At 37.2% G+C, this 72,089-nt stretch overlaps 4 protein-coding genes across 5 annotated transcripts; all 4 read right to left on the bottom strand.

Moving 5' to 3' along the window:
- Positions 1-21,761: 21,761 nt before the first annotated feature.
- LOC110787381 (protein LIGHT-DEPENDENT SHORT HYPOCOTYLS 4-like) lies at positions 21,762-23,072 on the bottom strand. The gene has a single exon (XM_021992000.2). It carries the CDS (start codon positions 22,651-22,653, stop codon positions 21,994-21,996), a length of 660 nt encoding a protein of 219 aa, XP_021847692.2. The 5' UTR covers positions 22,654-23,072; the 3' UTR covers positions 21,762-21,993.
- A 7,395-nt stretch (positions 23,073-30,467) lies between these two features.
- On the bottom strand, positions 30,468-31,658 carry LOC110806163 (uncharacterized). Its single transcript, XM_056838663.1, has 2 exons — positions 31,544-31,658; positions 30,468-30,866 (listed from the first exon to the last, which is right to left on the bottom strand). Exons 1-2 carry the CDS (start codon positions 31,629-31,631, stop codon positions 30,556-30,558), a joined length of 399 nt encoding a protein of 132 aa, XP_056694641.1. The 5' UTR covers positions 31,632-31,658; the 3' UTR covers positions 30,468-30,555.
- Positions 31,659-53,313: 21,655 nt separating this feature from the next.
- Positions 53,314-59,066, bottom strand: LOC110787380 (putative E3 ubiquitin-protein ligase XBAT35). 2 transcript variants are annotated; one of them, XM_021991997.2, is made up of 10 exons: positions 58,734-59,065; positions 58,300-58,414; positions 57,612-57,692; positions 57,262-57,350; positions 57,055-57,146; positions 56,749-56,830; positions 56,127-56,229; positions 55,994-56,041; positions 55,171-55,256; positions 53,314-54,285 (listed from the first exon to the last, which is right to left on the bottom strand). In XM_021991997.2, exons 1-10 carry the CDS (start codon positions 58,833-58,835, stop codon positions 53,626-53,628), a joined length of 1,458 nt encoding a protein of 485 aa, XP_021847689.1. In that variant the 5' UTR covers positions 58,836-59,065; the 3' UTR covers positions 53,314-53,625. The 2 variants fall into 2 exon arrangements, with proteins under 2 accessions (XP_021847689.1, XP_021847690.1); XM_021991998.2 differs by lacking the exon at positions 55,994-56,041 and having other exon boundaries at positions 58,734-59,066.
- A 520-nt stretch (positions 59,067-59,586) lies between these two features.
- On the bottom strand, positions 59,587-65,538 carry LOC110787382 (uncharacterized). The gene is made up of 5 exons (XM_021992001.2): positions 65,147-65,538; positions 62,088-62,260; positions 60,951-61,152; positions 60,202-60,308; positions 59,587-60,099 (listed from the first exon to the last, which is right to left on the bottom strand). Exons 1-5 carry the CDS (start codon positions 65,231-65,233, stop codon positions 60,018-60,020), a joined length of 651 nt encoding a protein of 216 aa, XP_021847693.1. The 5' UTR covers positions 65,234-65,538; the 3' UTR covers positions 59,587-60,017.
- Positions 65,539-72,089: the final 6,551 nt, after the last annotated feature.

Genomic DNA, 72,089 nt, shown 5'->3' with positions numbered 1-72,089 from the left:
CCCCAAATATCACTACTATGATACATATAAATTAATAAAATGTCCACTATCTTTCCCTATATAAAAAAAAATCTATTATGAAACACATGAAGTATGACTTATATGTAGACATCATTGGGCTTGTGACTCTCCGGCATTAAAAAAAACACTATAGATTTGTAGAATTATTGGCAATTTGGTAAATAGAATCCTAAATCGGCCAAATGCGTAAAGCAATTATTCGAGTAATGGAGTACGACAAGGGCTTGCTTAACTATACATAAGTCATAAGAGACACAACCCATGAATTCCGGAGTAAAAAACTACTTAGAAGCCCATTGGCCCATTAACCACACCTTAGGCTTATGGATTTATCCACCATATTCCTCTACCGCACGAGGGCCTGGGCCCACTATCCAATTTCAGATTGGGCATTTATAAGTCAACAATTCATTCCAATAAAAACAAGACTATTGGACGGCACCTTACGTATCTTTAATAAATGGCGATGATGAAAATGAATTTGAGGATGATTTCAATACATATTCAAATTTATGTTTTTTTCACAAACTTGTGTTTAGTTTACGAAGAAAATAAGATTTTAAGGAGGAATTAGCCATATGAGTTTTTACTCACTTTTTAATAAATCAACAACATAAGTACTGAGTACTTTAATTACCTTTAATCTTACATTTGTTATTGCCTACAAAACGAGTTGTTAGAGTCTAAGCGATTTGGAAACAAAAGACAATATTGATATTGTCATTTTTGTCGAGGAAGAAGAGGAAAATCGCAATTTATATGTTACACTGCGAACTTACATTCATAGATTTGTGATCTTATGACTTTAAGGTGTGAGTTATAGATTTTACTTTTATACTATGTACAAAATTAATTGATTAAAACCAGTAAATTTAGATGTCAAGGCGGATTATAACCCTTATAACCTCCCATACATGCATAATTAGAGTTATATGGTGATTTGGTGCAGTTGAAATTGACTATTTTTCTATTGTTTGCTCAACAACTGCTTATTTCACCATGTCTTTACAAACTTCAAACAACTCTTATGCATTTAATATAACTTAATAGTGTGTGCCTCTGCCTAGTATTAATTTGTTAGTAATTGAAATTTATAATGCAACCGTGTAATAGAATTTTCTTTAGTTTGATCCCATGAATAACAAGTGAGTGGAAAAAAAGAGAGCGAAGGTATGGAGTAGTACGTCTATACATGCATGTAGTATAGAGAACTCGAGATTTATGAACTCTTGTAAAAGAACGTCATATAATTTACTATGAACTATGTAAATGTTCATATGTTACCACATGGGCACATGCCACATAATAATTTATTTCATAGTTGGCAAGATATTTAGCATGGAAGTGGTTTGTCAAAATTTACTATTTCGTCCATCACATTTTATTTGCTCCATTTAATGAGATTTTATGAGAATTTTCTAATCGAAAGAGTCAAGTAAAATGAGACGAATAGACTAATAGAGTACTCCATAATACATAGAGGTTTTCTGAATCTATAATAGGTATACCATTAAAATTGTATACTAAGGGCAAAAGAGTAACTTCAGTTGTTATATTAATGGCTAAATGGTAAATTCATGTAATAAATTGAGTCTGGCCCACGATAAGTAACATTTATCTTTAACTTGTGAGTACCAAACTATGTTGTTTGGAACCAAATAAAAATGAAACCATGTTACCAAACTATATTGTTTGGTATTACATGAGAAAATACAACTACTTTTCTTATACTCCCTCCGTTCCTAAATAAGTGTCACTTTTTTGCCTCGGCATGGTGCTTAAGAAAATTGTAAAGTGTGTAAGAGTTAATGATTGAGAATGTTTTTTTTTGGGGAAATGATAAAGTAGATAATTATTTAATTGAATAAAGTACAAATAAAAGTGTATGTGAGGATTGAAAAGTGGAAAAGTGTAGAATGTGTAAGTAAAAGTAATTATGATTTATAGAAAAGTGGAAAAAGTGTATGGAAAAGTGGGAAAATTATATGTTCAAAAATAGAAATGTGACACTTATAAGGGAACGCCAAAAATGGAAAAGTGACACTTATTTAGGAACGGAGGGAGTACTAAACTATGTTGTTTGGACTAAATAAAAATGCAGAATATTAGTATACCATTTTAATAGTATACCCAGTATAGAATAATAGATTAAGACTTCCTCTAATCCCATATCCTTTACAAATAAGGAGTACAACAAACATTGATTAAGACCGTACAAAATGATGAGGTCTAAATTACTAAAAGCCACATACGCTCTCATCTCTGGTAGTGAAATAGATACATCATACATAGACAATGCTGCCAGGTGGTTATTGTAGAAAATTTTAGCAAGAAAAGGTAACAGAGAGTGGGCCCGTATACTAAGGGTCTAAACGAGGAGCCCACTGGGCCGACATTAAGGACAAGATACCACGTGAGTGAGTGGGCCCAACTCAGGCCTTTACGTCAAATCAAAATCCAGTGGTGCTATCTTTTTCCGCAAATTCTCGTACCCTTTCCTTTTTTTCTCTTTGTGGACAGCCCAACAGCCGATGAAATGCAAGGGTAAATTAGGAAAAGAAATATTTTCTCTTTTTTTTTTTGAAATAAAATGTTTGATCTTCTGTGCGAGTAAAAAGTTACTGAAAATGACGACTCGTTTAGTTCACTTCAAGTTCTATGAGATGACCTTTGAGACTGTCTTTTCTGAATTCTTGTTTCCTTTTTTTCTTTTTCTTTTTTTAATTTTAATTTTAATCCATATATAACCACACAAAAAAAAAAATTGTAGGAGAAAAGGCCTAAAATTTTATTAATTCACCGTTTGTTAATCCGAGTCAAATTACATGTTCCATTAGTTATGGTTAAGAGACATAATAAAATTGATAAAAAAATATAATATTGTACTCACATTATCACAATAAATGGCAATACAAGCTGACATATGAAGGTCTAAATGAAGATTGTAATCTGTTAATAGCGTTACAGAAAACGAGATAACACTACAAAATTACGAATACAATCCAACATAACAAGTTAGTCGACCCTTGTCCAACTCTAATTGTGAACCTGAGTCTTAACATACTCCGAGTAGTTGAATACTGAGTGGAGAGTGAAATGCGCCTTCCATTTTTAAATACTCCCTCCGTATTTTAAAAAAATATACACTTTGACCAGCACGAGCACGTAGTTTTAGTAGGGTGAGTTGAATTTATTAAAATAAGATGAAAGTAGGATAGTGAGTAAATTATTTATTATACTAAAAAAATGATGTGAGTAAATGTGGGACTACAAGAAACAGAAACATATTAATATTATTGAAAGTAGAGACTCAAACATGTCAAAAAAGAAAAGTGTATCTCTTTTTAAAATGCGGAGGGAGTATGAGTTAAATTCAACTCAAAGCTCATAAAACTCCATGACGATTAAGGTGTAATTTATACGAAATACTCCTTGTGTCCCTTAATACTCGCACCGGTTTGACTTTTTACATTATTCCTGTAATTCACTTTGACCCTATTTTATTTATAGTATATGAAAATAAATGTTAGTATATAATATATCGTTGGCTTCATCTTAATATATATTTTCAAAAGATTAATATTTTTATAAATTTTTATAATATGTAGTTAAATATATTGCTGGTCAAATGTGTGGATTGACAAGCGTGTCCAGTCAAAACGGTGCGAGTATTAAGAGATGGAGAGAGTATTAAGATACAAGAAGGAGATCCATATACACGAAGTACTTCGTATATTATTTGTCATTTTAATAGCAGATTTAGCGCGTAGTAGAATTATGATAGAAACTGTTGCGATAATATTGGCCCTGTTTGGTTAATGTTAGCTGTTAGTGAAGGAAATAATGCCCTTGGTCCAAGTATGCATATAATATTAAGTCTAATAAATGCGGTTCAGTATTAATTAACAAGTTAATAATTCAGTGAGATCTGAACTTATTGACCCTTATCTTATCTTATCTTATCTTATCTTATCTTATTGACCCTTATCTTATTGAAACTTATAGTGTAACCTTATGTGATATTTACCTTATCTTATCTTATCTTATCTTATATTATCTTATCTTATTGGCCCTGAACTTATTTTATTTTATCTTATCTTATCTTATTGTCCCTGAACTTATCTTATCTTATCTTATTGGCCCTTATTTTATCTTATCAGACCTGAAATAAGTGAAAATAAGGTGAAGAGAACAGAGCCTTAATGATATTAATCCACAGCTTACTCTTGACTGAACCCGTAGGGTCACACAAATATTACGTAAACGGATCAAGTATTTAATGGCATTAAATACTCCATCTATGGATATTCGGAATCGACGGATCTTGGTTTCAGTGGGAGCTGAGATCGTCACAAGCAAGAAACGAATACTCCGGAAACGATGATATTGCCGGAAACGGAAATATGGATCGTATCGGAAATATAAATATTATCCAAGTCGTAGATGTTGCCGGAAACGGAAACATGGTACGTATCCGAAAATATTATTGGAAATGGAAATATTACCGGAATCGAAAATATTGCCGGAAACGGAAATATTTGTCAGAATCGGAAATATTATCGGAATCGGAAAATAATTCTGGAAACGGAAATATTAAATATTTGTTCGAAACGGAAATTAATTCCGGAATCGGAAATATTAAATATTGTTCGTATCGGAAATGAATTCCGGAACCGGGAATTTAATTGGAAGCGCATCATACGAATTAGCATCGGACGAGGCTTGCTAGACGAAGGCCCAGCACGAAGCCAGGCCCGCGCCCAGCAAGTCGAGCGCCCAACATGGAGCTGCCACAGCCTCGCCAGGCCCAGCGCAAGGCCAGGCCCAGCAAGGCCTTTGGCGCGCGCACGCTGAGCGTGCGCGCTGTTGGGCTGCGAGCAGCAACTGCTCGTGTGGGCCGCAAGGCCTGCGCGGGTGGTGCGATGCTCGTGGCCATACGATGCTCGTGGCCATACGATGCTCATGTTCGTAACGAATCCTAATCCTATCGGGATTCGTGTATTGATTAAATCCTAATCCTAATAGATTAAATTTATTATTTAGAGTTCAAGTTGGATTCTAATTAATAAATCCAAATCCTAGTAGGATTATAATTCCTTTTCCATACTTCTATAAATAGGTAACTAGGGTCATAATTTATAGAGACAATTGAAGTATTCTAAAGGTAAGATTTTGAAGAAAAATCAGCCATACACTTGCACCTAAATAGCCGAAAATTCCTAAGCAACCTTAAGGGCGATTCTAGTTGGTCAAGCTTAAGGCGGATCCGGAAGTGTTGTGGACTATCTACGGAGGGACGACACTTGGAGTCCTAAAGACTTGTTCTTGTTCGGTTCGGGCGCAACTAGGGAGGGCACGCAACAAAGTGTATGCATCTAAACTATGCTAAATGATTATGTGTAAATAATGGTTTTTCCGCATGATTTATGTTTTTTCATATGAATCATAACCTAACAGTTAGCTGATAGATGATTGGACTACCTGTTAACGGTTAGCTGTTTGCATTAGCTGATTTGATTAGCTGGTTGCATTAGCTGTTTGGTAAATTAGCTGATAGTTGTTAGCTGTTTAATATGTAAAATGACCATTAGGGACATTGACATACTTTGTGTCTTATTAATATTAGACAAATATTTTATTGTGTTAATTTTTTCTCTCTATATTTTTCTAATAAACATTGACTAAATGAAATAATTTTTTTTTAAAAAAAATTATTCTTTATTTAACTTTTTTTAACAATATATATTTTTCAAATAGATAAATATTACTAATGAAATTTTAAGCATGATTGCAATATACTTTAATTGTTTCAAAGTACTAATATAAAATTTATTACAACAAAAAACGAATCTAGTAAATATGGTGAAATGAAAAAGAAAGTGAGAGTAATGTTTTTAGGAGAAAAATATGTAGGGTACAAAGATTGATAGTGATTGTAATAATAGGCAATAGTAAGACAAAATAGTCAAAAATTGCTCACTCTATACAATATGAGAGAGAAAAAGAAACATGAGAGGCACAAGAATTCTAGAGAGAGAAAGAAAACCCTAATTAGGTCTAGCCTCCCCCCAAGCTCATTTCAACCCCAGTCCTTGATTTTGCTCTGCGAAATCCTTCGTCTTCCTCTTTGTCTCATTTTAGCACAAAGATTCCCCAAAAAATCTCTAGACCAAGCCTTAATAGGGGTAATTATGGCTTCCTTGGGTGTGGATTGGTGCCTCGATATTATCGAGATCATATCTCACTGTTCCGATCTTCATCTTGGCTTCTTCATCAAGTCACCGCTAATCCAAGGGTGGAGAGCCTTGCTGAGTCACCTGATCTTGGTTTCTTCAATAGTAATGATGGTTTAGTTGGATTAATTAAAGTTCTTACTCCACTAACACAAGTCCACCGCCCTCTTGGGACCTATAGGATTGATTATCCAAATGCAGAAGGTGAAAGATTTCGCCTATTTTCGAATATCTTTTCAGGGAAGTCTTTCTCTAAGCCTTTCTTTGCCTTTTTGATTCATTTCTGTCATTTATTGCTTGTTTTCGCTTCTTTCCAATGCTTGCATGTTGTTGTTTTATGTTTCGTTTTGAGCTGGGTGATGATTACTTTTTGGATTCAATTTTATTGTGTTGTTCTGGATCCTTCTGTGAGTGTGTTTAATCTTAATTACCTTTGTTATATGACCTTTGAGCTCCTTAAGTTCCCTAGTCATGCCTATATATAATGTCCGAATTCTGGCTTTGGGTTCACTTACCCTCTTCACTTCAATTTTCTTCAAACTTTCTCTGCTTTGCTTTCTTGCATTGTGTTTTGTAAGCTCAAGCTGTTTCTTCTAGTGTTCTTCCCTAGTGTCCTATTAAGTCGTTGGGTTTTAATGTCAACCAATCCTACTAAACCTAGCTATGCCTCACTTCTTAAGAAGAACCCTCCTACATATTCCAATGAACCTAACCATACCAGCATACCTAGTAATTCAGGTTCTTCCAGCTTCTTCAGTCATGCCTCCCATAGCTCCTTTCTCCTGGGAGGTAGCAGTGCTAATATTGATTCCAGTCCCTCATTTAAGGACAGTGCACACCATTCTTCACCACAGGTTCCTAGTTCGAATATTGCCACCATCATTGTAGATGCTCCAAAAATTGACCATGATCAAATTAAGCTCATGGAAGCTACCTGTCTGTTTGGGAAAGTGTGGGGTGAATTTGTACCTCAAGCTGCAGTTATTGCTAGGATGAAGAGAGACTGGAACTTTCTGAGAGGGGAGGTGGCCTTTAGGTTCATAGGAAATGGGTGGTTCCTAATTAAGTTCTCTAATCCCCTGGATAAGGTTGAGGTGTGGGATAATAGGCCTTGGTTTGTGCAAGGTCTGAACTTTGTGCTGAACTCTTGGAGAGCTTCCTTTAAACCTCAGTTCAACTCCATCACTCATGTGGATCAATGGGTGAAAATTCCATTTCTCCCCACTGAGTACTGGACTTGGCATTATATCACTCAGATTGCTAGCTGTGTTGGTCATCCCATTAAGTTAGACAAGTTTACTTCTGAAAATGCTGAGAAGGGGCAGTTTGCAAGAGTGTGTCTTAACCTTGATATCACTAAACCTGTCCCTAGGTCTATTACCTTAAACTTTGGTTATGACATTCAGGAGTTTTTCCTCTCCTATGAAGGTGTTTGGGAGGTGTGCCCTCTATGTGGAGATCCCAAACACTTTCTGAATGCCTGCCCCAAGAGACCTCCACCTTGTTTAGAGTTGGTTGTGGCTCAGCTGGATGAAGCTAAGCTGTCTTTAGGGGTTCCTGGGGAAGGTGGGGGCCAAGCTTCTCCTTCTGATTGGCTGGCTGTAGTGCCTAGGAGGAGAGCAAAGCCTAGAGCCAACAATAGAAAGAATCAACCAAAGCCTTACCCCACCCCTTCAGCTCATACCAGACCAGCTGCTCCACCTCTGCAAAGGGCTGACACTGGTCTGCCTGTCATCCCTCTTGCTAACAGCTTCCAAGGCCTGTAGGACTTCCAAGTGTCAGCTGGTGACACCATTACTCTCAATCCTCCAGCTGTTCAGCCTTTTGAGGATATTCTGCCTGACTTTGACCCTTTAGAGCTTGCTCCTCAAGGTGTCATGGAGGTTCAGGTGGATGATGAGCTGGATATGGATTTAGAAATTTATGAAGGTGATGGGTTTGATGAAAATGATCCTTTGTTCTCAGATTTCAATCACCCCATGGATGCTGAAAATTCCAAGAGGAGGAAGAGAGATGATGGTGGTCTCTCCCCTTCACCTGCTGTTGAATGATCTGTTTATTCTGGTTACTTATAACTTTTTGGATTATGGACCTCATACCTCATTTTGACCAGTTGCTACTGGTGTTTATGCCTTTAGGGTTTTGTAGTTATTTGCCTAGCTTGTTTTATCCTTTAATGTCATACTACAGGTTCCTTTTTTACATCTTTTGTAAACCTGTAGTCAGCAAGCTAGCTAGACATGTAACTACTGTAGGTTTTATTATCTCTCTCAAATCCTGTAATATGCCTAAATGTTTAATGATTCTTGTTCAGGTCTCAATCCTTATTCTGCTCTCTTTCTACCTTTGTTGTTGTTTGCCTTGGTCCTACTGTATCTCTTGTTTCAAACTGTGGAACAGATGTCTTGCCTTGGTCTTGTTCATGTTGCCCCTTTGGACCACTAACTGTTTCCATTCCAAATGGAGGTACCTAGATACCAGGATGCTCTTTGGTTGGAAATTTTTAGTTGTGTTCATTGTGGTCATGAGGCCTTTGTCCAATGATGCTGTAAGAAACATGCTTAGTTTCCTACCTGAGGACTCTTCTTGTACACCTAATCTGCTTTTTTACTTATCTGTTTCATTTCAGTGCACTACCATCTTGTTTCAGATGTTGTCTATCCCAGATAATGCTTGGGTTTTAAAGTCTGTTTTGTTTCTCTCTCTCAGTTGGTTGGTTTTTGTCCACTACAAGCCTCAGATCATGCTTGTCACTCTGCGAAGGTTGTGCAACCACCCTGGTTCAATGGGAGCAAGAATTTCCATGAACATTTGGAACCAATATGCTGTCTAACAGGTTCTCCTATATGGATAGTAATCCTTTATTCATCAGCATGAATAGAAGAAAGTTGGTGTTTTTACCTTTGTTTTCCATTTCTCTAAATACTGTCTGTATAAATTGGACTCGGACCTTGATCCGCTCGGAACATTCGGGGCTTATGGCCCTTTTCTGTCTTGTTCTTTCTCTTTTGGTTGTCTTCCATTTTATTTGGAACCGGACTTTGATCCGCCTCGAACTTTTTGGGTATAAGGCCCAACTCTATTTTGCTCTTTTTATTGTTTTCTGTATAATTGGGAACCAGACTTTGTGCTGCCTAGAATCTTATGGGCTCAAGGCCTTGTTCATCTTTTTTCTTTCTTTATGAAAATTCTTACTTGGAATATTAAAGGAGGCAAAAAATTGCAAGCTATTGGTGACATAACTCATTATGTCAACACCTTCAAACCTGACATCTTATTCGTACTTGAGACCATGACTTCTAACAACACTAGCAGGCATGTTGTGAAAGGCTTTCGTTTCCAAAAATAAATAATCATAGACCCTATCAACCATTGTGGTGGTCTATGGGTATGTTGGAACAATGATTCAATCTTAGTCCAAAATTTCACTCTAGGAGATAGATATGTGCATCTTAACATGCTGTATAAGCCAACTAATGAACAACTGTTGATCTCAGGGGCTTATTTCCCAGCCCAAAACTTAGACAAAGACCCCTTCTGGGAGTTAATGTCTACCTTCTACGAAAACATCCATATTCCCTGGATCCTGGTAGGCGACTTTAATGAACTACTTCAACCCTCAGATAAATGTGGTGGTAACCCAATCACCTAGTACCAATGCCAAAGATTCCCACGGTTTATAAATCGTACAAATGCCACAGACATCGATTGTGTTCAAAATTCTTTTTCTTGGAAATCTCAAACCCACCCAGGATTGTATCAACGTCTTGATCGTGCGATCGCTAGCACCAGTTTCACCGATAAATTCCCCAATGCAACAGTCAAATATGGTACATTCACGAGCTCGGATCATGCCCCAATGTTCTTCGACACTAATTCAGAACCCGTAATGAAAAGTAGATTATTCAGATTCCATAATTCTTGGACTCTAGAGGAGGAACCGTCTAAAATCACTAAAGCTAAATGGAACTCTAACATTCAAGGCTCTAGATTTTTTAGAATAAGATTAAAACTTAGCAACATAAAAGACAATCTAAAACTCTGGGCTAGAGATAAGCTCTCTCATAAAACCATTCAACTTAAGAATAATGCAGATAAAATTCAGGAATTGGAAGATAAGCTTCTTATTCAACCTTTTAATTCCATCTGGCAGAATCATTTACTCAGGATGCTCAAACAAAGGGAGAGAATCCTTATGCAAAATCAACACCTTTGGAAAAATGCAGCTAAAAAAACTTGGTTAAATCAAGGCGATAGAAACACTAGATTTTTCCATCAACTCATGAAACATAGAGCTGCTAAAAACCATATTTATAGATTAAAAAACAAAGATAACCAATGGGAAGAAGGCCAAGAGAATGTTCAAAAAATTCTCTTTGACTCCTTTAATGACAGATTCAAGTCCTCTAGCCAACCTGGCCGCACCATAAATCTAGACTTTCTCCCGCGACTAATCACGAATACGGAATCACTTAATCTTATCACCCCCTTTTCTGATGAAGAAATAAAAGACAGCTTCTTCAGCATGAACCCTCTTAAAGCACCAGGCTCAGATGGGTTTGGTCCTAAATTTTTTCAAACCTATTGGCAAACAATTGGTCCTGAAGTGACACTAGCTGTCAAGAGCTTTTTCTCGCATGGAAGACTTCCGCCTTTCCTTAACCACACCCTGATAGCGGTTATTCCAAAAAATGATAACCCGGAAACCCCAAATCATTTTAGACCAATTAGCCTCTGCAGCACATTATACAAAGCTATCTCTAAACTTTTAGTGTCAAGACTAAGCCCGGTCCTGCAAAAGCACATAAGCCCCTTCCAAAACGCCTTCACCCCTGGTAGATCCATTCATGATAACCTCCTTCTGGTCCAGGAAATTCTAAATGTTTTCAAAAAGTCAAAATCCAAGACTGGCTGGTGTGCTCTTAAACTAGACATGGAAAAAGCTTATGATAGAATTGAATGGGATTTTCTGTGGGCTGCCCTTGACAAAATGGGCTTTCCTTCAATCTGGATCAACTGGGTTAAAGCGACCGTTACCATAGTCTCCTACCCATCAAAGTTAACACCTCAACTACGGAAGTTTTCCGCCCATCTAGAGGACTAAGGCAGGGTGATCCTTTATCTCCTTACCTTTTCATCTTGTGCATGGAAGTTTTTATAATCATGCTTACTAATGCTAGTTCTCGGCCAACCATGGGATTGGGCTTTAAAATAGCGCCTCGGACTACTAAAATCCCATGTCTAATGTTTGCTGACGATAGTCTCCTCTTATGCAAGGCCACTAATTCTGCATGTCAAAACTTGCTAAAAGTAATTTCAGACTTTTGTAAACTATCAGGTCAATTAGTTAACTTCCACAAATCGGCCATCATTTTTTCGAAAAATATAAATCATTCCAAAAGAGACTCCTTAGCTAGTATTTTCAACATGTCTAAATCGGGAGCGCTGGGAAGATACCTTGGTGCTTATTTCTCGAACTTCACTCCTACACGCTCTGACTATCAAAGAATCATGCAAAAAAATGAACAGCGTATAAGCTCGTGGCAAGCTAATTTTCTCTCTAAAGCTGGAAGAATGACTTTAATTCAAAGCAACCTTGAGGCTCTCCCATCCTATATCTGCTCTTCTTTCCTGCTCCCAAGGAATTCTTGCCTCCAGCTGGACAACGTTCACCGTCAATTCTTCTGGAACCAATCCAGACTAGGGAAGGCACTCCCGCTAATTGCCTGGAATAAAGTCTGTCAACCTAAAGACCAAGGAGGGTTAGGTTTAAGGAGAACCTACCCTCTGAACAAAGCCTTCATTGCCAAGTTAGGTTGGAAAATCCTTACCGACGATAGTAACCTTTGGGCTAAGATTATGAGAAATAAGTATCTTCAGGACTCCAACTTCTTCTCAGCTAAGAGAAAATCTAGAGACTCCCCTATTTGGAATAATATCTTAAAGCAACGGGAAATCCTAAGAAAAGGAATAAGATGGAAATTAGGGGATGGGAAGTCTATCAGCTTTTGGACTGACAATTGGCTAGGTCAATATGCTTTATCCGATCTGCCAGGTTGTTCTCCCATTACGAGTAGTGAAGACTGTAAAGTTAGCTCGTTCATAGATGAAACGAAAAACTGGGATCTTGGGAAACTCTCCTCAGTCCTCAGTCCGGACCTTGTTCAAAAAATAAAAGGAATCCCCATCCCTCTTACCGATATCCCAGACGAACCAATCTGGGGATGCACGAATTCAGGAGATTTTTCGGTGAAATCAGCAACCTGGCTTGCCCACGATCTCCCCGTTTCTAAAAAGAAATGGGAGTTTTTTTGGATCTGGAAACTAAACATAGCAGCAAAACTTAAGATTTTCTTATGGCAATTGTGTCACAAAAGCATACCATCAAAAGAAACGCTATACAGAAGGAAAATCATCCCTTCAAGTTGCTGCCCTAGATGTAATCAGGCCAGTGAAAATATCGACCACTTATTTCTCACTTGCGAACACTCAAAGAAGGTTTGGTCGCACAGGCTCACTAGAAACTGGCTCGATTTCTCTTTTCCTATGACTGATTTTTTCAAAACCTTGGATTATCTTCGGCGTAATCAGGTAGTTTTGCGCAAGTTCATTACTTTGTGCTGGACAATTTGGAAAGAGAGAAATGCTCTAGTTTTCTCCAACACTACTCTCTCTGCCTGCCGCAGCTACTTCAAAGCCCTAAGCACCTTTAAAGAATGGGAGCTTAGACTCCAGATCGACACTCAACAACTTAGAGGTACCCACTCTTCCACTTGTCATCCTTCCACCCCCCTCTCAACAACTTCACCCATCCTTGTCAAGTGGTCCCCTCCTCCGTCAGGCGCCTACAAGCTCAACTTCGACGGATCTCGTAAAGCTTCATCAGCAGCAGGAGGCATCATAATCAGAGACAGCAACGGGATTTCAATCTTAAACAAAGCCTTTAACCTGGGCAACTCGCAAGTTTTTATGGCGGAGGCTCTTGCGCTCCACAAAGGTATTCAAGAGGCCATCAGACTGGGCATTAAAGACATCTACATTGAAGGTGACAATCTTCTTGTGATCAACTCCCTGAAAGGAGATTGGAACCCACCTTGGAAACTGCATAACATTATTCATGACAGTAGAGCACTTCTTCAGCACTTTAATTCCTATCATATCAAGCACATCTTCCGCGAAGCAAATAGAGCCGCCGACTAGATAGCTAATGTAGGTCATCTTATTATCGATCCAATGTGTATTAACCCGAATTCTAGTCCCAACTTAGAAAGCATTGTTCACAGTGATAGCTTAGGTTTTACCCTTGTGCGAAGGGGATCCTAAGTTCTTTTCCTTACCTTTTAAAAAAAAAAAAAAGACAAAATAGTCATTTTCATCCACTTTCTCAAACCTCTAATTGCAAAAAGCTCATATATTGAGCATTTTCAAAATTAGCTTTTTCACCCTAAAACTCTCTTCCAATCCTCTCCTAACCAAACACTCCCACTTAGTTTTTTCTAAAGGTCAAACCTCTAATTCACTCCAAAAAGCTATTTTTCCCTAAAACCTCTCCTAACCAACCCCCATTATTTATTATAATACTGTTGCTAATTCCGCTTAGTGTGATGCGCAGTAGAATTATGATAGGAACTGTTGCGATGGGGCATGCATGAGTTTGCAGCATAAGGAGTACTCGTGTGACATATCACTGTACCCAGATATCTTCCAATTTTCAGCTACCCATTTTCTACACCATTTTAATTTATTACGGTACTCACCTTGTTTGTGTTTATTGTTTCAAAGTTGATATTTCGAAAGCACATATCGAGACGAATCAAACAATACCCCACACAGTTATATTTTTAATTTCTTAACCATAAATCACAAATAATTGTCACATGAAATTTGTAAATTATGTCAAAAGTCAAAGTGTCTCTATTATTTAGAAACAGAGAAGGGTACTCCGTAAATCTTGAGCATGTACATAAAACTGCGTTATCACATTGGATGTATCTAAATCAACTTATCAACGTTCTTTGTCTAAAATTGATCATAATTAGTTTGATTTTATGTTTAGTTCCCGTAATATCCCAATTTGTAATTCTGGTGAAACTTCTTCTCCAATCTAATTTCAACTTTATTTGTTGAATTTTTTTAAAAATCGTTGAATAAGTCATCGCCTGATTTTACATTGTCATCTAATTTTGTGTTAATTTATTTAAAAAGAAGTTCCAGCCACTGATTATTTCTACTATTCCCCTTAATTATTCCCCCTAATTAAAATTGTTTCCGTACAAACAAACAAGGGAAAATCACTTTGCATTTGGGTTTTCTACCTGAAAAATGTATTCAGTGGAAACTTATTTTCCTTTTTAAATGTATTCCAACCTGGGTTCATGCACTTTCAAATATATCCTCTTATACCATTATGGTGCATTCTCTTTGCCGCGCGCTAAATCTATATGAACTGGACTTATTAAATCAGATTAAATGATTGATCTGATTAAAATTTACAGGATCTGATTAGGATTTGTAGTACTTAATAATACTTAATTACAAAAGAGTAAACTTTGTAAAGTAAACTTATTGGACCCCATATAACTTTATCTAAACTTTATAGACTAGAAACTTTTTTTAAAAGGCGAAGAAAAATCATCTTAAATCAAAATCATAAGTGACAAGTATATATCTTTACCAATTAATTAATACTACGTAGACAACATACTCCATCCGTTTCAAAATAATGAGAACACTTACACATTTCACAACAACCAAGATAAATGATTGAAATATAAGGAATAAGTATGGAACAAAATCAATACAAACCTTATTATAAAAAAAAAATATTGTATACAGTATGTACTTTTTAATAGTCCTTTATAATGTACCAATTGTATATTGAGGAGGTCTCCTATAAGACCATCATATACGTAAGACTAGTGATGTTAACATTAAAAAGGATAATCATTTGGCTAGAAAGTTTAACAATTTGATTAGGAAGTATAATTAATAACAGTAGAATGTAGTTACTGTATTTGACACATTGGTTAACTATTTAATTAAAAAGTATATACTTCATATAGGATTTGCTATGAAGTTGGTCTTATACATGTACATAAGATCGTCATATATAAATTTTTGTATTGTAATTCATTCGAGCCATTTCAAAATAGTTGCATCGCTGTGACTTTCGCGTTTGCCAGCACATAACTTTGATCTTCAATATTATTAATCATGTATTAGTAAAAATTATAAAAAGTTAATATATTTTAAGAATCATTGAGACAAACCCAATAACATTTTACATCATAATTTTTGTTTTTATGAATAGAAAATTATGGTCAAAGAAAGATAAATGAATAGTGCCAAAAGTAAAATGATGTACGGAGTAACTATTTAATTAGAAACAAAGGTAGTATATTAAGAGGCGTTATTAGTTCACAAGTTTGTCCTTGATAAAAAAAATAACGACATACACTTCGTCAGTTTCATAATGTTTTCAATTTCAATTGCATATTAGTGAAATAATAATAAAGAACAAGGAATTGTCCAGTATAATTCATACTCCATAATTTATTAAGATAAGTTACGATAAATCCAAATAAGTTTAAATAAGATCATTCTAAACAAATAAGTATCGGGTGAATAATACACACACATACGTGTCAACAATAAAGTAAACGGGGACTAACTGGGTGGACGTAGTCTCTTATTTACTAGATCGTGGAGTCGCCATTCAGTTTTCAACCACATTGAGGAAAACAGACAAAATCTGCTTATTATGATACATGAGTGATAGCCAAAACTCAGGCTCACGTATTTGACCAAAATGGCCTTAGGTTCCCTTGTGATCCCTGTTGTGGAGATCACTCAATGTACATCCGTAGAGAAGGGATTGAGGGTTCGGGGAGATTTACTAATACGGGGAGTGCCCAACATTAGCCCATGCGACGATCCTTACTAGTTTAATGCAACGATGAAAGGGACATGCGTTAGGCTACTTTACTAATCTGTATTGATTTTAATGCACAAATGTTACCTAGAGATCGTCAAAAGAGTGATTTAGATTGATTCAAGGGGCCTATAAATACCATTTTTTTTCAGAGATTATCTTATTAGGCGTGAATCAATATATAACTGGTTATGTGAACAGTTTATATGGTGATGAAAGAGATTAAAACGGAATGCACGTTACAATATAGTTTTGGCTATACTTTGGCTCTCAAAACGCTTACCACTTGTCCTTACTGGATTTCCTTTTAAGCTTAGAATTCCCCCGCAACTGACTAATCGCTCATAGATCTTGATGCGATTCTTCCAGAGTTTCCTCTTAGATTCCCTTAGTTTAGGCTAGAGAATGGACTATAACTTCGGCTACATGTGGGATGATTCGGGTGTTTATGCGGAAAGAGGCTCAATAACAAGAGTTGATTCGAGAAAGGCTATTTCGAACGTAGGGATGTGTTTAAACTTCAGTTAATACTCAAGCTTAAGGTTAGGTATTCTTTGGGTTTTGGTACCGATTTTCGGATTTTCTAGGCATGTATTTATAGTGAAACTGGCCGAGTAAAGATAGACGTTTGAAGAGGTTGAAATTCACTGAAACTGAAATGCCATCGCTGGAATATAACAACGCTGGTAAAGATACGTTAGATTTGTTAGAACCTGAGTCAGAGACAACTCATTATGATATTTTATCTTTGTCGTGATTGGGTGAGAAACAAATTCAGCGCCCGAAAAGAGTGGCGCTTTGGATGACGCGCTAAAAATTAGTGGCGCGTGTGTGTCATGGATAGAATTTTCTAGCGCAAGTAAATATATCCACGCGTTTTTATAGATTCTTCCGGTTTGTTCCGGATTCTATCTCTTTTCTCAGTTTTATCTCTTCTACAGATTAGTTGGAGTGCAACTCTTATCTTTTTTAAGAGATTAATTGTAGCCAAATACAATCACTTTGAATATCTATCTTATACAGTTACTATATTCGGTAGCCGTTTGGAATGACAATTACTATAAATAGCAGCTACTATAAATGAAAATATAGATTGGGATTGCTTCAGTCAGTCGTAGGATGTGCGTTGCTTATTCAAGAAAGCGTTGACAAGTAATTTCCGGTTTAATAATTGAACTTACTGCTTCTAGCCAGGGGTCAAATGTAGACGTCCACAGTTTCCAGTTTTTTGTTTTTACAAAACTAAAAACCAAAATATCAACACCATAAAAAGTAGTTTCCACTTTTTTGTGGACAGTTTTCAAAATCAACATGATTATTATAAGGATAATTATTTTTTAGTTAATTATTCAATCTAAATCATATGAGTATATGACTAGCTTACAAAACCTAAAATTTTAAAACTGAAAATTGACAATGAACCATACCTATTTTTTAGTTAATAGGTTTGAATTGAAATTTCACAATTACAAATTTAGCTTCTCGATTAATTAAGCATACATCTTTCTTTATAAATTTGGTCTATTTGGTTCCAATTCTGTATGACACATGAAAGCCTCAAAATAATGTAAATATACTTAAAAAATCAAAATTAGTATAGTAGGTAAGATAGCTAATTAGCTAGCCCAAAAACATGAGCTAAGGACAAAAGTGCGAACCAAGAAATGAAAAGTAGTTAATGCATGCCAATTATTTGACCTACATATATAATATATATTGGTCCTCTATTCAATCATCAAACATATATACAATACATATACTATAAATTAAACCTATAAGCTATGATATTATTAGGGCATATATAGACCATACCCTTGTCTTCTTGTACATATATTATTTTCAATTTCAACCATAAACATTAAATATATTTATATTCCGAAAAATCTAAGAAGGATATATAATTTCGTCATGCATCCATGCACCACACAAAATGCCATATACTCCGTATCATAAAATAATGTACTACTCCTATAGTTTAAATATAGGCTTCTAGAATAGGCAAATAAAAACAATGAGACTCAATTATACAGTTGCCCAAAAAGGAAAACAAATTTAGCAACAAAATCAGATTTTGTTGACGAAATCCAACTACAAAAATGGAAGTCTAGTCATCATCACCAGATCGATTTTAGCTTAAAAAGAGGTGTATTTGTAATTGTGTATGGGTTTGTGCTTCAACCAAACAACAAAACGAAGCACCACTTTTTATGTCCAAAACATATTGTCTGCCAATCTCATTTTCTAAAAAGAGTAATGTCCATTTATACACATTAACTAAGATTCATGCATATATCACATATGTTACTACTACCTCCGTTTAAGAAATTACGGAGTAAGTTCTTTACATTTTGAAAAATGTGTCCAAAATATAAGAAACTTTGACCGTAAATTATCACCATTATATACATCAAAACGTTACATGTAAGATCTTATTAGATTGGTCTCGAGATGTATTTTCAGAATATCAAATTTTTATAACTTTTTCACATACGAAATGAGATACATTAATAGTTAAATATTGCATTGGAGTCCGTGTAAATAGTAACTATAAAGATCTTTTTGAAACGGAGGTAGTAGTTGGTATAGAGTATGGAGTACGGAATATTTGTTATTTTCAAAATCTAAACTCGAGTAGTTCCCTTTAAAAAAAACACTTGAGTAGTTGATCACTTGCTATATATATGATTTTCTATACGAGGTCTGAAAGATGATTTGACAAAGGTATACTTCGTACATAGTAATATATGGTGTCGTTTGACAATGAGATTCCCTTATTTCACCATTACCCTTTATGATAGTTTGTATGTGGAATGGACAATCAACCCTAATTAATTATATTATCATCCAAAATTAGCATTAATTATACTCCCTCTGTCCCTTGATACTCACACCATTTTGACTTTTTGCACTATTCACATAATTCACTTTGACCCAATTTTATTTCTAGTATATGAAAATAAATGTTAGTATATAATATATTGTTGGCTTCAACTTAATATACATTTTTAAAATATTAATATTTTTATAAGTTTTTATAATATGTAGTTAAAGATATTGGTGGTTAAAGTTGTACATTGGCAAACGTGTTAAGTCAAAACGGTACGAGTATTAAAGGACGGAGGGAGTATCTAATTTACTGAACAAGCATGATTTGGTTTTAAAGGATTGAAGGGCACGTTGTTGCTCGTTGGAGTGCCTTGCGGGCTTACATCAATAAACCAAGGATCTTTTGCACTTTACTCTAAGCAAAGTGCCAAAGTTATACGAACATACAAAGTGCCAAAGTTATACGAACATACAAGACATAAGATCAATACATATAACCTCCCACTTAAACCATATCCAGTCAACTCTTACCCTGTTTAAGTAGCTTAATCACTAAGTTCAAATAAGCTCAGTTCAGATAAATTCAGATAATTACAAGTCTTATAAGTTCTACACTAAATTTGACCGACTTGTGTATTAGAAACTTCATTCAACAATACTCCTACTACGTTCTGTTTCAGAAATCTTAAATTGGGGACATAAGGATCGAACTCTTGTACTGTGGGACAAGGATATCATATTAATTAGACTTTAATGTAAAATCTAACCATAAAACTTTATCTCAGTTGAACAAACCATAATTAACCTTAATTACAAAATATGGTTTATGTACCAGGGTGCACAATGCTCAATGTGCACCCTGTTTTTAAATGAACATATAGTTCAAATACAAAGAACATATAGTCAATGACACTACAAGAAATTGTACCATTAACGACGGGAAATCCCGTCGCGAAATGCCAATAATCGTTGATTAACGACGAGATTTCCTGTCGCGAACCGTCATAAAAGGGGGCCGTCGTTAATGGAAAATCTCGTCGTTAATCCGTCGTAAAAGACATTTGCGACGGTTGTTCCCGTCTTTGTTTGGTTGTTATCCTCGTCGCAAAAGGTTTTTACGATGGATTTTTTGGCCCGTCGTTATTATGTTGTCATAAAAGATACAAAATTTTTGTAGTGTAGTGTGAACTTATAGTTCAAATCCATAGCATATATAGTTTAAATATTTCACTAGTACATGTACATTGGAATCATCCTTAATGTTCATTAGATTTTCAATTAATGTTCAACATGGTGCACAATGAGCACTGTGCACCCTGGTATATAATCCAAATTGCGCCTTAATTATACCCGGGCAGCCGGGCTTATCAAGGAACTATAGTTGTTGACATACACTAATCTAGTTTATACGATCAAATGCATGTACATTGAAGAAGGACAGTAAGATGTGTCATTGATATGTGCTTGTCAAAGTGTTACTGTGTTAGACTTGACTAGTTTATAAAACTTCAATTTTTTGCATGTCCAAATTATGTGTCAAAACATGTCACACGCCAATGGATCGACAAATTTGTAATATCCAAATGTTTTTGTTCACAAAGAAAACACAGGGTTCAATTGTCAATTAAAGTTATTTATATCTCCGTTTCTCTCTACCAAGAAACAGAATATGATCCCTAAAGTTATTAATGTAAAAGGTAATTAAATAATTTAATAGAGTTTGGAAATAAATTCGAGACTGTGATCTCCAATTCTTAGGAAATTAAACTTCTTCTCATATTCACAATTCATATGCAGTGATATGTAAAAGCAGTCATATCATTTTCTTACTCCCTCTGTTCCTAAATACTTACAGCAGATTAACCGACACTTATCAAGACACAATTTTAACCTTAATATATATATATATATATATATATATATATATATATATATGCAATTGTATATTAGTAAAAACTTTAAAAAATTGATATTTGAAAAATGTACATTAAGACTAATCCAAAAATATTTTACGCAATAACATATGATTTTTATATATTAGTAAAAAAATTTGATTAAAGTTAATTTATAAATAGTGCAAAAGTTAAATTATTGCAACTATTAAGGAAATAGAGGAGTATTCACTTTCTTACTACTATTGCATGTTGATTATATTGTTTGAATAACTGATTATGTTTCAGATATTTGTTTCAGATATTGGATACAATTGTAGATCAGTGATCAAAATAATCCCAATTAGGCAAAACTAAAAGCTAATTTCCATAATTAATTAAAATAACCAAAAATAAACAAAGACCAAAACCCTTTAAAATTTCCCTTAAATGCAAGACAAATCTGACAGAAAATCTTCACTAAAGTCTCTCTTCCATTTTCTCCCCCCTTTTCCAAACACATAGTGTTATGATTTGACTACCCAATAACCTTCTCCACCTTCTATTTTAAATTAATTTTAACACCTTGTCTTGCTTACCACATCTTCAAATTTAAAACCAACAATGGCAACAAAAGTCTAAATAGTAGCGATTATAATTGAAGGCTCGTATATGATAGGTTATCGGTTTAAATCCTTCACTCTAGCTCGTTTATAATTTGTATTGCCCTTGTCATTCACTTATATTGAAAATAAAACATCTTCCAATTTAGAGTCCAGATCCTCTAGAGTTTTAATTTGAATATTAAATCTCCAATTTGAATATTAAATTAGTTAAAAGATCATCATATGCCAACTTCAAATAATGAAAAAAGCAAACTAAAATCAAAGTTTCTAAATTTTGATTTGTCATCAAATCAATTAATATTCATCCCATTAATTAAGTATGTGGTAGTTATAGTACAATACAACAAGATCATACTATTAGTACTACAACTTCCACTTTCCATTATACCTAAAAATGGTAGAGACTAGAGTTGATCCAAAAGAGGAGTAATAAACTAACTAGGGTAACAAATATTTTAAAATTAACTTACCATGATAATATAATTTTATGGGAAGCTCCTTTCCCCAGCACCACCACCACCCCCGCCACATCCAAGATGTACATCCATGGTGAGTCCAGTCATTAACCCGCCGCCGCCGCCGCCACTGGACTCGCCATGGAGGTGGTGGTGCTGAAGAGGCGGCGGCGGTGAAGACGGGTGTTGAGGCATTGGCCGATTCGGAGGGGGACGCTTGCGTTTCTTCTTCTCGTAGCTGATGCCTCGAGCTTTAGCCTGTGAGTCCCTAACGTCACGGAGGAAAAGCCTAACAGCTCGAGCTCCAAACGGGTTGCTCTCGGGCGGTCCACCGTTTTCTTCATAGGCTGCCCTGAGTCGGCCGATGAGGGCATCTAGCGACCCCCAAGCCTGACGGAGGGGGCAGGGGCAGGGGGCAGGTGGATTAGGGTGGCCGAAAAACGGGCAGCCCGGGTTATGAACTTTAGTCTTTCCAAATTGATCCAAGTACCTTAGAAACTCCAGGACGTGGGCCCCACTACAGCGGGACAACGTCAACGGAGGGCGATGGTTCCTTAGATACTGCCCGAAAGTGTTCCAGTCTCTTCTTTTCTGATTCTCGTACCTGCTGAGCTGCCCGTTGTTGCTGCCCGCTGTCGTATTATTCGACGATGACGACGAAGATGATGACGGTGGTGGGATAAGATCCATTTATCTCCTTCCTCGATCTTCTTAAACCCAAACCCAGGTGATGCTAGCTTACTCACTCCACCACTGAAAGAAAAGTAACTAACACTAGTGAAAATATAATAAAGGTTAATAATTTGTTTTGGAGGAATTAAGGTTTTTTTTCCTCTGAACAATTCTCGAAAATCTTTGTTTGAAAGGAAGAATGATATGATATGATATGAAGATGATGATGATGTTGTTAGTGCTGTCTTTAGCTAGGTAGCTTACTTTTTTTGGAGAATAATATGTAAAAGAATTTACACTGGTTTTAGTAATAACCTCTGTTTTTTCTTTTATCTTTTGGGTAATACCCTGAAGATGATAGGAGGAAGAAGAAGATGAAATTTAGGGCAAAAGAGGAGAGAGAAAAGGGTAAAAAATAAATGAGGAGTGGATGATTGGATATGGAAATGGAGAAAAGCTGTATTTATTCATTTTTTTATATTTATTATTTTATGGAAAAAATGGAAGAAAAAAAAAAGAGTAGGGACATGATGAATTCTTTTTGTTGATTGACGTTTCCTTACCTCAATTTACTAAAGTACCCCCCTAATTGGCAAAGTTTTAATTCTCCGTTTTTGCAACTTTTGGGTTGAGTCATAAGGAGAACAAACTAAGGTTACTGTACCTTTTCTGTTACACAGGTAAAAGGTTGTAAAACCTTAAAAGCAGCACAAACTAGTGAAACTAGCAAACTACGTACGGAGTACTGTAGTGTTCGGTTTTGTTCTCCTTATTTCAGTTTATTTTTGGAAAAATAAGTTCAGATGAGTTCAATAAGTTTAGATAATTAGATAGTTATCCAAGTACAACAATAAAATGTAATAGTTTTAGAACAATAAGTGAAAATCGAGTGAATAAAAAACACCGTACATGATCATACAAGAATTTCCCGATTTGCTTAATGGTTTGCGCTAACATGATCCTCACTTTACTTATCTATATGGTTGAATGATCGAGATTTGCCAAATCCATAGGTTAGTGTACAAGTTAACTTGACAACTTCCCTAAACTATCTGTTTTATCTCAAAATATGGTTGATCTCTTGGAAAAGGCTACATGTACAATTAGTGTACAAGATTCTCTTGTACAACACCATTAATTTGTTGACACATCATCAAACCCACTAAAAAATGAGAATGAAAGACAATAAATATGTCATTTCAACCAATAGAAAAGCAGGGTGTACAAAATGTCTTGTACATTAGGTAGGTGTACATACATGTAGAAGATCCCGATCTCTTTTCAGTTAAACGATATTCGATCAACATAGGAAAAATATTTTCATTTCATTTAATAAGAACTCATATGAGTAGTTATTTTCATTTAAACGATATTCGATCAACATAGGAAAAATAAAATGAGACGGAGGTAATATATTATCTGAATTTATTAAACATGAACATGTGGATTTATAATCACTTAACTCACAAGAAATAATTTTCTCTTTTATGATTACGTTGGAGTCATAAGTTATTTTATTGAATTATTTATCCTACAAAAATTATAATATAGGCTAAAGCTTTTTAAGTTCAAAACTTTAAATATAAGAACTCTGTATTCTCTATCTTTTACTAGTAAATACAGATATTATTGTAATAGAAAACACTGGAATGCTAGCCTCCAATTCCCCCCCCCCTACTCTCATTGCAAGAATTTATATTTTTAACGACAACCTAATTACGATGGGTCAAAAATTCCGTCGCAAAAGCCTTTTGCGACGGGGATAACAACCAAACAAAGACGGGAATAACCATCGCAAATGTCTTTTACGACGGGTTAACGACGAGATTTTCTATTAACGACGGCCCCCTTTTATGACGGATTCGCGACAGGAAATCCGGTCGTTAATCAACGATTATTGGCCTTTCGCGACGGAATTTTCCGTCGTTAATAGTACAATTTAATTTCTTGTAGTGTCTACAGGGTTTATAAAAGTTAGGATTTTATTGCGGGAAATAGCCAAAAGTTAGGAGTTCAATCAAACAGTCGGCTATAAGATCGATTAATGGTGATTATATATTCATATTCAGGAGAGACAAATCTTTTATTTAGGGTGGAAGCTTTTATTTAAATTGAATGGTGCGTTGAAGCTTTTATCTATGGTGCGTTTTATTCACATAATGTTCACTTTTCTTTTTTCTTCTGAACTCATCTTATTTGAATTTGTTAAAACTTATCAAATAGTTGTATTTTGTCCACCTTTATTTTTCCCTAAACTAATTTTTTTTCTTCTAAATTTAATCTAACCCATATTTTATGCAATAAGTAAAAATAAGATGAATAAAAATAACATCAATTAAATACAAGCCCTCCTTTTTTTTAAAATAGATATGGCCCTAATATGTGATTATTAATAATTTTGGGGCTAAATTATTGGAGAACTTTCTGTCGAACTCTTGCGGACATAAATAGTTTTGTGCGTGTCATAAATAGTGATTTACCACTTTCCGTGAATTAGAATCCCGAAAAATGTAGGTCCAATCAAATGCTAAATATAACTACACTATTAATATTAATCATAGCTCATTAATCAAGACAACATAGAATAATACCCCGCATCAAATTAATTAAATAGCAAAATAACTCCCAATTAACCATGTTAATTAAACAAGCTCCTGTAGCAACCTACGTCTATATTATCCACTCCTTCACTCTGAAATCAGTTGTCGTATCTCGTATGGTTTCAATTTCTCATAATTAAGGATATCATCGATCACTATACGTCTATACTATATCCGATCTGTAAAATTATTAACCTTTCGCCTGCGAAACATTATAAATTTATGTTGTACTCTGTAATAATTTTTAAAATGTTTTTATACTGTGTCAATATGTGACCTTTTGCTTATATTTGACCTCGATTTTAATATAGATTCTCCCCCGATTAGTTCAACATAAAATTTAATTGATAATTGATTCTTTAAATTAAAATTGAAATTAGATTGAAAACTTTATATTTGTAACCCCTCAATTATTATACCTTTGTTGATCAAGATAATGTCGGAGATAAAATAATTAAAAACGTAAGCTAACCTAGTTAGCCACTAGAAGTAGAATTAGAATCCCAAGTTTTTGTAATAAGCCATAAAAAGGTTAATGGAATATTTATTTGTTGATTAAAGTCCAATCCACCAATAATTATACACGCGCATCTTTCTTTTTTCAGTATTTTACATCCTGCTTTGTACAATTGTACGGGCATACCCTTTGCTGTTTTTCTCAGAGTAAATAGGTCTGAAGGTCCCTAAACTTTGCCAAAAGGAGCAGTTAGGTCCCTCAAGTTTCAAAAGGAGCATTTAGGTCCCTCAAAATGGATGGAAAACGCTGCTTTTTGTTTTCCGTCACTAACTGCCGTTAAAATTCAATTAAATTAAAAGAAAACTAAATAAAAGGCACTAAACGACAAAAAAACAGTTACATTTACCATTTACCAATAATTAAATAAAGGGAAATTCATTTCAGTTAGCTTTTTACAGAAATATAGCCGTTGAGGCTCTCAAAAAACAGAGTATTTAACATTCCATGGCCAACAAAACAACAATAAAACACTTAAAAAAAAAATTCTTTCTTCTCCATCTTCTGCTCTGTGTTTTTTCTCTGTTGCTCCACCATAGCTGACTCTTCTCAACAAAAAGGTATTTTTCTGCCATTTTTTTAAAAATCTTAAGTTAGCTTATTTTAACAACAATTAAACATATTTAGGAAATAATTATTAAAACGTAATTTATTTGCAGAATGATGAACAGGGCTATCTCTTTGTTCAACAATGGTGATAATGAACACCCTAAGAGGTGCTACTGTGGATTCACAGTATCCATTCAAAAGGCATGGACAAAAGAAAATCCTGGAAGGAGGTTCATTGCTTGTCCAGATTATGATGTTGAAACGAACAGAAGGGGTTGCATCTTTTTTAGATGGATTGATGAACAAGAACCAACAACTTGGCAAACAATTGTCATACTAGGGTTAATGCAAGATAAACAAAGCCTTGCTGCTGAAGTTGATAGTTTTAGGACAAAACTTGGTGAAGCTAACAATTATGCAAGGAAGAGGGAGGCAGACTATGTGATGAGCAAGATGAGAAGACCTATTAGTGTGAAATGTGAAGTGTGGGTTGTAATCCTAGTGGTTCTGTTTTTTTTTTATCTGGTTTGTTTTAAGTTAAGTGGGTTAAGTGGGTAGGTAAAATGTAATGATCTGCACTAATGAAATGTAATGAAGACTTTAAATTCAATAAAATCTAACCTCATGGTCTTTTTTCTAATCTTCTAGCCATTGCAAGATCCTGCAATGCTTGGCTTGATATTGTGTGTCCTTGACTTGGTTGAGTCTGTGACAATGGGAAGTCATGTGCAGGGAAGGAGTAGATGGTTTGTGTAACACCCCCAATTTCCATACCTGTTTAAGACTTATAGCGGAAGCATAAAATAATGAATTAAGGGTATTACCGCCATATTTAGGCTACAACCCAAATGTAAGGCTATGTTATCTATCAATAATCCAACCTTTATAATTAAACCAACATTGTCACAATTAGATAACTTAAACCAACTACCCAAAAATGTCGTTACAAACTGAATTAAATAAAACCCAACATTTCCATACCTGTTTAAGACTTATAGCGGAAGCATAAAATAATGAATTAAGGGTATTACCGCCATATTTAGGCTACAACCCAAATGTAAGGCTATCTTATCTATCAATAATCCAACCTTTATAATTAAACCAACATTGTCACAATTAGATAACTTAAACCAACTACCCAAAAATGTCGTTACAAACTGAATTAAATAAAACCCAACTGATTGTCTTTAGTTGATCTACGTTACTAATAACTTGCTACTAATGTGGTGAAACGGTCGCTCATGATGTGCCATGCATACCTGTAAATTGAAAAAAACATATACAGAAAAGAAACCACAAATCAGTGGAAATTGAGTAAGTACTACTTCACCCTGTAAAACAATTTTCGGAAACCTTTTTCTTACTTTGGAAAACATTTTATCTTAAAAACATTTCATGCACAACTAGCACGTAACAAGCACACGCACTCAGTCCATAATTAACAGTTAATTAATTACTTAGAGGTAAGAGAACAAGATAATTCCACCATAATTGTAGTTCGAGACTACCACCCTAATGGGTGTAACCACCAGAATAGGTCTTAGTCCTTAAGTGTGCACACCCCCCAATGAGTGTTTTTAACTCAAAGGAGTAGAATAAGCCCAGGTCGTGCTAGTTAGCTCCGACTAAAATATTAAGACACGTTGTGTCATACCACCAATGTGTTCATCATTTTAGGGGATCCTTCCTAAAATGTCTTACCATCCGAGTATATTTCACTTATACGTAATTACTGTTTAAGGTGCCACAGCGTGATCAGACACACATACACATATCATATATATGTATATATATTAACAGGTCGCTCACGTTTTTATTTCAACGTTTATGCGCATCCAATTAGTTAGACTACACTTAAATTATTAAAGCCAAATGAATTTGCTATTACCAACCGTGAACTCCACCTAATTATTTCCTCATCATGGTTCATATAATCAGCCAACACACGAGTAGATCGTATGTATTATCTATCATTTTGGTTAAATTACTCCCATTACTTATCCAACAGAAACCCATTAATTAAAAGTGTCACTATAAGATAAGTATTGGGCTTTTGTTATCATACGGAAGTTCACTTCTTTTAAACCAAACATGTCAAACATTCAGAACACACGTAAGTCACATCAAAATCACGTTTTTACAAGGTTTAATAAAGTGGTGAACATAGTAACTTACCTTGGTAAGCTAGTCTCACAAATTGCACACACGAACGCGAACACTAGTAGGTATCCTCACGCCCTACGTTCTCTACAAACAAGCGTAAAATAACCTAGTGTCAGTATACGTAAGATGCGGATGCAGGTTATACTAAATTGTACAACAATGACCGAATATGCTTAGATGAAACTCGACCATATTAGTGTATAAAATCGTATGAGAAATCCACACTTAGGGAAAACGATTTACTTGCAATTAAATTAAAGTATAGAATAAAATTATTTTAATTAAAGTAGGAAAACGATTTATTTGAAATCAAATTAAAATAAAATATAGAATAAAATTATCTTAATTAAAGTAGGAAGATATCATCACCCAACATGATGATTGATTCCAAGAATTAGAATGGTGTTTGCCGCCCATTTTCCAAAACATACGGGAATAGAAACGTACGAACTGCTACAACCAGTACAACTTTGAGAGGGTGGGTTACCTTCGTTTATGCTCGGTTTTTAGCGCTTAAAGATCAGGTACAAAGAGGGATGCGAGGGCTTTACAATGGTTGTCCTTATGGTGAATTTCGGTAACGTTTAATGGTGTTTCGGTGCAGCCGAAAGTAGGCAAAAACCAACTTCCGCGATCGAGGTTTGTTTTTGGCGTTCTTGAGAGGTTCTTCCGGTGAGGCTTTGAGAGTATCTTATGCTTTTGCAAAACCCTAGAAGTGATGGCTAAGTCTCATATTTATAGCAAATTATAGAGATGTGATATTACGGTTAAGATAATTGTTGATATGCTCCTAGGAAGATAAGTGTTAGTTGCTAGATTCTTGGGTTTGTTATGGAAGGGATGCTATATGATAAGTATAGTTTGAAAATATGAGTCCTTGGATAATTAAAACATGATGAGATAAGAATCAGTTTGATCTTTGAAGTTTGAATTACATACGGACGAGTTAGCGGAAGGGATTGAGAGCTAGAGGGAGATTAAGATAGGATTGGCCAAGTAAGATAGGTCCTACTAATTATTCTAGTAGTTGTTAGTTATGTGAGTTTATTAGAGGATTATGGGATAAGACACGATAGCATGATTATTGTGATCTATTTACGTAAATTCAAAGATAAGAGTATATTTGGAACTTGATCGGTTAGGTTTGGCGGAACTCTTCGAAATATACGAAATGTAAATATACAATATAGTTAATAAGTTATCTAAAATAATATACTATATAGTTAATTGTTCAAATAATAAAGTTTTTTTTTTTTTTTTTGTAAAATATGTCTTATAGGGTATATCGATTGACAAATAAAATATTAATTTAAAACCATATCTAATATCGTTAGTGATAAAATACGGGATATTATAGTTTGCTCACCCCCATGATCAGAATAGAAAGCTGCAGGAGGTCTTTGCCTCTGTGGTGTGGGAAAATGTTGTGATATAGGCTGCATTAATTAAAACAAATTGGGAACAAGTTGGCTTCAGTACAGTAAAGTAACATGTAAGAAAGAATTTGAGTCTATTGAATGACTTACAGTAGCTATTCTTTGTTACCCATTTGGGTAGGTATAAACCAAAACTTTAAGAAACCATATCACCTTGCACAACCCATTCACCACCATGATGCACATATATGCAAGGGTTCAAAGTCAAATCATCAACATCTGATCAAAGTTAAACAATATCAATTAAAAAAACAAAACTTTAAGAAATCAAACCAAACCAAATCTTGAATAACAACACAAGAGATAACAAAAGGTTAAATTGCATTCATTCATTCATCCATCATGATCATTCATTCATCCATCATGATCATTCATTCATTTACAAAAGGGTAGGCTTCAACCCTAACATTTCAAACCTCAATCCACTATTGAGGGAGAAGCCTACGGTTAGATATAAACTACTGTCATAGCAGTGACAAATATCAAAAATCAACATTTGTCACATTCACAAAAACCTAATTGCAATGACAGTAGTAATGTTATTGTCCTTGAAAATTAAAAATAAAAAAAGCTATAAACAAGCTGGATCATCATAAGCTTGACAAAAGAGGGGCCACCACCAGCGCCACCACCACCCCTGCATGGCCTCCACCACCAGCTACTCCTCCTCCTTGAAAAGGAGGGGGAAGCCGTCAAAGTAGACGGTCATGTCCTTGTCCATCCAGGCGTGGAAGTCATGGCCATCATTGTCAATGACGTCCATGATCACCCACTCCCGCAGCCACGCGCGGTAGCATCCTTGAGGGTAGTGGTATGGGAGGCGGTACCGCAACTTGGCCCACCTACGCCACTGCTTGCATACCATCTGCACAGCAGCCTGCCCCTCCCAGTCCAGCTTGGTGAAGATCTGGGTGATGAGGATGTCTTGATGATGACAAAGGGGGTGTGCCTCCCTTAAAGCAAGGTCTCCTAAAGTCAAAGTAACGGCCAAAGTCAATAAAACAGTAAGTAAACCCTAATTATTATACGGAATCTAGATTAAAATATTTCCAAATTAAACAATAGTTTAAATAAACACCATTTTCAAGAACATGCAAGCATCAATTCGAATTAATCAAACTCTGTTTTTTATTTAAGTGAATCAAAAACAGTAAGTGAAACCTTAATTACTACAAAATCTAGTTTAAATTAATTCCAAATTAGGCAACAATTGTATAATTTAACATATTAAACACCATTTTCAAGAACATGCAAGCATCAATTCGAATTAATCAAACTTTGTTTTTTATTTAAGTGAATCAAAAACAGTAAGTGAAACCCTAATTACTACAAAATCTAGTTTAAATTAATTCCAAATTAGGCAACAATTGTATAATTTAACATATTAAACACCATTTTCAAGAACATGCAAGCATCAATTCGAATTAAATATTGGAAAGTAAAAACGGACGAAACCCTAATTCTAACTTCAATTGATAAATTATGCGAAATCAGCCCACGATTGTTTAAATTAACATATAAAACACCACAATCAAGATAATGCATGCACCAATTTTGGGAAAAAGTTACTTAACAAAAAAGCCCTAATTTATCATGGCTCAACTGCAAACATTTATTGAAAAAACCGACAAATTGAATGAAAATACCTTCGTCCCATCTGGAAATTCTTGTTCTCTTGGGGGTGCGACATTCCCACTTATCAGCAGTCCTCTTGTTGGATACGCAAGAACCCATTTTTGCAGAAAACTCAGAGCAATAACTTCAAATTCTCTTAAGTGTTTGAGTAAATGGGAAAAAGACAACTGAGAGTGAAAATGGGAGGGGAGACCATATAAATAGGAAGTGAAAAAGGGGGAAATAGGGTTGGGAACAGTAAAAAAATACCGCCAAAACATTATTAGGAAGGAACCAGAAAAAACGAGGGAAGTTGAAAGGTTTCCACGTGTACACATTGAAAAAGTAAGTTGAAAAGGCTAAGTAATTGGAAAAGGCTTATTTTCATCAAAATCATCTGTTTTCAATCATTAATCTACGTGTATATTAATTCTCCTTTTATTTTAATAATTTTTTATATTATTATATTCATTTTAACGGCCATTAGTGACGGAAAACAAAAAGCAACGTTTTTCATCCATTTTGAGGGACCTAAATGTTCCTTTTGAAACTTGAGGGACCTAACTGCTCCTTTTGGCAAAGTTTAGGGACCTTCAGTACAATTTACTCGTTTTTCTCACCGTCCTAAACTCTTGCTTTTTAAATGTCAAATACTTTGTACTCCGTAGTACATAAAGAATACTCCGTACATAGAAGAAATCTACTCCTCCTATTTATTTATTTTTTTGTTTTTTTTAAGCCGACACATTTTGACTTTTAACACTATTTATATAATCTATTTTGACTATCAGTTGTGATTTATATGCTTATGAAAAAATATAGTCATATGAGTTCTTATTATACTGATCTCATTGTATATATATAGATTCACAATAGCACTAGGGATCATAGCTGGTTTTTAGCCCTGGTCACAGGGTATTGTTCACAGGTTTGCCTGTGTTTCAGATCAGAGGGCATGTCCTCTTGATCTTTGTTTGAGTTGTACATGATGTTGCAATATATAATACTACTTGCTTATATAAAAAAAAAACTCATTATAATTTTTACCCATTAATAATAATTAAAGATATTAATGAGTAAAATATTGTATTGACAAACGTAATGAAATAAATATACTCCGTAACAACTACTACGGGACGAAATAAAAACTTAAAAATATTGCAAGAAAATGCGTTATTAAATTTGTAAAAAACGGTCGTTAATATTAAGAAAACGATAGTTAATATTAAGAAAACAGACAGTATATTTAAGTGGTCGGTATTTGATTAAGTCCCACTATTGGATTTAGTGTATGGAATCTTGAATTTGTAAGGCTCATAGTGAACCGAACTCGCCTCTCTCTTGTAGAATTGCTCAGACTCATTTCATTTTCTTTGAAAGTTAACGATTTTACGGAATAAGCACATGATGTTTTGTTAGTGATTCTATATATACGTCCATATTTTCAACACGAGAAGTTTTGATCAATCAGCAAAAGCAACAACAAAGATGTCATTGCTGCTGAAACTGTACGTAAAAGAGATTGGGAAGGAGCTTTTACGTACTCTTTTACAGAATGAAGCTCAATGACTTTGGAAAAGAAATTCGAAGTACACATTAACCACGTGAGATTAATTAAATTAGGGTGCTTGAAGTGTTTAGCACGATTATTTTTAGGGTACAACCCACTAATTAAAGCGGAGTACAATTGAAGTATCAAATACTTCAATCAGAAATTTTGCATGCAAGGTACAAGTACCACTACAAGAATTTGTATCTTTAACGACAACCTAATTACGACGGGTCAAAATCCCGTCCCAAAAGCCTTTTGCGACGGGGCTAACAACCAAACAATGACGGGAATAACCGTCGCAAATGTCTTTTACGACGGGATTTCTATTAACGACGGCTCCTTTTTATGACGGGTTCGCGACAGGAAATCCCGTCGTTAATCAACGATTATTGGCCTTTCGCGACGGGATTTCCCGTCGTTAAAAGTACAATTTCTTGTAGTGTACGTAAATTAAAAACAAATAGCCTACACAAGGTAGAGCCGATTTGTTTCGGCCCGTACGTACGTTACATATATACTCCCTCCGTCCCGAAATACTCGATCCGGTTTGACTGGCACAGAGTTTAAGGGACTTGAATTGACTTATTTAATTTAATAGGTAGTAGTTGATAGTGGGGTATTATTTTAATGTAGTTAGTGGGAAATGTGTAAAGGGGTGGGGTGGGGTTGGGGGTGAGTAGGGGTTGAATTTTTAATTATTTTTTGTATAGAGTAGGGGGTAGGTGGGTTAATAGGGGTGGAGTGAGAAACAATATAATATTGTTAGAATATTTCCATTTTTAGAAACAGGTCAAGTATTAAGGGACGACCCGATAAGGAAAACAGGTCAAGTATTCCGGGACGGAGGGAGTATATGTAGTGATTATCGTTTAAATTTCCTACTATGGTGATGTTTGGTTGGCATGAAAAATCATAGGATGTGGAAGATTAGAGTATTGTTTGGGTGACAAAAATATGGGAAGTCACACTTCCTGAAAAGTTCTACTTCTTACAAAATGGAGGAAGTTTTTTACCTATGTTCCCCTAGGTAAGTGAAACTTCAATTCCCATGAGAATTTACTTCCCGTGTTTAACCAAACAATAACACCCATTTCCTAGGAAATGCTTATACATGAGAAAAACTTATTCTTAGGAAGTTCTACTTCCCACAACCAACCAAACAACCCCTATGCGTTTCGTGGATCAGAATTCAAACCATCCAGAAGATTTAACCATTATTTAAAAACGGATATAGTAATAATACAATAACTGATGAAGTGGGACGGGAATCATGGGGGGCATGCCGGCATGTATAAATGTTTACCAACATATCCCTTTCATTCTCTCTCAACTCTCGATTCTCAATTATCATTGAAAAAAATCAATTTTATTTGTAATTATTGACCTATCTTTTATTTTTGGATTATTTCATTTGTGTTATTTATCAATACTCCGTATATAGCTAGAAGAAACTCATTAAGACTAAAAATAATAATGGTACATTTGTACCATATGGAAGTACACGAGTACTACTCGCACATTGCAAAAATGAAAAATAATAAACCACAAGGATTTTTTTTTTTGATGCTGACAAGTCGATCAGATTTAGCAATAAACAACTAGTATTCGGTAACTAGAATTGGCTCACAATTCTAGTACTAGTATTAGTGTTTGCATTAGCTTAGTCTTCTAGATTATGCGGTATATTAGTGTGCCTTGTTTGCTACTCCTAGTGGGATAACCACACACATATTGTACTGCATATATTCGTTGATCCAACAATAATAATCTCAAGCTTTTAGGCATTATTATCAATTTGTACATATACTCCATATTACGGAGTACCTAAAATAAAAGTAATACGGAGTACATACGTAGTACACTAGTACTATGTGTTCCGGTGTTGTAAAGATGGAAACAATGGGCTTCGAATGAAGGCCCTTTTGTATGTGTTGAAGATCTTGCTTGTTTGAATGAGTAGAGTCCGAATTCACCTGCACAAGAGCAAAGTCACTGGCCTCGGGGGTGTTTCCGAGGAAAGCCCCTCCGATGCCTAAGTAAGAACGATGCTCGGATTCTAGAGAGAAGTTCTCTAGAAGAGTAGTCTTAAGGCGATAAAATTGGACGTACCTTGAGGTGTGAGCCTTGGCGGCCTATTTATAGTGTTTGCATAATAAATGCCCATAGGTCATTTATTGCTATTGGGCCTTGGGCCTTAATGGATGGCTGAATAGCCATTGGTAGGTTTGATGCTGTTGTTTAGAGCCATTGGGCTTTGGACTTAGTGGCCCAATTGAGAGTCAATTGGGAGCCCAAACAACATGCCCCCCAGACCCGGTCCATTTAGAATTAAATGGGTGGGTTTCCAGCTGTCAGAAGTCCGAAAGTTCCCTCTCTTTTTTGAAAAGGGATGATTTGCATTGATGACAAGTGTTGGGAGTTGTATTGTGTTGTGGAGATCGTGGGTTGAGGAAGTTGATGCGCCTCTTTTCTTTTCTATAAATACGGGGTGCTTTGCTCTTTTCGAACTTTTTACTCCTTCTTTCAAACCCATTCTCTCTCTAAATTCCGGCGATCGCAGTGCAATTTGTTTCTTCAGATCTACGAAATTCGGCCAACTTTAGACTTCGGGAACTTGTGTTGTTCGTTTTATCGGCGAATTCCGCTTCGGAAAAAGGTAATTTGTTTCTGAATTCTCCTTTTTTCTTCGTTTTTCCTTCTACCCCTCAATCTCAACCCTAGACCGAGAATTCGCGGCCATGGCAAAGAATAGGGGCAAGAGCAAGCTCGTCGTTGGCTCCTCTAGTGAGAGGGAGAACGTGCCTTCGGGAAGGTTACCAAAAACTTCGAGGGGTCGGCCTTCGGAGAGGCCGGTGGAGATGCGTTCGACTGGTTGGGATGCTTCAAAAGATGATGTTGTCGGCGGGTCTAGCGTGTCTGAACGCGCAACTTCTGGTAAGAAAGCTGGTTCTTCGGGTGTGCGCCGCTCTTACCCTGAGTTTCCAGTTCATTGGACTGAAGCTGATCCGCAGGGCAAGTATGCCCCGATTCTGCATGAGACCACTAAGATCGATGGTCCCTTGGAAAAATCGGTCAGTGGTGACTGGTTGGTGGAGGCAAAGCTGGGGAACTACCATCGGAGAGCCGAAGAGTTATACGGAATCCAGCACGCCTTGGGGTACTGGTGCGAGCTTCCCGACCAGGAGCGTCCTCGGGTGACTCATCCGCCGAGGGGGTTCATCTCTGTGTATACTCATCATTTGGAGAACGGTCTCCTCTTTCCTTTGGATCCCTTCGTTTCCGAGCTCCTGGTGTCGTACAACATCAGTTTGGCCCAGCTTACCCCCAAATCTATGAGGCACATCATCGGATTTAGATGGGTGTGCGATTTTATTAACTTTCCATGTTCTGTTGCCGTGTTTCGGCATCTGCACGATCTGTCTTTCAACCACGCTTCCAAGGGGGATGGGTATGGTTGGTGGACCATCATCAACAAAAGATCCCGAAGGAAGGGGGAGCCGAACTACATTACGGCCTACCCTTACCTCAGCTCTGATCATAATTGGAAGACGGAGTGGTTGTTCGTTCGTGTGCCGACAGATCCGAAGCATCCACATTTTTACCGCCCTCCGAAGTGGTTTGTGACTCCTGATCCTGATATGCGAAGCGTGGCTGCTCCGGATCGGAACCATCACCACTACGTGGATCTCCTCCAGTGGTTTTTGGCTCGGGAGGACAACTACAAACTACCGTCCAACTGGCTCCCGAACCTCAACTATATCTTGCGGGAGGACATTCTTGCTGTTGCCGGTCTCAGCAGGATTTTTGACAGGGGTAGGTGTCTTTCGGCTGGGACCGTGCTTTAGTAAGTTTGTCCTCCTCCTTTTTGTCTCGTTTTATTGACTTTGTTTTGTGCTTTGTTTCTGCAGAGTACGGCTTTAGCTGCGTTGATCCTGTGGTCTTGGGCATTTCTTTGGATCTGAAGACCATTCACGACTCGGCCCCTGATTACAAGTTCGGGAAGGAGAATCCTCGTAATCCTCGCTTGAAGGATTACGTGCTGTCTCCGTCGGGTGTCGCTCGGATATCTGAAGTTCGAGCTGATCCGTGGGATTCTGCCTCTTCTCCCGAAGCTGTTCCAGTGAAAGTCGTGCTCCCTGATTTGAGGACAACCTCGGATCCGGTGAGTGTTTCTATATCTCGAAGTCTTTGTTTGTCTTTCTTTCTGGTTGGCCGTCGGCTAACGTCTTGGTCCTGGACCATCTTTTTAGGGTCCTGGGACTGACGCTGTGCCGCGTGCCGTTCCTTCGGTTTCATCTCCGGCTCGGATAGATATCTCTTTATCTAGGAACCGGGTACTTCGCGATTTTTCTTTATTCCTTCCTTTGTCTTATTTTACATTTATTGACCCTTGGTCTCCTCTGTTTAGGATCAGCGCAAAAGGAAGGGCAGCACTCTTTTGAGGCCTTCTGCGCATCCGAAGAAAGCGAAAGCTTCTCAGTCTTCGGAGAAGGTATTTGTTCTGACTTGGAGCTTTTTGTGGTCCGTTCTCTCTTTTTCTGAAACTGACCTTTGAGCGTTTGCCCTGTAGGAAGCGGTTTCGGAAGTCATGCCTCCTCCCAAAAATCTCCTTCACTTCATGCCCTTGCCAGGGCAGAAGTTGAAGAGTGTGGTGGTTGCGGAACCGCCGCCCGTGGACCAACCGTTGGCTGAGGAAGATACCATCCCCTCTCCGCTGAAGCCGTCTGCTGCTTTAGGGATCGAGATCCAGGATATAACCAAGGTGATGGAGGCAATTGAAGCCGACCTTGTTCCTGGCTCGGATGTCCCTATTGTGGCCGAGCAGAAGGAAGAATCTGCTGACGTTTCTCTCGAAAGGGAGAAAAGTCCAGATAAGGAGATGGTGGATCTCACCGAAGCTCACATACAGGTTCCCGAAGCTGAGAAGGAGGTCCCTTCTGCTGAGGAGGAGCAACCCGAGCAGGGTCTGACGAGGAAGAGGCGCCACTCGACCTTGGGCTCTACTTCGACCTCGGCCCTGGATAGACTGATCCACGCTGACCCTTGCTCGGATGTTCCGCTGAAACGGATCCCCGAGGAGGTAAGGGAGGCGATGGCTCGCTATGCTAGAGCTCCGGTTTTGGGGGAGAACCCCATGGCTCACGTGGGATCTTTGGTGGGTCCCGAAGCTGCACGGGAGAATCTTCTTCGGGCCAACCCGCAGTGGAGGGTTCCTGGAGCTGAGGAGAGGAACCCAGCTATGATGGCCCAATATTATCTGAATGAGGTAAGTGTTGGAAATTTTGTTTTGAGTTCCGTTTTTGGTTTGTTGTTTTCTCCTTTCCTCATCTTTTCTCGTCTTTTCTTCTTTCCCAGGCTGTTTTCTGGTCCTCGTTCGCTTCCGAGTGCAGCTCGGTTGAGGAGAGGCAACTGAGAAGGTATCAGGAGGCTTATGCTCGTGATATCCCTGTCTTGGACCAGAAGGTTGGGCAGCTCTTCGCCGAGATGGTGGTCCTCAAGCAACTGTACCTTCAGTACAGTCGTGAGGCTAGGGAATCGGCTGAGCAGATCGGTGCCGAAGTTGGGAAGCTTACTTTCCGAGTCGAGGAGGATGCTGAAAAGATAGCTTCCTTCGACAAGGAGAGGAAAGAAATGGCCGCCAAGTTTGCGAGCGAACTTGAAGAAAAGGACAGTCTTCTCAAGGAGATGACTTCTAAATTTGAGGCGGCCATTAAGCAGAGCCAGGAAGCGGAGGCGAGGCTTCAGCAGTTTGTCAAGCATCGGGAGATTGTTCAGAACCAAGCTGACAAGGTGCCCGTTCTTCAGCTGAAGATCCGAGAGAAGGATGCTGCCATTCGGAAATTGGAGCAAGAGAGAGTTGACCTCTACACTGCTGATCAGTGTAGGGAGCAATACTGGAATGGCATCCTGGGTGCTCGGCGGATGTTCGCGAAGCATATGCCTCATTTCCCTTGGAATGAGAAGGTTCCGCTCTGGATGAGGGCCCAGGATCACTTGGTGGAGTGCCAGGCCGATCGAGACGAAGCTGAAGCTGAGCGCCAAGCTGCTCTTGCAGAGGCTCGGGCCCAGAAGGCGACTTCCGAAGGTGATACTACTGCTGGGGGTTCTTCGAAGGATGCTCCCCTGGGGGATGCTCCTGAGACTCCCAAGAGTTAGGGATTCGGGCAGTCGTCTTCTTCAGAGTCGGTCGGTTCCAGTTGAGGACTTCCGAACATGTGCTTGCCTTTCCCCCTTTTGCCTCGGCGCTGCGTTGTACTCATTTCTTTTTGTTTTCTTTAGTACTTCGGTAGGCCGGTATTGTCTGTTGATGGCTGCCGATTTTAACTGTTTCATTTTGTTTTCAATTTTTGAGGCTTTCAATGTATTTGTACTCCCCTCAAATATTGAATAAAAAATGAATGTTTGTTACTTGGCTGCTTCTTTTCAACTTGTACTTTCGCAATTTTAGGTCTTTAAATCCTTAGATTTCTCGAGCTCCTCTTTCTGTAGACTTGCTAAAAACCTTTTGATCTTGCGAGCTCTTTAAATCCGTAGATCTGTTAAGAGACTTTTTAACTTTGCGAGTTCTTCAAATCCGTAGATCTGCTAAGAGACTCTTTGATTTTGTGAGTTCTTCAAATCCGTAGATCTGCTAAGAGACTCTTTAGTTTTGCGAGTTCTTCAAATCCGTAGATCTGCTAAGAGACTCTTTAGTTTTGCGAGTTCTTCAAATCCGTAGATCTGCTAAGAGACTCTTTAGTTTTGTGAGTTCTTCAAATCCGTAGATCTGCTAAGAGACTCTTTAGTTTTGCGAGTTCTTCAAATCCGTAGATCTGCTAAGAGACTCTTTAGTTTCCAGACTCTTCAAATCCGTCGATCTGCTCAGAGGTTTGGATTGTTCTTCCGATCTCTTGTGGTTCGGAAACCTGGGCAAGAGATCGCTAGTCTGCCTCTTAGTTATGCCTTCGGCGATCCGTGGATCTGAGCCGGAGTTTTATAACTTGATTCGAGCGATTGTTTGTTGCGAACAAATTTTATTAGGGTACCGCGAATCCGAGGATTCTGGACGATTCCCTGAAGTGTATGATTTGGTCATTTCTTGCATTTTATCAAGGAATGGGCAAAGTCAATCCTGTTTTTAGTCTCGGATTGATCAGATCCGAGGCTGCATGTATATATAAAGGGACAATAAATATAGAGATAAGTTTAATGAAACTCATGGTGCCAATGGCTTTCCTCTTCTCATTAAACAACTTACTTGGTTTACAGACAGAGATCATACAAAATATTTCTTGAGAACATCGGTATTCCAATGGTTCTTCAAAATTGTTCCATCTAACTGTTTCAGCATAAACGTGCCTGGCCTTTTTTCGGAATGGATGATGTATGGTCCTTCCCAAGTGGCTGAGAGTTTGCCATGGATCCGTCCTTTCTGAACCGAGGCGGCGTTTCTGAGTACTAGATCACCGACTTTTAGGGGTCTGGCGTTGACTCTTCGGTTGTAATGCTTGTTGACCCTCTGCAAATAGGCTGCGTTGAGTGTCCTTGCATCGTTCCGAGCTTCGTCCAGTAGATCGAGAGCTTCGGATAGAAGTTGGTTGTTGCTCTCTCCTTGGAGCCCATCATACCTGTTGTATGCCTGGATCCTCAGGCTTTCTGTTCCGATTTCCACAGGGATTACAGCTTCGGATCCGTATACAAGGTGGAACGGTGTTTGCCCGGTAGCTTCTTTCTCAGTGGTCCGAAGGGACCATAGCGTTCCGGGTAGCTCTTCTAACCATTTGTTTTTGTCATCCTCGACTCTTTTCTTGAGTGCATTGAGGATGAGTTTGTTAGCAGCTTCGGCTTGCCCGTTGCTTTGTGGGTGACAGACTGCCGAGTACGCTAGGTGTATGCCGAACTGTTTGCACCATTTTTGCAACGGGGTGTTGTCGAACTGTTTCCCGTGGTCGAAGACCATCAGTCTTGGTATGCCGAACCTTGTGATGATGTTCTGCCATATGAACTTGCGGACCTGAGGTTCGGTGATGGAGGAGACAGCTTCGGCTTCGATCCATTTGCTAAAATAGTCGACTCCTACAATCAACCACTTTTTCTGGTTCGTCGCTGAGGGGAAGGGACCAATGATGTCTAACCCCCACTGTGCGAATGGTAAGGGATACAGTGTTGATTGTAGGGTTTGAGCTGGTTGATGGATGGCTGGTGCGAACTTTTGGCATTTCTCGCATTTCCTTGCCATCTGCTTTGCCTCGGAAACCATAGTGGGCCACCAGTACCCAGCCCGAAGAGCTTTATGTGCCAATGTCCTGCCTCCGATGTGGTTTCCGCATATCCCGAGGTGGATTTCCCTTAGGATGTAGTCAGCGTCTGTTGGACCCACACATTTTAGCAGCGGAGCAGAGAATGATTTCCTCATGAGCTCTCCTTCGGCGCTGATGATGAACCACTTGTTGAATCTTTTCAGTTTTCTTGCCTGCAGCTTATCCTCGGGAAGTTCTCCCCTTTCTTTGTATGCAACTACTGCGTCCATCCAGCTGGGTTCGGTACGTAAGCTGCATACTGTGGTGGGTGGCAAGTCAATGCTTCTCTCTTGGTGAACCTCCACATGGACCGACCTGTTTAGGTCGATGAGTGTTGAGCTTGCGAGTTTTGACAGTGCGTCTGCTTGCGTGTTTTGTCCTCGGGGGATGAGAATGACTTCAAAGGATCTTAACTTTGACGTTAAGGATTTAATTTTTGCTAAGTAAGCTGTCATGCTGGGCCATTTGGCCTCATACTCCCCTCGGATCTGGTTGGCTACAAGCTGGGAATCAGTTTTGAGGCAAACATGCTCGGCCTCCAGGGATAAACAAAGCTCTATCCCTGCGATTGCGGCCTCATATTCGGCCTCGTTGTTAGTTGCTTTGAACCCGAACTTCAATGCATACTCTATGCTTTTCCCCGTCGGGGGGATTAGTACAACTCCTGCTCCTTAGCCGTTTATTGTGGAAGATCCGTCAGTGAAGACCTCCCAAGTGCTTTTCGTATCATCCAGCATTTCCTGGTATGAGCACTCGGCCAAGAAGTCTGCCAATGCTTGTGCTTTGATTGCTGTCCTCGGCTGATATTTGATGCCGAACTCTGATAGTTCGAAGGCCCAGGCAGCCAATCTTCCTGACCTCTCTATTTTGTCGAGTACTTTTTCGAGCGGTTGGTCAGTTAGCACTGTGATCTGGTGGGAGTCGAAGTATGGCCTCAGTTTTCGTGCAGCTACCACTACTGCATATGCGACTTTCTCGATGAGTGGGTATCGGGTTTCGGCCCCTGTGAGTGTTCGGCTGGTGAAGTAGATTGGCTGTTGCTTCTTTTCTTCTTCCCGAAGAAGCACTGCGCTGACGGTTCCAGGGCTAACTGCGACATATAGGTACAGGGTTTCCCCCTCCTTTGGTTTGGCCAGTGTCGGCAGTTGAGCTAGGTGGGCTCTGAGTTGCTGAAAATCTTCTTTTTGCTCCTGTTCCCATATTAGTTCGGGATCCACTTTCCTCGGGACCCCCTTTTTCTTGACTGGTTCTGCTTCTCCTCCGGGGAGGTTCTTTGGTTTCAGTGCTTTGAAGAAGGGGGCTCCCTTGTCCGAGGCTTTTGATATGAACCTTGTTAGTGCGGCTAACCTGCCGGTTAGCCTCTGCACATCTCTCTTGGTCTTCGGCTCGGGTAAATCCAATGCCACTTGGACTTTGTCTGGGTTCGCATCAATTCCTCTTTCGCTCACCATGAATCCGAGGAATTTCCCTGACTTCACCCCGAAGACGCATTTTTTTTGGGTTCAGCTTCATGCTGTATTTCCTCAGATTTCCGAAGGTCTCTGCCAAGTCTTTGACGTGGTCTTCCTCCTTGATGCTTTTTACGATGGAGTCATCCACATAGACCTCCACATTCCTCCCTTTCTGGTCGGCGAAGACGTGATCAACTAGCCTCTGGTAGGTGGCTCCGGCATTTTTCAAGCCGAAAGGCATCATTTTGTAGTTGAACACTCCTGCGCTTGTGATGAACGCTGTCTTTGCTCTGTCATCGGGGTGCATGAATACTTGGTGGTAGCCTGAAAAGGCATCCATGAAGCTGAGCAGTGCATGGCCGCTGGTGGAGTCAACCAATTGATCTATCCTTGGCAGGGGATAGCAGTCTTTGGGGAAGGCTCGGTTCAGGTCTGTGAAATCCACGCACATTCGCCAGGAGCCGTTCGCTTTTTTGACCATCACCACGTTGGCCAGCCATTTCGGATACATGCATGGTTCAATGAATCCGGCCTCCTGCAACTTTTTCACCTCCTCGGCGATGGCTTTGTTTTTCTCCGAGGAGTAGTTCCTCTTTTTTTGCTTGACTGGCCGAGCTTCAGCGTTGACGTCCAGCTTGTGACAAATCAGCTTCGGATTTATCCCTGGCATATCTGCTGCTGACCATGCAAAGATGTCTTTATGATCCCTGAGTAATCGGATCAAATCGATTCGGAGCCCCGAGCTTAGGCCCTTGCCTATTCGGACGCTCCTGTCTGAATCCTCTTCGAGGAAGATATCCTCCATTTCTTGATCTGGTTCGGGAGATAGGGTTTCGGGGCGGGCATCAACTTCTGCGGGAGACAAGCTGCTCGTGCTTGCTCTTCTCCTTTTTGCCTCGCTTTCCTCTCCCGTAGCTCCTTTTTCTTCCTCGGGGTCGTCCCCTAGTTTGGGCTTTCGGACAGCAGTGTGGCAGCTTCTTCTCGCCACTTCTTGATCACCTCTGATTCGTTCGGCGAATCCTGCATCCGAGACGTATATCATCAGCTGGTGGTATGTGGAGGGGACTGCTTGCATCTTGTGAATCATGGTTCTCCCCATGATTACGTTGTATACGGAGTCGCAGTCCATCACCAAAAATTCGTCCCGAAGGGTTTTTGCTGCCTGGCCTTCACCCACTGTGATTGGCAGGGTGATCTTTCCTCGAGGGATAGCTGCGGATCCGTTGAATCCGATCAGAGGATAACTGACTTTCGTCAGTGCTTCCTCTGGCTCTTCGAGGATCAGCTGCTCGAAGCAGTTTCTGAAGATGATATTGACGGCACTTCCTCCGTCGACTAACACTCGATGTACGTTGTGGTTGTTGAGGTCCATGGAAATGACCAGAGGATCGTCATGTTTGTACTGGACTCCGAAGCAATCATCAGCAGTGAAGGTCATGTTCGGGGGGTGTGGCTGGTTGTCTCCCACCGCGCTGAAGTTGACCCGATGGGAGAGGGCTCTTAGGTGTTTTTTGCTGGCCTGGCCAGACTTCTGTCCCCCGAACACCACTAGGATGTCATTCTTCTTGTGCCCTGTTGCTTCGTAGACCCTTTTCTGGGGTTGCTCGTGTTGTTTGCCGCTCGCGGCCTTTTCTTTTTCCTCCCTTCGGTCTAACAAGTACTGTTTCAGGTAGCCTCGGCGAACGAGGTCCTCTATGTTGTCTTTCAGCGAGTTGCATTCTTCGGTGTGGTGACCGAAGTCATCATGAAACTCGCACCATTTGTTCTTGTTTCTCCGAGCTGGGTTGGACTTGAGCTTCCCAGGTAGTTTCCACTTTTCTTCATTTCTGTTGAGGCTAAATATCTCTTTTCGGGGCAGAGCTAGTGGAGTGTAGTTGGTGTACTTGGGTTGAAGTTCACCCCTTCTCCCGTCTTTCTTCGGGCTCATCTCTCTAGCTCCTACTTTCTCTTTCCCCTTCCTTGAGCTGCCCTCGGGCTTGCTCTGGGTATTCTTTGTGTCTCTCGGGTCCGACGATCCTTTCAATCTTGCAGCGGCCTTGTTGAACTCTTCGGTTCTGATGAACGCATCAGCCATTTGGAGCACGTCAGCTATTCTGGAGGGGTTCTTCATTGAGAGTTCGTCACGGAACTTCCCTTCCTGGAGCGCGTGCTTCAAGGCGAAGATGGCCACGTCTGGCTGCAAGTTTGGTATGTTTGTTGATTCCTTCATGAATCTGGCCATGAATTCTCTCAGACTTTCGTCTCTTTCTTGTTGGATTGAGGTCAGTTCTGCTGTGGTTCGCTCGGGGCGATTGTTGCTCACGAACTGTGTGCAGAATCTCTTTTTCAGCTTTTTCCAGCTCTTGATCGATCCCTTCGGCAGCGATCTAAACCACTCTCCCGCCACTCCGGTTAGCGTGGTTGGGAAATATTTACACCAACATGCTTCGGAGTAGGGACTCAAGAACATTTGCTGCTCGTAGGAGATGACATGATCCCTCGGATCTGTGATTCCGCTGTAGGTCAGGTGCGCTGGCAGTCTTACCTTCGGTATTTCTTCCATGATCAGCTCGTCCGAGAAAGGGGATGACGTGGGAGTCATGATTCTTTTCCCGAGTCTAGCCCTGATGCCTTCGTTTGCCGAGGTTCTGTGATTAGAACGTTCGGGCGTACGATGGGGGCTAGGGGTTCGATCATGCCTCCTGTCTCTTCTTCTCTCTCGGCTACTGACCTCGGGTCGTTCGCCAGATCTGCTTGGCTCGCCCACCCCGAGTCTCGTATGGATCGAGGGTCTTAACCTTGAGTGGACCGAGGGCCTCAACCTGCTGAGCACCGAGCTTCGGACCCGAGTGTTACGAGTAGTCGATTCGCTTTGGAGAGCTGTTGGAGTAGGCGATGGTCTCGCAAACCAATCTGGTTGCTGTTGAGCCCTTTTTTGGGTGTCCCACGTGCTTTCCATCCACCTCGACGTCAAGTGTGTACCTGTCAAGGGAAGGAGTTCTCGTTCGGGTCTGGACACTTCCGCACTGGGTGGCTCGTTCAGCCTTCGCCTGGTCCTCCTCTCTTCTCTGCGGTCATTTGCCAGTCCTTGCTGCTTCTCATTGAAGAGGAAGTTTTGCATGATGGTCATGGCCGCAGTGAGCTCTTCCCTAGTTGGAATCGGAGGTCCTGCATTTGTGGCGGTCGTAGCTCTGCTTGGCTGTGACCTCGCCATCGATCGAGGGTGCTCCTCTTGGTCAGATTCTGAATCTGACCGCACCATCATATCGTCGTCATTGTTGTTAACAACATCATTCACCATTTTCGCGGAAAGAGGTGATTGATGTCTTTCAAAGGCTTTGAAGTGTTCTTCCCCACAGACGGCGCCAAATTGTTCCGGTGTTGTAAAGATGGAAACAATGGGCTTCGAATGAAGGCCCTTTTGTATGTGTTGAAGATCTTGCTTGTTTGAATGAGTAGAGTCCGAATTCACCTGCACAAGAGCAAAGTCACTGGCCTCGGGGGTGTTTCCGAGGAAAGCCCCTCCGATGCCTAAGTAAGAACGATGCTCGGATTCTAGAGAGAAGTTCTCTAGAAGAGTAGTCTTAAGGCGATAAAATTGGACGTACCTTGAGGTGTGAGCCTTGGCGGCCTATTTATAGTGTTTGCATAATAAATGCCCATAGGTCATTTATTGCTATTGGGCCTTGGGCCTTAATGGATGGCTGAATAGCCATTGGTAGGTTTGATGCTGTTGTTTAGAGCCATTGGGCTTTGGACTTAGTGGCCCAATTGAGAGTCAATTGGGAGCCCAAACACTATGTATGGAACTAATAAACGTTAAAATTACGGAGTACTCACGTACACATTTTCATATTTTAAATCAACAAATTTACGTATGAGTAATATTCTTTAATAATGTGGATATCAACTAGTTTAGTTGATAAAATTTTAAAGGGGTGGTATTCAAGACCAAGAATCGAATCTTGTCTACACCATTTGTCCCATGTCCTTTGTAGCTACGAGAGAAGACAAATTGACAATACAAAGGAAAATAATAAAAACACGTGAAAATACAAGACTAAACTAGGGAGTAACTAGCACTACAAAAAATGTACCATTAACGAAGGAAAATCCCGTCGCTAAAGACCAATAATTGTTGATTAATGACGGGATTTCCTGTCGCGAACCCGTCATAAAAGGGGGTCGTAGTTAATGGAAAATCTCGTCGTTAACCCGTCGTAAAAAACATTTGCGACGGTTGTTCCCGTCTTTGTTTGGTTGTTATCCCCGTCGAAAAAGGCTTTTGCGACGGGATTTTTGACCCCTCGTAATTAGGTTATCGTTAAAGATACAAATTCTTGTAGTGTAGCTAAAGAAAGTAAATAATCAAGTCACCATTCTATTCGACTTATTTTGTCTGTACTTATACACTACAAAAAATTGTATCATTAACGAAGGGAAATCCCGTCGCTAAAGGCCAATAATCATTGATTAATGAGGGGATTTTCTGTCGCGAATCTGTCACAAAAAGGGCCGTCGTTAATGGAAAATTCCGTCGTTAACCCGTCATAAAAGACATTTGAGACGGTTGTTCCCGTCTTTGTTTGGTTGTTAGCCCCGTCGCAAAAGACTTTTGCGACGAGATTTTTGACCCATCGTAATTAGGTTGTCGTTAAAGATACAAATTCTTATAGTGATATTATCTGAAAGAAACTTATTCTTTATGAAATAAACTTATTTGTGTGTAAAAATGTCCGGAAAAGAACTTATTTTTTCTGAACTTATATTATTCGAACTATCTGAACTTATATGAACTTATCCGAACTTATCTGAAATTAATTGAACCTATTTGTCTGAAATAAGTCAAAATAAGTCAAACATAACAGAGCCTAAGTCGCCAAAGCGTAAACCCTCCTTGATAAAACTATGCTGCACGAGTCTTCCAATGAAATAACACTGTATTCACGGGGCTACCAATTGTATCATCACCAACGTATTTTGGATTCAATAAAACACATGTTACTATGGTTATTAAAATCGCGATTCAAATCGTAGTAAGATTCTACAATTCAAATATGGTCTTACGTACGATTCAGTTTGCAGTTCAACACGATTCTACACTTTTTTCTTGACTAGCAAAAATCTTGTAAACTTGAATCACGCTGAAAAGGTTATTAATAGATAAATACTAGATTTTAGCCCGTGCGATGCACAGATTTTATTAAATTGTTAAGTTAAAATAAAACTCCTATTACAACTACTATATTTTATATATTAGATAAAATTAGTGTTTGATTTTAAATTTAATTTAATTTTTTATTTATTTTTTAATTGTTGGATTAGTAATTAGTTAATTAAAATATCTATGTGGCACCTAGTTATTTATTTATGTGGCACGCGACTTTTTTTAATTCAAACATAATTTAGAAATCTTATTTTTCATTGGCCGAATCCATTAGATTTCCTACGCGGCACTCTATTATTGGATTAGTGTTTGACTTTGGCCAGAATTTTATTTTAGATTAGTGTTTGATTTTGGATTAAATTTTATTTTAGATTTATTTTTAATTATTAGAGTATTTGAATTTGGATGGAGTTGTACATATTAGTAATTAATTAATTAAAATATCTACGTGGCACTTAAATATTTATCTATGTGGCACTCGAATTTTTTAATTCAAAAAACATTAGAAATCTTATTTTTCATTGGCCGAAATAATTAAATTTCCTACGCTCTAATATTTCAGCAAATAAACCTCTTTTATATATGTAATATTAGATTTAAGAAGTTTATTTTAAAATCATAAAGTAAACGGCAACGTTTGTGTAAGACCGCCTTACCGGAAAGACCACTTTTGTTGCTTAACTAATTGGTTCAATTTCTTAAATAATTGGTTACATTACTTAATTAATTGATTCAATTGCTTAACTAATTAATTTCTTTGCTTAACTAATTGGTTTCAGTGCTTAACTAATTAGTTCAAGTGCTTAACTAATTGGTTCCATTGCTTAACTTATATGATACCAAAATGGTCTTTTGTGTAAGACCGCCTTATAGAAAAGTTTGTATAAAGTAAATATGACCGAGAACTTGAAAGGTCATCCTAGGAGCTAGCTAGCGATAAACTGCGTGCTTTCCCTGAACTTGGTCTTAATTGTGACCTGTTGTATCTTATATGCCTCTCCTTGTTTCCTTCATAGAAAAAAAAGGAGACATATATATTGAGGCTTCCACTTCGAACAGTTTTTCTCCAAATTGGAACATTGTCACAATTGTTATGCACATGTTCTGCCTGAGAAACGAATCCATCTTGCGTGCAGGTTTTTGGTATAACCATGATGTAATGAAAGTGTATGCTTGATAGCAAGTTCCATATACTGTCACTATTATGGGCTAAATAAACAACAGATCGATGAAGACCATGTCCAAACTAATTAAACTATTTTGTTTGCGGAATTTCTTCACATCAATCAAGCGCTAAACACGAACTTTTATTTTCCAGTCGTTTCTACTGGAATAATTTAAATCATGGATCAAAGAAGTAGCCATTAATAACCAAACTTAAAAGTAAAAGATGTGATTGTGTATGAGTTATGAATTGAACAATACGACCAATATATAGGATTTAATCAATTATAAATTTGAATATGATTAGAACTTCCAATGCATATCTTGAAGATTAGAATTTTAACTTGGAATAAATTTGAATATGATTAGAACTTCCAATGCATATCTTCCAATCAATTATAAATTTGAATATGATTAGAATTTTAAATTTGAATATGGGCATTAGTATTAGTATTTAACTTGGAATAATTATTTGATTAGAATTTTCAATTTATCTAATTTACCTAGTAGTAGTTTTCAATGTATCCATCTAATAGGATTTGTCTTTATCTAACTCAAGCTTACACGTAGCTCATGTGCATGTATCTAATTAGGAGTATACATAGGAAAGCAACAATAATTAATTTGTTAATGATAAAATTCATTATATGATAAACTACACGTAGCTCATGCCAATAGTAATTAATTTGTTAATGATAAAATTCATTATATGATAAACTACACGTAGCTCATGTGCATGTATCAATGATAAACTTTAGGTTAGATCTAAGTTTTTTTTGTTTGCATTTAAATATATCCATATGTCATTTAATTATCTAATTATCTACGTGTCATCTAATTAAATATATCCACGTGTCATTTAATTATCTACGTGGCACTTGAATTTTTTAATTCTAAAATAAATTAGAAATCTTATTTTTTATTGGCCGAAAACATTACTAATCCTACATGGCGCTCTAATATTTCAGCAAATATGCCTCAATTATATATATATATATATATATATATATATATATATATATATATATATATATATATATATATATATATATATATATATATATATATATATATATATATATATATATTAGATTGTTAAAACAACTATATATTTCAATTATTAATTAAGCTTTCACCTATAATATAATTAAGCACTTCAATTCAATGCGATTTGAGTATACAATCTTGATTATACTTGTTCAAGAATCTTGCGATTCTACGATTCGATTATACGTTTCGAACTTTCGATTCTAAGAGTTTATTCCGATTCAAAGTAGAATACCGAATTTGACAACCTTGATGTTACACATCAAATATTATCTAACCAATATTTGTAGTCCAGTAGTGGGATGAATTAGGAATTTCCCCATGAGTAATGTCTCTTTATACTTTTCCTTTTGTTCTTACCTTTATTAAATATTTAAAAAATTATGCAGTCCAAAAATATGGAGTACGATTATTAAAAGTTAGAAAATTGTCCTCCGTAATTTAGAACCTTCATCAATTGTAATGATAACTCTTATTTCCCCCTCTTAGTCTCTCTCCTAATCCACCTCATTATCACTCTTAATAAGAGTTAGGTACCAAAAAATACAAGAAATACACTAACTCTTATACATTAACTCTTAGATAACTTTATCATATTTTTAATTTTATTTTTGTAATTAAAATGCCAAAAGGCAAACACAATATCAATCAACATTCCACCTTACCCCCTCTTAATTTCTAAGAGTTACCTCTTATTTAGAGGATGTCGCCAACAACCTCTAAATAAATAAGAGTGGGCTAATAGCTACCCCAATTTTGTTAAGAGCTAACTTTAAAATTTTCTCTCTCCTAAAGAGTGGGCTAAGAATCCCTCAGTATTGATGCTCTTATTTATTTAACAAGAATGCAAGTACGGAGTATTGATTGCGGATCAAATTTCTCTCACAAAAAAAGGAGTAAAAGAAAAAGGATTAGGGAAGTGGTACTGTCTTGGCTTTTCAGGGGTTTTCTCAGGTGACGTCCAATTCATGTAATCATTCCATGAAAATTAACATCAAGAAAAAAAAAGGGTGGAGTGAGAGAGACAAAGGATTTAAGATAAGCAAATGAGGCTAATTTATAGGAAAAGGACTATATAACGATAAAATATTATTCCTACCGTGCCAATTTTGTTTGCCTGTTTATGTTTTGTCAATAATCCACTATTATTTTGTTCAACAGCTTTTACAACGAAGTGTATTTCCATAATTTTTGTGATATCGGAATTTGGAACAGATCGATCTTATTTATTTTTTTTTATTTTTTTTGGCATTACAGATCGATCTTATTTCTGTTTAATACTCCCTCCGTTCCTCAATAGTTATTTCATTTGATAAAATACACGGGTACTAAGAAATGTGAAAAGTGTGAAAGAAAAACCAAAATTATGGGTGTTTTTATGGGGAAAAAGATAAAATAGACAATTATTTATTGATAAAGCACAAATAAAAGTGAATGCGAAGATGAAAAGTATAAAAAGGTTTAGAATTTGTTAGAAAAAACAGTCATAATTTATGAAAAAATGTATGTCAAAAAATGTAAACATGACAAGGAAAAGGAAATACGGAATACCTGATTAGAAAAACAGGACAAGTACTTAGGAACTGAGGGAGCAATAGGAAGAGTCCTACTATTTGCCACATCATAGTTCTGCAGGTGGGAGTTAGGGAGAGAAAAGAGAAGGTGTGAAGTTAAGGAAATATGTATAAAAAAAATGGTGGAAAGTTTAGGAAGAAAACATGTAAAAATAAATAATAAATAAAAATTAATATACTTCCTCTGTTCCATAATAGATGCATAGTTTCTCATCTGCGCACTATTCATCAATCAACTTTGACAATTATTTTTTCACTGTTGTGTAAGAAAAAAACATAGTCAAGTGAGATCTTGTTAAATTCGTATTAATGCAAGGATTCCAAATATCAACTTTTTATAATTTTACTTATACGCATTTAGAGATATTAATGTTCAAAAGCGTATTGACATACGTGCAAATAGAAATGATGCATCCTTTGCGGAACAGAAGAAGTATTGAAAAATTTTCATCTTCGACTAAATATAACATGCAAAGCCTATATAAAAGTTGGTGTTGTTTTGGCTATTTGTGAAAGTTTGAGCTGTTAGGTGCACAAAAGCTATACTTGATGTTGTTGAGTCTGATTTTACCTTAATTATAATTTATAAACTCCGCCACTAATTTGGTTGCTTGACAAAGGATGACTTATGTGCTTGGTTAAATTTTTGAATCCCAACCAGTCTCAAGACTCTTGAGTCCTGAGTCCTGAGTCCTGACCGACACGTCCATGTGAACAAAACAACTATCGAGTACAAAGTACGGAGTAGTATTGAAAAATGGAGGAAGTATGTTTATGAGCCTGGTTTATAAGATAAGAGGGTTTGTTAAAAGAGGGTTGAAAGGTATAGAAATAGAACGAGTTGAGTCCACATCTTATTATGGTGTTGAGACAAAATCTGAGGGTGTAGCCCACATCAAGATGCAGTTTGGTCCACAACTTGTCATCGATATATGCTTTGACTCATTTGGGAGTTGGGACCCTTCCTTCATTTAAGACATTTCTATATGTAGACTTGTCCTTTCCAGTTTTCCATCAATAATGCTGCATAAGCTAATTATGCCAACACTTGACTGGACTTGCTAAATTGATACTTGTTATATTACTGGGAATATAGTAAATATAGTAAAAATGGTTAAAAATATATGGAGTATAAGAAGTACGGAGTAGTAAATATAGTAAACGGTTAAAAATATATGGAGTATAACGGATACGTCTATATGCTTCTAAATGAAGTACTTTGTACGAAGTATTATTTAGTTTCAAATATCTGCGTAATAACTAATCGTTACATGACCTAGAATATGGAATGTTTGGTGACTTGCTGTTTCTTGGTGAAGATTTCAGAAATAGTTTAAGATTGTTATCATAACAGAAATCTCATAAATTATGTATAGTGTTGTGTTTGTTCAAAAGAGCACATGTTTGTGCATCAAATTTGTTTCTTTTTGTTGAAATAGGGTCAATAATGAAGACTTGACTCTGACAATATTTACAGTAAACTCAGTGTGTTGGTAGAAATGCATCAGCTTCCCACCTGAAGTTCCAAACATCTATTCAACATTTTTTCTTATCCAACTCAATTATCAGAATCAGATAAAACAGAAACCTAAAACAAAATGAAGGTATTTAATTTAGAAAAATTACATACGTATAATATTTATGTTTATCAGTCTAGCTGCAAGTCTATTTACAGAAATTTAATGTTTACAAAATTACGAGTATAATTCTCTAGTAATAACATTTTCCTTGTAGGAAGGACGGACAATGGCGGCATCTGATACATTGACATTCATCTTTAGTACCGAAACATAGACTAACTTCTGAGTTCTTCATATACCATAGTATAATGGCAGATGCATAGTTGCAGATCAATTCAGCATGTAACATTTCATTCACAGAGAACACGCTGAAGATGGCGCTCAAACAGAATACACCTTAATCACTTGGTCAATATTGGTGCGGCAAACAGGGCATCCCCATTTCTTAGATTTAATTTCATTCAAACACGACATGCACCCAGCCATGTGGCCACAGGGCACACATGCACCTTCAACTGGAGCATCGAAGCATATTACACATGACGAAGATCCAGCTCTCTGGTTTCCATCTTCAGTAGTATATGTTTTCTCAAACATGCTTGAATCAATGGTAGGATAATGGATAGGACCATCGGACATAACCTCATCGGTAAGAGTTGGGGCTGATGGAACTGGCATAGGTGTCGGAGTGTCATTGGTCGATATGGAAGAAGAGTCGCTAGGCCTTCCTTCTTCCTCAACCAGCTGTTCTGAGCAACTTAGTTTTTTTGAAGGAGGGTCAACTTTACCCTTGAAGGGAACAGAAGGCATAACGGTAGAGGATGAACTTGCTTCATTGGGTGCCTGGATATGGTCGAAGGGTATACCTTCTTCTATAGCCGACTGAAGAGAGGCATTTATTGCCATGGTTAACTCCATATCTTCCTCAGAAGCAGCTGAGGTATCCACAGAATTTGGTGAGGCTTCTGCAGCAGCAGCTGGTAGTGTAATTGATGGAACAACTGGTGTTGTAGTGTTGAAGGGGAAATTTGGATGCATCACCTATTTTAAGCAAGAACAAACAGGTGAAGATAAGCTGAATGCTGTTTTTCCTGAATGGCATGTCAACTGAAAAGGGTGTGTGCGTATTTGGCAAAAAACATTCATGAGATGTCACAACACAAATAATGGATAAATGTTCGTTAAAAAACGCTGCAAAAGTTTCTTCAGAAAGTACTAGTGCTGACTGGCAATTCTCAAGGGGTGATCTTAATATCCCATAGTTGTTGGTGGTTATTGCTCACTACCATAGTGATTTTTATCTTCAAAATTGACCTTTTTTAATACTTCGTATAAAATTTGGAAGAGTGTGTTATGTTAACATAATAAACAATAATATTAGGGATGAATATGCAAAGAAATTACCTATAAATTATCTTGAGGGAAAAAGATGACAGGTAGTAACCACCAGAAGTTAAAGTTATATCATAATTTAATTTGCTACTGTTAAACACAACTGGCAATTCTCAAGTCAAAATGTTCATCTCTCTTTCTCTCTGTTTCTCTAACCACCAGAAATTTTAAGATAACAATAAACTTCAAGTACGGAACATAAAATCATATAAATGAAATTTGTTAGCACAAATCACGTCTATGCTCTTTCTCCAGGCTTTTGATGTCTGCAAGCAAGTCAACATGCATTCCTCTAAATGGAAGTATGAATAGGAATTGAGAACATGAACCAGAATTCAGGTACAAGGTATGTCTCCATATGTGGATTTCAAGTATTGAAGTTTACAACTTCGCACAAGGTGTGTAGGGTAAACTGGAAAAGTGCTTATGAAGAACATGATAATACCATTCATTTGACAACAATATACAAGTAGTAAAAGATCAATGATGCTGTATCATAAGATGAAAGGATAGCAGTTTTGAGAAGGGTTATACCTGTGGTATTCCTTTGCATGCACTACAGAACTGTTGAAGCTGTTGCTTGTCACTTTCATTAACTGGCGTGAGTTTAATGCGTGTCTCTGTAAAGGGGATAATCAAGTTCAGGGTACTTTAACTAGTTATGAACTCAAAAGGACAATGATTCCAGCAAAAACAGTTCATTCAGATAACAGAAATAACAAGACTAGTATTTTGTTGCTCAGAAATAACCACGTATATTTCATCCTTGTTGCCATTTCTTACAAAATCTACGAATTCAAACTAATTTTATTCGTCTTAATGTGGAAATGTGGAGCATGCGTGTCTGCAAGAGCTAAAGTTTGGACTTGTCAAATCACTAGGGGGCGAGGTTGCGCGCAAGCCAAATGACATAAGCGCACCGAGGAGCATCGGACAAGGACCTCAAAATTAAGCAGGTGAAATCACACATTGAATGAAACTAGAAAGTTATCAAAGTCAATGGCAAGCAACCATAAGATATACGCCCAAGTAAAGGTCTCCAAGAACCAATGTCTAGTATGCGAAATACATAATAGTAAAAAAGATTTTTTTGTGAAGTTTATACATGTCCATTATACGGATTATAAAAGAAAGTTGCTGTTAGCTTAAACCAAAGTTCTTATTCACTAGCAAAGGATGTTCTTCTAACCCTTCTCTCATGATTTTTTCACCAAAGTTCATAATTAGGGGAATGGCCAAGATATGCGTGGGTTAGACTTAGACCTATCAGTGCATAACGAACTAAAAGATAGCACAAGCCTGAAGAAGATATTCTAGGGCTCAATGCAAATTTCAAAGTGGTCCTTAGATGACTTACGACTAACATGTCGAGGCCTACAACTTCTCCTCTTTCCACGCCTTCGAACTAATAACAAAGACAAAAACCAATCAAGGACTGCAAATGACATTAATTGCTTTGAGCTACTGGAGAAGAAGGATGAAATTATTACTGGCAGCTACTTCAGTGATTATTACTGCAGGATCAGGCTGGTTAAAATCTGGTTCCTCCATATTGGCCCTCCATAAAGCAATATTTGTACGAGGTTCAGCATCCTATTGACCAAAAAAAAAGTGTACACGATAAGTTTGATGTTCAAAGCAAAACTTTAATGAGACCATCACCGGCGTAATAATGCTGAAATTTACAATGCCCATTTGGCAAGAAGTGCATACACAGTTAACTGCATGAAGTCTACTAGTACTGCAAGTTTGTAATCTTAAAAATTGACAATACTCTTAAGATGCTGGAAGCAAAGAGCTGTTTCGGTTAGCACTATATCTGCCAATAAAAGGCTTATAAACCGTAACAAAATTAGCTTCTAGATAAGCCGTTTTTTTAAGTTGATTTCCAAACATGCGACACATGGGCGTTGATACAATCAAGTGGCCTACATTGATTGAACAAAACAGATTTCATCAAGAGTTGATCATACCTCTGGAAAATGAGAACTATAAAAACAAATCTTTCATATTCAATTTCAAAGAGATAGCTAGCGAAAAACATCACATCATAGCCTGTAGGAAAATGTAGGTATCTGGGGAAATCATCAAAAATCATTTGATGAAAAATACCTGTATAGTTGAATAAATGGCAAGCTCCAACTTGAAAGGCTTTCTGAGATTACGAGTACCGCATGGAAGAACAACCACCCACCTGTATCAGATTGTTTAAATGAGGGATCAGGATTTCCATATGAATTCATTGAGAATCAGAAGATAGAAAGATGCAAACATGACCGCATAGATTGATTAAAGAAAAATCAGAACCATCCCATTCCAAGACAGATAAAAAAGTATGGAGCAATTTTAAATAACTCAATCCCAAGAGTAGCCTTTACTGAGCAAGCAGAAAAGAAGTAGTATGGTTTTTGGACTCACACTTTTCTTGAAAGGAGCTGTGGGGCTAGCAATTCAAGAAATCCTGGCCCATAAAGCTCTCGTAACCAGCCAGAGTATAAGCAGGTGTGATTCTACAGGAATCAAAATTGAAATTATAGCATTAGTTACATGAAATTCTTATCATTTTTCACGAAAGGTAAACAATGCATTTGAGGTCTGTATGGCAAGAAATTAGAGAACCAATACCTCAATTGCACGAACTACATTGCTGTAGCCTTTTGCCCTAGCAATTTCTAGTGGGGTTTGACAATCATCATTGACCATTAGAGCATTTGCTGAGAATCAAGAGAGAACAAATTATTAAGTCCATATTGTAAAATCATATAACTAATAAGTCACCCCAGCTTCCAACTGGATAGAGCATAGTGCGCAAATGCCATATTGCCATATATATTTAGTTCAGATATGAATCTTAAAACGGTACGAACGAATATTCTAGAATTTGTGTCTCCTTAAATAGTGTGTTAGTTAAAAAGAAATCCTCACATTCAATCTGTAAATCATGGAAATGATATACTGAGAAAAAAGAAAGATACCTCCATGTGAAAGAAGCAACTTCACAGTATTTTCCAGGCCACGTTTTGCTGCATGATGTAAAGGTGTCCCTCCATTACGACCTACATGTATTATCATCAAGAAAAGAAAATCAGTTGAATATGCAGGCACTTTGTCAAACAAAATAAGCATGCAACTTCAATATGCAAAGATACCCAGTGTTGAACATCCTACCATTACAGAGGACGATTCTGAACGATTCAAAGACAAGAATGAAACAGAAATACAAACAGTTCATGACTCCATACCGCAAAATAATGTGCATAATTTTTCATTATACATGCTTGATGAAGTACAAGAATTTAAAAGCAAGCACAAACAGACGACAATATACCTCAGTATCTCACCAGTCACCACTCTTCATATCACATAGTAGTACGGCAAATAATATTCACAAAATGTGCAAGAATAATCTGTACAAGATCTGTTCTGAAGTTTACATAGACACTCACGAGGAAGAAGTGCAGTCTACTAGTATATCAAGCTGCTATTTTGCTACTAACAATCGAATCAGTCAACTTGAATAATTTTTTACACCAACAAATCACCAACTATGCAACCAATTTCGTCCGGAAAGGGGTTGTAATCAACAAACATATCAAATAAATGCGTAGATAATGAATAGCCATAACAGACACAAATGGCAACAAGAATGCAAATTCACGGTACCTGGGCGATATGCATTGACATTGGCACCCAACTCTATTAGAGTTTTAGCAACATCAAAAAGCTGTGGATTCAGACAAGCAAGTGCTAATGGAGTCTTCCCTTCTCTATCCACATACTGCATCACAATCATCAGTTTAAACAAGTTAACTTCCAATAATTAATCGGTATTGGCCATACCAACCCACAACATTTGATTGAACAATGCTTCAGTCAAACCCTATGATTTTATCAACCAATATACAGAATTAACCAGATTACATCAATGATCTTTAATTTCTAAAAGCACCTAATTACTCAAATTACAAAATTACTGATTCAGCTCCAAACCAGAGAATTTAAAAACCCTAAAATGTCCTTAATTTCACCCCCAAAAGCTAAAATTTGTAACAAAACTAAGATTTTTTTGGAAAATTGAATAATGAATTGAAAATTACCTCAAGTCCAGCACCTTCTCCGTGAAGAGCTTTGATGCTGTCGATGTTTCCATAAGCGACCTGCTGGTACAGCACTTCAGCCTTTGATTGTTGTTGCCCCATTTTTTATTATTTGATAATTTACAATTACAATTATATTATAAAAAATGATGATAAATTGATCAACAATTCAAATTTTCTGGGTAGAGAAAAGGAGGAAATATAAACCCTTATAAAAAAATATCTTGAAAGAAAAAAGGGATTTTAAGAAATGAATTAATCCTGAATTTCAGATATTTCTAAGATTGTGGGGTTTTATTGTTTTTCATGTGTTACCGCTTGCGTGTATGAAATGTTCATAGATGAAGATGATGACGTGTTATATTAAATGATGAAAATAAAATGACACTTAATTCCGTGTATTATTATTTCTTGGTGGTTAAGGAATTCTTTGACAATTGAAGCTTCCTACTAAAATCGCACTCCTTAGTCCTTACTCTACAAATTTATTTATTGGAAAATAATATACAGTCCTAAGTGATACGGAGTAACTATGAGAAAGGTACTCGTAACCAAAAGTCAAGACGCTTTTCTTCTCTAAAAGATTATCTAGTGATACTACAAACTATTACAAATGGGTCAAATCGGATCCATTTCAGGTCATTCGGGTTCGGTTCAGGTCGGGTTCGTATTTCTCTCAGTAACTTCAGGTCCAGTTCGAGTCGGGTTATCAGATCGGGTCAGGGATTGCCAGCCCTAGGTACACCGTACACTTGTTAGAAAATTCGATACAACAAATCACTTACCCTTCTTAACTCATTTTTCACACAAGACAAAGAAATAAGTGAAAAGTAGTAAAATGTGGAAGCCAGAATTCCGCCAAAGTAAACAATTAGTAACCCATCAATTCATAATTTATTGTGATTAAGCATTGAGTTAGGGGACAGATGCAAGTTCTGTTGGCGCCAATGAATGCCGCAATAGAAACTTGCTAACAGCCAACTACCAACCATACTGCCATTAGAGAGTAGCCTACAACACATTGAATCATTGTTGGTTGATGACTTGATGACTATAAGTTAGTTGATCGCTGGTTACGAGTTGGTGAAACAGACTTTGAAGTAGCAGACTAGCAGTATGTGAAGGTAGTAACATTGGTATACCTTCCCTAACAGCCCAAAATGTACAAAACTGTTGTTCAGCAAATACTTGGAGGTTAAATTGACTACAAACACTTGAACAATGCAATATTAACGAATTATCAGAACTTGGCAGCAAATGAAAGGACCGATTTCTACACAGCATTCAGGCTTCAGAAATCTTTTGCATCTCATTGAGTTCGAGTTCGAAATTAAGAACGGCTGTGTCCTCTTTCGAATTACAGTTGCTGGAAGAAGAGAAAACACCCAAGTAAAAAAAAAGTCGATGTTTAGTTTTGTTATTGTACAGGAAACGGGATAAGTATAATGATAAGATCATAAGAGTTCACCTGTTTTCCACAAGTCCATGATCCTTCATTGACTGGAACCTATAGATAACTCTACCCATTATATCCATGACGGGAACTGGACCAAACATACGGCTATCCTTGGCTTCCTGCAAAGAAATAGAGCATAGCAACGTAAGAAGTTAATAACACTACTACGCATTAGTCATTACACTGAAGCAAGAAAGACTACATTTTTGTCAGGAGAATCAAAGAAGACTGAGCCAGTGAGGGGAGGAAAGGAACGCTCGTGACTGTTCATTAGGGGCATGCTTAAGAAGCATTGTTCCCTCAAATATCATGTGTAACTTGCAGGACCAAATACTAGCATGAAAATAACAGGAAAATGTAATCAGTTCTTTATATGTTAAATTTTCATAGACATTCAGAAAGTCACAACTTGGTACCATTCATCAAATTTGGTAAAACACAAGCACAACTTTTAGCTTTATGTGCAATAAATGCTTTCAGGAAACACACACATGAGGAAATAGCACCGTGAACTGGAAACGATTTCAGCCAGGCACAAAAACTGTCAACGAGTATGCAAAACACAACTATCCCCATTTTTTGAAAACCGCAGGATTTCGTAGCTTTTTTCTTTTCAAGGCTTTCAGATATGTTCAATAAACTGCTACTTCCTGAGGTCCATCTTTTAAGTATGATATAGCTGAAAAGCCAACTGCACAGATACTAAGGTAGCTCCAAGGGATAGATAAGCTGTAAATTTTGTCTTAAAAATGAAAACATACCTTTGCCTTCAATTCTTGGTTGTCTGAAAGAACCCAACACTGATCATCTTCAACGACAAAAGGCTCATCTTTCTCATCAGTGGACACCATTTCTTGACCTCCTACAGCAGCTAACCTCCTTACCAGAAACTTATCTGAATCTAAGGGGTTCTTTAAGAGGACCACATCACCAACAGAAACCTGTTTATAATTTATTCTGTACCTGATATTCGTTTGACAGAATTAGCTTTTAGCAAAGGATTTATACTTCTGAATAATTGAATATCTCAAAGCAATTAGTCCTCACACAAATCAATTTTAAGCATAAACTAAGTTGTAAAAACAAGTCCAATTAAAATGATACGAAGTATGTTGTCTTTCTTCTTACACTTCTCTTTTTTCTTTAAGTAAACAAAAACTGTCCATCAAAAACTGTTTTAAACAAGTTGAAAATGGATTTGATTATAATGTTTCACCAAATTGTCATTTATCTCTTGTTCTGCCTTCTGGTCAAAGGCCTAATGAAATAGCCTCTTTGCAATTGTGAAGGAAAGGATGTATACATACCCCTCCAATCCGTCACTACACTAAGGTAGTAGGACTGTAGGAGGTATCAAATGGTATGTAAACACATGTAAAGACCATGGTTTCTCACTTTCTCTTATTCTTACTTTTTTATCAAGCCAGACTAAAACCTGCATTTATGAAGGAGAATGCTCTCACCCACTCACATTTCTCATAAGAATACTTCCCCAGGGATCATTATCAAAACAATTGCAAAGATACCACCACACTCAACCAAATGACCAATCATCTTGGTAATAGGAGCAGTGAATAAAGTGATATATGGGTGAAGCAATCTACAGAATGAAGATACATGGAGTTGGAATATGTGCATCAATTCAAGAGGATTATAATAGTATCACTGCTACTACTCCGCCTGCTACTAAGTATAAGTCACTAAAAAAAGTTTGAAAACATCACTCAATTCATTTCTATGCACGAACACGAAGTATTCATTTTTAAAAAAAAGTTCCTTAATTGATGGAAAAAATCTTTTAATGGCATCCACTAAGGCACTAAGAATCAACACAAAGCCGATCACAGAGGAAACTGAGATACATCAGCAATTAACATAGAATTTAGAAGAAGAATTACTCATGATCTAGGCAGGGCAAGTTACGTATCAGAAGAGTCTCAACTTTCCCAGGAATAGTTGGTGCCATCTCTTGACCCTCATTTCTGTAAAGATAAGTCATTTTCCCCTTGATAAAATGTTTCCAGAAGGTAACCAAAGTATCCCCATCTGCGATTTCACCAGCAAGGCGTTTCTACATCATTATAGGATAATATCAGAACATCTTGCATTTAAAAGATGAATATAATACACGAATCATCTCAATATTCTAGTCATTGCATTGCAAGAATGGAAAAAGATTCTGGTGCCTACAAAACCATTGAGAATAGAATGGAAAGAATCCACAAGTTCATTGATATCTGCCAAAATTGATAGTATTCAAACATGCAAATAATATAATGGACGCTCTTATATACCAAATTTCTTAAATGTTGACCACAGAATAACATGCAATATCCAACGACCAACCAAAGGCTTTATATACTAATAATACCATATATTAAAACTACCAAATACCCCTTCCTTTTCTTAAAGTTTACCCCATACCCCATCTTTCACTTTATTAGGCTTGGGCAAAGTTTTGCATATGCGATGGTAAAGTTGAGTACAAGAGGAGAGAGATTGAGAGAGCAAGTGGGTAAAGATATCAAAAGAGGTATGAGGGAAAATTCCAAAATAAGTATATGGGGCAATCTTTAAGAGACGAGAGACGATTAATTTCAGTGTTAACCAAGCTACATTTTCAATTCCTAAGTAAAAGAGTTGACTTCTTTTACACATGGAAGCTTCTAAACGTTGTCTACCACCATATGGGAGATTTGAACCTTCTCCGAAAGACTCCCAAGTCCCAACCCATAAAATTTCAATCTACAAAATCTAGCAGGGGAACAACTGAACAACAATCAACCGGATTCACCTTCACGGGCTTCACCATTTGACCTAGATTTCCAAGAAAAATGACTCATGAGTATGACTTGAGCACACTTTGACACGGAAAAAGGTATCTAATTAGATCTCAACAAGTTATTTACTCTCACTAAGATGACTTAATAACCATCGGTTCAGACATCTTATCAACGCAAACCTCAAAACTGAACAAGAGTCAGAGAACCAAAATGCACAAAAAGGAGAAACGCAAAGTTTTACTACAGAGACTGTAAAGTTAAGTGTCAGTTAAAATCATGAAAGAGAGAGCAAGATCAAGCTTTTAAGAATGCAGGCAAATAGTATGTTTCATATTTCAGGAAACCAATATTAGAGCTCCTGGTTCATCCAGAAAGAATATTCAGGCAGAAAGTCGAAGAATTTCAACTTTTATCAATTGTACGTTGTTCTATTGGCAGTGATTTTGGTTTTCTCCCTGGAGTACTAGAGTTTGTTATCTTGCATTAGGCTCATTATTGTTCCTAGAGACAAAGAGGGTAAGCTCAACACGTTCTCTTCATTCCCTGAATTCTTGAACCCTTGATAGATACACAAGATCCCCTCTTTCTTGGTTGCTAGAGAGAACAACAACTTTTGTTTACCTAAGCTTCCTAAGTGAAGTATCCGGTAAATTTGTGTAATAAACTAAATTTAAGAAGAATTGCAATGTTCCGCCACTCCTATCTTTGTAGATAACTAAACTCACCTTGAGCAAATTACAAACTCATCAATGCATCACCATGACGGCCTCTTTTCAACTTCATTGAAGAATATTAAAAATCTTCCATTTTTGTGCACAAACACCGGGATAAAATTGTCATCGGGCCTCTAAATAACTTTCAATTGCCAAGAACATTGATCTCACATTGATTTACTTGGACTTGTAAGCTAACAAGCTTGTTTGTATATCCTTGCTATGAATGAATCGCCAATAACGATCTTATCTTACTTTCATTAATTCCACTTTCTCTTCCTTGTTTTTTATTTTAAACTTCCCGCTCCTTTCTGGTTTGATTGGTGACAATGACGATCTCCTACGACGATTCATGTTAGCCGACCCCAAAACATTTTGGGACTAAGGGCATGCTTGGATTGAGGGTAATGTATTAAAGGGGTAATAATAGTCAAACTAAGGTAATTGAAGGTGATGATGAGGGGATGAAGTGGTGGCAAAGGGAACAAGCTAGTGTTGGCAAGAAGAAAATAAAAGGGAAGGGGGAACAAATACCCTCATCATGGGGGGAATAGTTACCCACCATCCCACTAGGGTGATTATTACCCTCATTTAGGGGTAATTACTTCCCCCCTTCCTCCCTTCTCCTCACAACACCACCACTACCACAACTTCTCATCACAATACCACCACACCACCCTCCTTGCAACCACCTCAATTCACCTTCATTGTCCTTTTATCATGGTGGTTTGACTTTTATTACCCCATAATCCATTACACCCAATCCAATCGTGCCCTAAGGCTTTGTTGTTGTTGTTGAATGAATTGCCAAGCAAGTTAGTTTCACTTGGTCATAACTATCTATTTGCTACTTAGCTATCTTACTCAGACTCTTCGTTTCACTTCAAATATAGTGTCGGACACTTATGAAATGGGTTTTTAGACATTGGAGGCTTACTCAGACTCTTCGTGTCACTTCAAGTATAGTGTCAGACACTCTTCCGAAATGGGTTTTTAGACATTGGAGGCTTGACGCTTCATTTCGGACCAAGAACATTGCTCCACAAACACATCCAAAACCCAATACAATTACAGTTTTGTAAACAAAATTCTCCAAAATCCGATAAATATTTTAAAAGGAAGGCCGCAGGCCGCGCAGCATTACAATTTACAAAAGTAACAGTCGACATATCAAACATAATTTCCTTCATCCGTACAGCAAAACCCTAAACAACAAAAACCTTCATTTGTAATAAGAGAACAGCTTTCGACATTTTGAGATTGAAAAGATCAAAAGCGCACACACACAAACAATTGGGGTTTAACCCACAAACTAAAATGTGATTGCAGTAATAACGATGGAATTAAAAATGAAAAGAATCTCAAAAAATAACAAATACCCAGAAGAATAAATGAGTAATCAAAGACAAAATATACAATTACAGTTCAGAAATTCAAAAGCAGTGAGAGGAAGAGAGAGACCTGGGTGGAGAGAGCAGCAGCGTAAACAAGCTTGGTTCGAGCATAAATGTATTTTGTGGGGACGAACAAACGATCCCACCTCATCATCAAGCTTTACTTTTGATATTCCCCTTCGATTAATTCGATAGAAGAAGGAAGGAAATTGGAGAGAAGGAGAGAGAAACAAAACCCAGATTAAAATGTTGTATGCGCGCAGGGCGGTTGATTTGCAGGTCCAACCTGTTACAGTGTTAGCTGGGCCGCCTGGGCGTGAATACGGCCGGTAAAAGACTCAAATTCACCCGATCCAATGGACATCCAATGAAAATTGGAGTGACCCGAAAAAATAAAAAGATTAATGCATTCAATCTATACAAGCACGATAATCTTGCACAGAAGTCAGAACATTATTCGATTTGACCTGATTGACATCGATTTATAACCGGCAAATGATACAATTTGATAGTCCTAATTAGTGTAACACATGTTCAAAATTGGACCAAATCGGAACTAGTTGCACCGACTAGGTTTAGGACTTATGAAGATATTGGGAGTTAGGCTATTCATGATCCGTTTGGCTCAACTTATTTAGTTTGAATTCAATATTATCTGATTGTATCCAAACTTACTCTTACTATATCATGACTTATTTGTGAGAATTCTGGGATTTATTTCACAAAGGGCCTTCCACACAATTATTCTTGGATTTCAAATTCAGTCTTAGCGTACGACCTCCCCTGCTAGAACTGCGGTCCTGCGGAGGTATGAATGTGTGGTAGAGATAGAATCTCTTAGGATATTTTATGTATAATAAACTTCTAGTCACATTAAGTTTATTAATACAATTATTATGACTAATTTTGTAACCTACTATATATTTAACCAATGATGACACTCCAAATCGCGGAGCTAATTTCACCGTATGTAACAATTACTTTGTTTTTCTCATTGTTCTCCTCCACATTGTGGGTATGGATTATCCCAACAAGTCAAAAACATTATTGTAGGATTGGGGATTGAAAGTAAGATTTTCTCATTCACTGTAAGTCGATAATGCAACAAAGATGGATAAAATGATACTTCGTATCTTACTTGAAACAAAGAGTACTAAAGTATTTGGTACGCATTTTCATGTTCGTTGTTGCACGTGCTTATATCTTTATTCTAATTGTTAAAGATGGTTATCCTCGTGCGGAGGGGCTCCTAAGTTTCTTTTCTTTACCTTTCAAAAAAAAAAATATCTTATAGATGGCTTTAAAGTCATTTGTGTTTCCAAATTTGGAGAGGCTGTGGAATATATTGATGACCTCTCAAAATACCTACAATGTTAACTTAAGCTTGTTGTCAAGTTGAACAATAACTTCACAGAGGTCACATATGTGACCCCTTGGTCATTTGGTTTCCTTGAGGTAATGACTAGTGGGGGAATGTGCAAAGATGTATTAGATGCTTTTAATTATTTTTGGATTGGAAAACCGAATACAAAATCTGTTATTGGCGGTTAGTCATGGTGTTAATTATTTTGCCAATTTTTTTTGATTAATTAATTGTTTCTTAATTTATGCTCATTATTTGATAATAGTATTTAAAAGTAAATGCTAATCGCCTTATTTTACTTCCTCGTCTTGTTTTACTTGTTTTATTTAACTAATTTTGTGAGAGTTTCTTAGTTAACATAGGGGGAAAAAATGAGACAAATGGAGTAACGATAATGTCAATTAATAATATAAAAGATGAACAATTTTTATGATTATCGATATTGTGTGTTAATGATAAATTCTAGGGATGGTTAAAATTATTAATTGTGTAGGTGAGAGAATTTGATGTAGGATTTATGTAAAAAGTAGGTGAGAGAGTATGGTGACCTTGTGCAAAGTTGTGGGAAAAAAAAATAAGGGTTTAAAGTAAGAGTTGAGTTTAGATAGTGGAAGGTGAGGTGGAAAAAGATTGAAAGATGAGAGAGAAATTGTTTTACAGCACATGGTCTAAATTTAGAAAAATCTAAATGTAGAATGTATTATACAAAAATCTAGTGTAAAGTGTGTAGAAAAATCTAGCTAAAGTGATGTCTAGAATTTACTTAAGAAATATCTAGTTAAGAAAAATCTAGATAAATGAAAAGTATAGAAAAATCTAGGTACTAGTATACAACCTCTATAAATATGTTGTATGTGCATATGTTGAGGGTGAGCCAATCAAGAGAGCTCAACACAATTTCCTTGCATTAAAGTATAGTTGATGTAAATGAATATCGGTAGCCCTTGGTTTTCTTGGACCATACAACCTACCTGTGTGACCCTAAAAGATGGTCGTGGGCCGAGTCAGGCCGGGCTTCGGGTTGTGGGCCTAAACGGGCCAGGCCAAAGTCGGACTGCAAAATTTTAAAACAGGCCCCAGGTCCACGGGCTTTCGTGCCGGGTCGGGCCGATCCTTCGTGCCTAAGCCTAATTTTCCTAAATTTATTGTGCTTTGTCGTGCCGTGCCTTGTCGTGCCTTTTCCAAAAAAAAATCGGCCCACGACCCACAATTTCGTGCTCGTGCCGGACACGGCTTTTTTCGTACAACGGGTAGGTTGCATAAAACCAACGGTTTATGTGATTTTTATAAGTGTTTTTTGGATGTAATTGATGAGTGGAGAAGTAAGGAGAACACGGGAGATTATAATTCTTCTACTGGTAATAAGTATTATACATGTTCGGATAACATGTTATGTTTGCATGCCCGGGATGTGTACACTATTGCAATATATTTGATATTTGAGCAACAAATCATCAAAGCTGTTGGTTTGAGGAGTGAACAGATTCGTTTTGAGTATCCAGTTTCTGAGTATATTGTTGGGCATCCTACAAAGGATTTCATTAGACAAAATGTCAGATTTATGAGTTAGAGAGGGTTGTTGATTGTACTTGCAAGTCATTCGGAGAAATAGGCATTCTTTGTTCTCATATCTTCGAGTTTTTATTGTCCATAATGTTAAAAGGCTTCCCAATCGATACATTATGAAGAGATAGACAAAAGAGGCTATGAATACAATTGTTGAGGAGGGAGAAGATAGAGATAATGAAGTAAGTGTTGTTTCTGCATCGGTGTGGAGGATGCAAACCACAAGGAGTTGCTTTAAAGTTATAAATGAAGCTCAACATTGTCCGGCTGCAAGGAAGATTATTGATACGGGTGTGCTGGATATGTCAACTAAAGTTAAGGAGTACTTTGGTGGAGTTGGAGGGGCCGATGATTCATCAAACAATTTTGTGCGTAATGAAACTTTACTTGATGCTTTTGAGCCTTCAACAGATTCAGTTTTGTTTATTCTATTTTTCCATGGCATTTCAAGCAACACCTTTTCATATTGTGAAATTTGTGCCTTCCTCAATGGATGTCCCTCTTGTGCTGCAAATATTGTCCATGCTTCAAATTGAAAGGATCTGAAGGCAAAAGAACAATATGACTTAGTAAAAGAACAAACAATAACAAAGAAAAGAACAAAAGTTTAAAAGTACAAAATAAAATATATTAGACGAATTTCTGTAAATAGACTTACAGTTCTTTCTGCAAATATCTTATATTTATCATCGTATGTTATTTCTTCAGGTAAAGTGAGATTGTCAATTATCTCCACCTTCTTTGCCTTCTGGTTGATGACAATCAAATAAAAATGATCACCAGACCACACCGAAAAGAACAACTACAGGCAGAGAAAAGAACATTAGACAAAGGAAAACGAACATATGTAAATAAAGAAAAGAACAATTTTATAATTTTACCAGATGGTATCCCTTTAAAGACTTAACACCAGCGGTTACAAACTCATGCCTTACACTTGCAATTAAATTTTCCAACCGTTTCTCCTCGGTTGCTTGGCTATCCTGTGATCCACCATACGGGATCATTTTGGCAGAGCATATTCTTCACAGGAAAAAAAATTGTAAATATATACAATATAATAAAAATAACTGAACAAATATGAAAAATAATTTTTTTGTGCTCTTAAAACTTACGAAAGGAATTGTCGAGAAATAGAATTTCAAGTTACTCTTGACACATTGATCTGGATCATCATTCAGTATTCTTGCAAAAGTAGGTGAGAGAGTATGGTGACCTTGTCAAAGTTGTGGAAAAAAATAAGGGTTTAAAGTAAGAGTTGAGTCAAGTTAGTGGAAGATGAGATGGAAGAAGATTGAAAGATGAGAGAGAAATTGTTTTACAGCACATGGTCTAAAGGAAGGACAGTAAAATTTTATGATTGTACAAAGAAGCTCTCAATATCGATCTTTTACTTTTGGGTTAAGGTTGGATGTAGCTACTATACTAGATGCAATTCTACTTACATTATGTTTGACAGAACCTTTAAATATTGTCATGCAATGAATCATTATTTTAGGGAGATTGACAGTGATTCTAAGTACGTCTTAACTTAATTATTAGAAAGAGAACTCCGTAATTTTTTTTCTTTGACGGTGTTTTAATTTGCCTTGAGAAGTAATTACATTACAACCATTTCTTCATAGAGCAACTTGTGTTTTCCTAATTCACAACAAGGGATTCTAGCTAGAAAGCCTTAAGATAAGTAAGTGTTACGGAGTAGTTAGCATGTTCTAATTTGTGTTGATTTAAAATTGTAGTTTGATTTTAAGGAATTCTTGCTAGCTACAGTACATTAGCATATCAGGTAAGACATGGAGTATTCCCCTAATAAATATATAGGTCAGCAATTGCTTCTTTAATTAATCTCAGTATCAAATTAAACCTAGGAAAATTTGTAATTATTAATTCAATATTCGCCCGATTTTCTTTAGTTAAGCCTATCTATGCGATATTTCTAAATAATCCAACCTTTATGACCCAACTACTATTATTAAGCCTAACAAGTTACAAACCTGCTATGGGCGGTATTCACCCTTACGTGGCATATAAAAATTATAATTTTCCCCCCTTGTTTTATTTAATTGCTATTTTAATTTTCGTTCGTCTCTCCTTTGCGATTTTCTGCTTCATCTCTGCACTCCTCTGCGATTTTCTGCTTCATCTCTGCACTCCTCTCCATTATTTCTCTTCTACCTCTTCTCCACCATTGTCGATCCCTCATACCTGTCCATTCGAAGTTCATCAAAAATAATCAACAATTGTTATGGCTGCCTGGCTAGGGTAAAGCAATTGCCTGTTGGATCTGGATCTTCTTCAAATTCAAGGTTTTTTTTTCTTTCTAAATTTTCAACAAGAACACAATAACCAATATCCCACAACAAAAAAAAAAAACTATATTATTGCAACAGCTCGGGTTTTTACGAACTGACCATCAAGGAAGCCCAAAATTCAAAATTTACCAAAAAAGGAAAAAAAAACGCTAAGGTTCGTAAATTCACCTTCAATTGTACGATTTTCGAGACGAAATTTGAATGCGCGTGGATGAAGTCACCTATTTCCACAAGAAATTCGCTGATGATGTCATGAACCAGTACAATTGTGGTTGAAGCAGCAGTAATGGAGGAGAGAGGAATTGAAACACGGTACAGAGAAGAGAAGGGTTAAGGGTTTTTTAATTTGAAAAAATAAATAAATCCTTGTTTAGGTGGCAAGTGATGATGACGTGTCCAATATTTTAGGAGGAAAACCAACTTTAGGTTGTCAAGATTTTTAATGTTGACTTTGTAGCAGGTAGCTGGTCATCATAGTAGTTGGGTCATAAAGGTTGGATTATTTAGAAATATCGCATAGGTAGACTTAATTAAAGAAAATCGGGCAAAGGTTGGATTAATAATTACAAATTTTCCTTGACTTTGTAGCAGATAACCGGTCATTCAGGCTTAATAATAGTAGTTGGGTCATAAAGGTTGGATTATTTAGAAATATCGCATAGGTAGGCTTAATTAAAGAAAACCGGACAAAGGTTGGATTAATATTTACAAATTTTCCTTAAACCTATTAGGACTTAAGTAATTGTTTTGCCAACTCTAAATTTTCTATCATTATCAAATTAAAATTAGGCAAATTTGCCAAAAAGGACCTTTTATAACACAAATTTTGCGAGAAATGACCTTATATAATTTTTTTTGTGAAAACACACCTTAAAGTAATTTTTTTTGCGAGAAAGGACCTAAGGAAATTTTCCGGCATTGACTGAGCTTTTCCGGCCATTGACTTGCACGTGAGCAGCACGCGTGGCTTACGTTGGCTAAAGACATTGATTTTCCCGAGTCTTGACTTTTCAAACTTGATTTTATTTCGACTTTTTTTTTCAACTTTAGGTTTTAAATCTTAGAATTTTGGAGGAAAATTGGGTGTAATTAGCAAAATAAAGCCACACGTGCTTCTCACGTGCAAGTCAATGGCCGGAAAAGCTCAGTCAATGCCGAAAATTTACTTTTGGTTGTCTTTCGCAAAAAAAAAGTACATTAAGGTGTGATTTCACCAAAAAAAAATTATATAAGGTCCTTTCTCGCAAAAAAATTTACATTAAGGTGTGATTTCACAAAAAAAATTATATAAGGTCCTTTCTCGCAAAATTTGGGTTATAAAAGGTCCTTTTTAACAAATTTGCCTTAAAATTACTATCCAGTTGCACTCGTTTAATTAATTTGGCACCAATTTTCACATATCTGCGCAGTTGCACTCGTTTAATTAGTTTGGCACCAATTTTCACATATCTGCGCTAGCATCTTCGAAAAATATAGACACTATTAAGTATTGGTTATGGTGGAAATCCGATGGGAAGCAAGATCTAATACCAAAGTCACGAGTTATTGAGTTAACGTTTGACTCAAAATTAAACCATGCATGTAAAAGTAACTAGGGAAGTGATAAATCCAAGGAAATTTTTACTTCTCCCAAGGAAATCCATATTTTTTCAAAGATGATTTCCTTGGAAGAAGTGAATTATTCCTTGGATTTATCATTTCCCAAGTAACTAATATTTGTCTAATTTTCACCTGCAATGAAACTTCATTATTTTAGTCACAATCCTCGA

Source organism: Spinacia oleracea, chromosome 3 (assembly GCF_020520425.1).
Source record: "Spinacia oleracea cultivar Varoflay chromosome 3, BTI_SOV_V1, whole genome shotgun sequence".
Taxonomy (NCBI): domain Eukaryota; kingdom Viridiplantae; phylum Streptophyta; class Magnoliopsida; order Caryophyllales; family Amaranthaceae; genus Spinacia; species Spinacia oleracea.
The sequence above is the reverse complement of the archived record's forward strand: the minus strand, read 5'-3'. Positions and strand labels throughout refer to the sequence as shown.

What these genes read in the sequence shown, in the direction of transcription:
- LOC110806163 (XM_056838663.1), bottom strand. Translation starts at nt 31,631, where the DNA reads ATGGGTTCTTGCGTATCCAACAAGAGGACTGCTGATAAGTGGGAATGT. An exon ending in AATTTCCAGATGGGACGAAG is followed by an intron (nt 30,867 to 31,543) that starts GTATTTTCATTC and finishes CTTTGACTTTAG; the next exon opens with GAGACCTTGCTTTAAGGGAG.
- LOC110787381 (XM_021992000.2), bottom strand. Translation starts at nt 22,653, where the DNA reads ATGGATCTTATCCCACCACCGTCATCATCTTCGTCGTCATCGTCGAAT.
- LOC110787382 (XM_021992001.2), bottom strand. Translation starts at nt 65,233, where the DNA reads ATGATGAGGTGGGATCGTTTGTTCGTCCCCACAAAATACATTTATGCT. An exon ending in TTGCCCTGCCTAGATCATGA is followed by an intron (nt 61,153 to 62,087) that starts GTAATTCTTCTT and finishes AACGAATATCAG; the next exon opens with GTACAGAATAAATTATAAAC. An exon ending in CATGGACTTGTGGAAAACAG is followed by an intron (nt 60,100 to 60,201) that starts GTGAACTCTTAT and finishes CTCTTCTTCCAG; the next exon opens with CAACTGTAATTCGAAAGAGG.
- LOC110787380 (XM_021991997.2), bottom strand. Translation starts at nt 58,835, where the DNA reads ATGGGGCAACAACAATCAAAGGCTGAAGTGCTGTACCAGCAGGTCGCT. An exon ending in GTTGCTTCTTTCACATGGAG is followed by an intron (nt 57,351 to 57,611) that starts GTATCTTTCTTT and finishes CTTGATTCTCAG; the next exon opens with CAAATGCTCTAATGGTCAAT. An exon ending in AATCACTGAAGTAGCTGCCA is followed by an intron (nt 56,042 to 56,126) that starts GTAATAATTTCA and finishes CTTTGTTATTAG; the next exon opens with TTCGAAGGCGTGGAAAGAGG.